At 34.6% G+C, this 54,563-nt stretch overlaps 1 protein-coding gene across 1 annotated transcript; it reads right to left on the bottom strand.

The window, feature by feature from the left end:
* Positions 1–2,406: 2,406 nt before the first annotated feature.
* On the bottom strand, positions 2,407–36,086 carry LOC149411024 (serine protease inhibitor 88Ea-like). The gene is made up of 9 exons (XM_089647422.1): positions 35,935–36,086; positions 10,650–10,799; positions 8,554–8,725; positions 7,556–7,720; positions 6,911–7,172; positions 5,764–5,862; positions 5,276–5,409; positions 4,594–4,720; positions 2,407–3,690 (listed from the first exon to the last, which is right to left on the bottom strand). The coding sequence occupies exons 2-9, from the start codon at positions 10,790–10,792 to the stop codon at positions 3,524–3,526; spliced, it is 1,269 nt and encodes a 422-aa protein (XP_089503548.1). The 5' UTR covers positions 10,793–10,799; positions 35,935–36,086; the 3' UTR covers positions 2,407–3,523.
* Between the last annotated feature and the right edge of the window lie 18,477 nt (positions 36,087–54,563).

Genomic DNA, 54,563 nt, shown 5'->3' with positions numbered 1-54,563 from the left:
GTGTTTGAGAGAATACAAAAACAGTGTGCAATATAGTTGTGAATGAGGAATACTTGGAGCAGGTGGATGATTTTGTGTATTTAGGAAGTATGTTTACGAGAGATGGGAAGGCAGACAGAGATATTGAAAGATGGGTAAATGCAGGGAACTCCATTAACACGTAATACCCGGAGGTTAAAAATAAAACACATGGGGCGATGGTGGGTCCAGGTTGACCCGGCTGAAATGATGAAATTAAAAGACTTTTTATGCATTTTTCGTTCATATCCTTACTTTTATATGATATTATGTAATTCCTCATTAATACTCATAACATTACTCATAACATATCCCTTGTGTTTCTTGTATGAAGATGGAAGTTTTAGAAATTAGTATTCCGTAAATTTTGCGGTTCGTCGATATACAGCAGCGCGGACATCCTGCGCAACAGCTAATCAACGACTGAATCGAAGACGGCCGCGAGCCCCGACGCACGGCCGATGCTGATGCCGGGTGATGGTCAGGGGAATGAGGAGGGCAGTGCGGGAGGGGGGGGGGGGGACAGGAAGCGTTCGTCAGCGGAAACAAACATTTTTATTTCTATAATTATTAAAATTTTCGATGGTGTGCATTTACAAGAAAATCGTGTATTATTTAAAATACCAGAAATAAAATCACTTATTTGATAACTTCCTTGTGGCTGTACCTCTAATAGAAAGATGTGTAAAGAGAAAATAAATTCAATTTATAGCCATATTAAACGATGATTGCTTATGCAAATATTAGAAAATATTATATAATGGCATTCTAATTCAAGTTGAGTATTTACTTTCCTCACACATTTATTTGTCACAATTAAAACCATTGAATGACACACATTAAAAATACTAAAACTTTTATTTTTCAACAAAACATATTTAAATTAACAATTTTCATTTAAAAAAACGGAATAAAAGCAATATTCTAAATACGAAAATACAAAAATGATTCGACGATTAATAAAATTTATATACATACACAAAACACCAAATGGATTTATTATTACAAATTCTGGATCTAATGTTTCGAATTCCAAGTCGCTGATCTCACTGTTCGAACTGTTAAGTTTCTTTTCGATCTCATTATCAGATAAATAATTCATTGCCGTCGTACGGTACGAAAAAAAATATCAAAACAAAGTCACAAACAAAAATCACAATACTAGAAATGTGCCCGAATGGTTGACAACATCTGCGCGGGACTGTGAGAGACAAAGACGGAAGGACAGAGCAAGAGATATGCTGTTTCGTCGGCTGCTCGAATTCAACTGAGAAGAAATGGAGTTTTTGCGTGTTTTTATTCACAATTATTCTAATAACTTTTTTAAAACGTGTCCGATTTTAATCATTTTTGAGTCGAAATGTGGGTAAATATTTGATGAAAGAATAGACAAAAGGAAATTAGCCTAAACGAGATATTTGCGGCAAAATCTTTTATTTATAAAACACTGGGTCAAACCAGACCCATCACCGGAGTCGAGGTGTTAATGGAGGACTGAACACAGTTGACGTTAACAAAAAATTATCCAAAGAAGCGAAGCTCACAGTCCACAATGGAGTGCTGGTACCTACCCTGATTTATGGCAGTGAGGCATTGAACTGGCAGAGGAAGGATGAAAGTAAACTGGTTGCTGTAGAAAGGAGATACCTGAGGCGTGTATGTGATAAAACCATGTATGTTCATGTGAGAAACGTGGAGATCCGCAATGAATGCAAGGCTGATGTAAGCGTAATGAGTAAGATTAAGAAAGGGACACTTAGATGGTTTGAGCATGTAGAGCGAATGAGCGAAGAAAGGAATGTAAGGAGAGTAAATTATGCAAATGTGAATGTTAGGTAGAAGTCGGGAACGCCCGAGGAATGCATGGCGCGATCAAGTGAATCAAATACTTGAGTCGGGCCATGTCAAGAGTCAGAATAATAGAAGATGTATGGATGTGAATGAGACAAGGAGTATGTGCCAAGACATAGTTGTTTGACGGTCCGTACTCTCTGCCTACCCCTGCAGCGATAACGGCGTGATGGTTAGTTAGTTAAAAAAAATTGTTCTGGTTCTAACGTGATGGCCACCCACGGACAGTGAGATGAGATACAAGGAGATGAGAAAGTGAATGGTTAGGATGTACAAAAATATGTTAAAAATAAAAACCATAAATGGTAACACTTATTTATTTTATTATTTACATTTAGAAAACATATGATTACATTAGCAGTCACTTAGGAATAATTTTTTACTGTTCTAAAACACTTACCTACGTGAAAGTTTTAAAAATAATTACATTGCAAATTAAATAACTGAAAAACTTTTTTATAAATTGGTTTTCAAAACTTTTAAACAAATTAGTGGTTGAAAATCGGTGCAGGTAGATATGTGAGTTAATTAATATATTCTATGAATGACGTATTCCATTTTCTAGGCCGCTTTGCGTGTTGTCTTTTTATTATAATTCCAGTATAAATAGCACTAATTTAACTTAAAAACTAAATGGAATGTGATTGTATGCGTGAAAAAAATAACATAACTTTAACGAGATGATTAAATAAAGAAATATTAATAAATTAGGATTATAATATATGTTAAGTTTGCATGCTCGAGCATTGTTACATTTAAGAAAACAATTGTGGTAAAATTATTGTAAAAAGTCACATAATAACAACATCAATAAGAATTTTGAAATATTGTCATGTAAACAAAATGGTCTCCACTCAGTAAAGTTGTTAACTATAAAAATAAATTCTATTAATTTCTCACTGGTTTTTGACAAATATTTAAATTCCTTTAAGAAAAGAAAATTTGAGATTCTGCTGAGATTCCTACAGAAATGTTATCACATGATGTGATAGTTTGAAGTGATTTACATTCAATGCCTATCCAACTACAGCTGATTTTCTAACATTACAATGCTTTACAACAGGCGTAATATTTATCATAGACAAAAATTTTTTAGAAGAGATAGTTTGTATTATATCATAGACACAGATCTAGAAAAGAGAGAGTTTGTATTATATCATAGACGCAGATCTAGAAAAGAGAGAGTTTGTCTTAAATCCAAGACATGATAATCTTCATAAATATTTTGCACAAGTTAAATCTAGTCATTACATAATGGCAAATACATTATTATATACACATATGTAGATCGATAACATACTGCCGATATATCCGTTTTAACATACCCTTCTTTCTCATAAACCAAGCTTGCAACAGAAAGTGAGATTAGTACAGAACTCTCAGTAGCAGACCCGTAGAGATGTGTTTATATCTAAGACAAAACTATGGTAATGTATAGATATACCGTCGATAGATCTTTGTCTTCTTTCTAATAATCCAAGCACACAACAGAAGGTGAGGTTAGAATGAGTCTCTCAGACTGATGTATGTATAGGTATACCGCCAATAGATCTGTATAACTACTCCCTCTTTCTCATAAACTAAGCATTCAACAGAAAGTGGGGTTAGAACGGAGCCTCCAGTGAAAGACCCAAAGCGATATTGTGTTTGGTATCTAAGACATCATCTTTGGCTCTCTGAACACGCCCATGAAAGTGACAGCGTTTGAGATCTTGTCGTAAATGAAGTAGACGAAGGGATGGTTGCAGATGAAGCGAGTTGGCTCAGTCGGACGAGAAGAGCGGAAACTGAAGACCGCGGTTGCGGCTGATGCTACGGTACCTGAAGAATTGAAATGAATATTATTCAATGCTCCACTCCATTTTTCTTCATATTTTTCTAACAGGATGAGAACCAATAAATAAGATATTATATAGACCGGTCGGTGGCCGAGTTGACATCGCGCTTGGGTCCCACCCAGGCGTAGTGTGTTCCTCGGCTGGCTAAGTCCTCCATCACAACACAAGCAACATTTTCCGCTTTCTGTGGTGGTAGTAGGTAAGTGTTCAAATATTGTCAGGTTATTCGTAACCCGGGAATGTTTGTCTTTCTTTAAAAAAAAAAAAAAATATGTTTTCAAATATCCTTGTCAAGCTGCACTCTATGGCGTGTAGGATTACAATCAAACTGATTCCTCAGTTTTGTGACACTTCAATATTATGTAATAGGAGATTTTGAAAAATTTCTTGAGTTTTGCGTCATATACATATATGGAGAGAGTCGAGATATCGTGAGATGAATTTGAAAGAGTGTATTATTTTTTGTGGCAGCGACGGCTCGAATTCTAAATCATGACAGCCTAGAGAAATGTAAAACTTTAGGTACCTACCTAAATAAATACAAAAATAGTTTAAACGAAATTAGGGTAGGTACTTGAACTGGTAATCCATTTTTAAGGTTGTGTTTTAATTCAAAGCAAAGAATGAAATAATTTTTTTGACAGATAAATTTTGTGGCGGGAATAGAAACAGTTGTAGTAATGAAAACAGAGAATAATACTATAATTTATAGAGAAATTATGCATAAATCTATGAAAATAACCATGCACAGTAAATATGCAACAATATAATAGAAGGAACTTGAAGTGAAATAGCACCAAACTGTATTATTATTATTGGGGCACAATATTAAAAAAAAAAAATTGTGCAGGTTTGAAAGTATGTATGTATGTATAATGATATTTACCATCTTCATCCACATTGATCTTGGCCTTGTGAACTGCATCATTAAAGTGCGGTCCAACTGTTCCGGTCAGGTAGCTAAAGTCAGAGGTGGGCTCAAACAGATCACCAACACCCATTGTGGTGAGAACCTGAAAGAAAATGGCAGTAATAAGTTCATGATTCATACTTTGTCTGACAGACTGCTGTCTAAACCTCTGGCGACGATTTATCGGAAAATCTAGACTGTTCTAAAGGTCTCATTCCTCACGCCTACTCTAAACAGTAGATTAGGTTATGAATTCTTGTACGGTGGAGGAGATTTGGTGATGATCAAAGTGGGATGCTGAGATTATTAATCGAGAGTAACTTGTTTCAGCACAGATGAGCTTCCGGGAAACTTGTGGAGGGGACATTCTTCTACAAAATGTTCTCTACTTTATATTTGTCCACATTCACACAAATCAGAGTTCTTTAGGTCGCCTTTGTGCATCATATACATACACAGGGACTATAACTGCATTAGATTCGGTTTAGTGAGATCCAAGTCAAAAAGGGGAGAGAATCTTAGTGGTTTAATAATTAGGTCCACCAAAAGGTGCTTGTTTTCACGTCCGAGGACTGCCACTGAGTTTCTCCTCTGGAAAGTGTGAATATGAATGAAATTCAAATCAATTTATGAATAACTATTGGGTGTCTGTACTTACTTCTTTGAGCTGAACAGTCTTCTCCATGGAGAACTTGGGGAACTGGACTTCCACCTGACGAGGCATGTAGTGTCCTTCCTCAACGATTTCAGCCAGGGTCTCTGGGGTCAGGTTCGCCAGGATATCGTCCACTCCTTTAATTCACAAAAAATCATTGGTAACTATTTTCAGTACCTACTGAAATTGCAACTGATTATGTTATTTTACAACCCTTAAATTCTACAGCTTTATGCGCACATATATGTGGGCGATTACAGTGCTACACACACATGTGTTTATGTTCATGGAAAATGATGAATATCACATAAAAAGCCACATAGAGTCGTTATCCTATAAAGATCACGAGATCGGTTAAAAGGTTTTATAGATACATAGAAGCTTTTAATAAAATTATTAAAATGTATTATTTTACTCATTTTAGAGATTTGTTCAAAGTTAACCATTGTTTGAATTATTGTCAGATGGGTAAATTGAAATAGACGATTTACCATTTTCCTTAGCGAAGGGAGGCAGTAGTACGAACATGCTGACTTCATCACCCTTGTAGGGCATCTCGAGAACATGGGCTCCCAACTGCTCATTCACTCCTGGAAAGTAAAACAAATACGTTTAATACATTGCATAAGTACCTACGACAGCTGACGTGCATTTCCTGAACTATTTGTTAAATACAATGTCACATGGCATCCCGGATGAGGGTATGTCTCCACCACAGATCAAAGAAGATACAGAGATGTCCTAACCCAAAATCTGGATATCATTTCGACGAGCTGGGGGCAAACCACGTGACAATCTTTTGACACCAATAAGGTTAAACTATGACATCATTCGCACTTTGACGTCTGACGAATGCAAATCAAAAAATCAAACTTTGTAAGTTAACCATTTGCAATTGCTTGTGGGACTTTTCTGCTCAAGATGTTCTCTTATATTTTACCTGTTCATTTTTACTGCAGTGAGTAAATTATAAAACATTTGTGTCTAACTAAATACATAAATATTGTAACAAAATATTCAATTTTGAAACAAGCTGAACCTTTGTTGCCCGATACTAGATTCTAAATTACATGTATTACGCAGCGAACAATTCGATCGTCATTGTAAAAAAGGACTAGTTTATAGACTCAAACTTGTTTCCGAAGACTAAATAATAGCAATTCTACAATTTGAGTTGCATGAAGGCTGTCAGATTTATTTATTGACAAATTAATGGAAGGGACACGCCCATGTCCTTTGAAACGGCCAGCGTAGTAAAGGTTTAATGAACTAAAATCCACCAAGTTCAGAAAAAAAACATCTTTGTACAATAAATACAGTTTAAACACTCTATGTAGAAATAAAAAGGTGATTTTAATGCGTTGAACCATGTGAATGTCTTTGGATTGGTGTAGGTTAGAGATGCCATATTAAGGTTGTTTACAAATTTAAGTTCGCATTACTAGGGAGTCTAGTTTATAACTCATTTTCTCTAGAAATGTAGAAATACAATGTGTTGGCTTTAAGTGATCATTATGAGGTTGATCACTCTTCGCAGGACCGTGAAGAGTGGTGAAGCCTTGTCCACCAGGGAAATTGGAGTTTGTGTCACGATCCTCATTAATGGGGAGACTAATAGAAGAATTAGGGTAATCTTACCCTGGTTGAATTTCCCCTTCTGCCTCATCATCTGCACAAAGGTCTGGCGTTCGGGCGTGATGTAGAACACCTCCTTGCTAGTGCCCTCGGGCTGGAAGCGGGAGGCCCAGAGGCCCTTAAAGTGTGCCGCATTGACCAGCACCAGCTGGGTGTCGGAGTCAATGCCATCGGTAGGAATTAGATCCTTGATGTTGTTGCGGGTCACGTTAGCTACCCAGTCGTTGATGTGGACTCGTGCCTCTTGTGGAGCGGCTCTGAAGTTCTGAAATTGATATTTTTATGTTAATACTACAATAATCTGATTTGAGAGATTCCTGTATCTTGCTAACTAACGGATTGCAATCGCTAGAACATAAATGTGGAGTAGGAAAGCTGTTTATTCTACTGGCAAGAAGGAATTCATTGATTATTTATAGATCGACCAAAAACAAAATTCCATTTGAGGCAAGCCACCAACGAAAGCTAGAGAACTACTAACAAATCACGCACTTTCTGCATATGGGAAGAGATGTGATTCTGCGCACCTTCTTTCGCTTGCGGTCGATAGTTGGTTGGTAATCTGATAAAACAGTTTGGTTTCTGGTTTTTGTTCTTTTTCTTCAATGTTCTGTTTTGTCAATAAAGCCAATAGTTGCAATGATTTACCAGTTTCTCCATCTCCTTTTGGAAGAAGTCCAGCATGCACTGTCTGACGGGGAGGGTCTCCTCAACGTAGACATGGTTGGCCGAATCGAAGATGTAGCTCTCTGAAGGTTCCACGCTGCGGAGGTATGCGTCCAGCTGGTAGGCCTTCATCAGGTCCACCTTCGACTGGAAGACAGAACAATAACTTATATATTTGTTGTAGACCAAGTGAAAATGAGTAGAGTTTAGACGTTTTCAGGGCCGGTCCCTTGGCGCCTAACAAGTACCCTAGAGGTTTTTACTAGCGCCAGACCCCGTTTGGATCAGGTAAGACATAATTTATAGAAGATTTATAAAAATATCATATCAATCTATGAAATGACTAGCCAAGATGTAGAATCCCTACTACTACTGGACTTTAAAGACGATTTGAAAAATTTTGCGATTTTTGGAGATAACCAATGAAAATAACACCGACATCAAAGCGAACACTAGCAGAAATAATAAATAATGATCCTAGTAATATTAGGAAGCTCCAACTGTTACTGGACATTATTTTACTTGTCACTGATAGAATCGCTTGACACTAGGCGCTACATAACCATTGTATCAGCAGGGCCGGGCCTGTGCAGGTACAATTGGAGCAGCCCTCTTTGTCAAGGCGCGAAGGAACCATGAAGCTAAAGTGCTGATAATACCTAACACTTACTACAGAGCCATTGAGGTTTTTATTAGAGCCAGGCGCCGTTTGACTCAGGGACCTTTTTTGATCTTGCGTTTCGGATGGCAAAATCCTCAAAGACGTCTAATAGGAATGGACATAACCAAAAGATCATTACAAATTATACATAATAGCTTTCACAATGTATAAGCAATTAATATAAGGCGCTAGAACAATACATCATAGTCAGTCGACTGTTATGTTAAATAATATTCATCAGTATTCACAAAATTTCATCAATAGCATTGGGTGTTGTGACAGCATCTAGCTGTTTTTTCCAATGGTTAGTTAATCTTACCTCACTTCCAAGCTGTAGCGCTTTCCTCAGATTGGTCTCCGTTTGATTTGCCGACGTGAAGAACGCAAGAAGAAGTGCGTGATACACGGAGTATGGAGAGAAGAACACATTGTCCTTCTCCTTAATCTTGTTGATCACTTCAAACAGACGGAGGGTGAAGGTTTGCTGGCCTCTGGAATTACAAAAATTACATTGACGATCAAACAGTATTTGCAAATAAGTGAATTACATTACAATCCTTTTGAATATATCGTAATTTACGCAGTGCATTACACTACAAATAAGTTAAAAAGAAACAAAAATTCGTATTGCCTGGAAGCTGGCATCTTGAATTCACCTAATACCTTATCAATACAAATGTCATCAGACATTAAAGTGTAAGGTCCACTGTTCATGGAGGCGACATTCTTCATAGACACTGAAAATTTATCATGCAGCTTGTGCAGCCAGGTGTACAAAGCTTATCCACGAAGCGTATTAGAAGCGTACATTTATCTCAATTGTGATAATGTCATTCAACGATGATGATGTTATTTAAGCCCACTATTAAATCCAACGGCGAAGATCATATTGGATATATTCATACGTAGAAAGAAATATCAATAACTATTGTAGATTGCTCATAGCTGCAAGAGAATTGGCAGAAGATAAAAAGTCATCCTGTTTATTTGATTTTCCACCTCACTCAAAGCTTTCTCAGCAAGGGCTTATACAAGCACTATAAGTTATGAGTGTAAGTAGAGGTTCAAAAAATCTTTCTTATAAATTTACCAATAATGTAGCATAGTTTTTTTAATCCGTCGTTGCCGTTTGGTCTGACTTTTGCATCACGAAACACGTCCATATCACATTTCTTCTGTTCTTCTTCATTCTATGCATAATATGGCCATTCGGATTATGGTAGGTTTTTGAGGTCAATAATTGATATCATGTACAAGTGAGATGGACAGATGATTGACATTTAATTAGTATCATTACAATGATGGCAATATTGTTTGATAGGAAACTGTGTCAATGTCAGTTTTAATTGGTTAATATCTTAATAATTATAATAATGATAATGATTGATAAAATTAATATTTACAATAATAAATTATATTATTTGAAGGCTAAAACATCAAAACACATTTGAAGGTAATCAATCATTCCTGATACAGGTAGAATAAATTTATGATATATTTTGAGAAAATTTATTCCGACAAAAAATGTTTATTTATCGATCAATTATTAGAAAGGGGTGTAAAAGATATTTTAAAAATTCCCTCAGGGCCTATGTCATCTTTGGGGATGCTGTGAGGAGCGTCTTTAAGGAAAGGAAGGAGAGGAATTTATGGGAAGTAAACTATGAAAGGTAAGTATGAATCTGGGTATGCCCAGGATTGACAGACATAAGAATCCATCTCTCTCAGACACATCTGCTGCCAAGACCTGGACAAACCTGAGCCACATGAACCCGGGCACCCCTCTAAGTCACCAAACGTAGCGAACCAATCAATGGTTCCTGGGGAGGCGATAAAAAACGAAGTTAAAAAATACATCTATTTAAAATGTCTTTCTAACTTGTATTATAGCTGAGGATTGTATCTTTCTTCCCACGGATTGGTTTCAACCGCGCTATCGACCTTGCCAGATGCAGATGTCGGGTAGGACCGGCATTTATTTCGTATATTAACTGCTGTAATGTCATGCGATTTCAAAGAAATGAGTATATGTCCGTGTGTATTGACACCAAAAGTTGATAGAACGCATTGTCATAGACAACGAGTCTATCGCCCGAGTTTCAGCACGATCGGATGTCGGGAAGTGGATTAATTTCCCCTTCCAAAATTTGTATTCATTCATTGCCGAAAACCAAAGTGAAATTCAAATAAATGTTTTTAAAAATAATTAAAAAAATTTCATGCGTAAGCATTTTACTGTAAAGAATCGTGTTTTGCATTTTTATCGTCTCATAAAATTTGTTTTTAATTTGTATTTCTCATTTTTATTTTCTCTTGGTGTCCGATACTCATTATTTTTTATCATATTCATTTCAACGGCACATAGGAGGATCATATTTGGGGATGCTGTGTGGAGGGTTTTTCTTTCAAGTTTACCTGTAAAGGGCTTCCCTGGAGCTATTCTGGGCCTGGGCATTTGTATTTGTGTTGTCCTCATTTTTGAATGGACAATCATCATTTGTTCGAATTGAGGGCAGAATTATTGCAAGTGTTGCAAATACCAATATCGCGACCTTCATCTTGTATCTGAAACAACAAAGTAAACATTGTAATAAATAAAAATAAATCATTAAAAAAGTCATACAAAAAGTCTCCGTAGGCGAGATATATATGAAAAAAATTACGTCATGTTTTACGCCTCAAAATTTTAGAAGGTAATTGATTATTCACGGAAATCAAAGAAAAAACGGTTTCAATAATCGATTAATCTTTATCAGGAGGAAATTAATTGCGTAAGAAAACTTTTATTCATTCAAAATAGAAATGTTTCGATGATTATTTCAAGAATCGGAATTAATCTCCAAAATGCCCATCACAATAGCATAATACTAGCAATTTGTTTTTTTCTTCTTTGTGAATGCTCATTATCTACCGTTACTGTCTACTATAAAATTCTCTTAGATATTCTTAGGTACTTATTTATTTACATATTCTCGATGACAATAATCGGCTTGACCTTTCTGCATAATGTAAAGAATCATGCTGTCACGAATTATTGGACCTCGCGATGTTGCGTGTTGGGTTTGGGTCAGTGCTTCTTGATAAAAAAATTCAACCACGGATCAATAATCACATTTTGATAACGAGAATTTAGATAAATAAATCAAACCAGTTTCATTTAATTTAGCATTATATTATTTCTCCCCTTTTTTCAATCCACATTTTCAATAGATTTTTTGTTCCTCTTGAAAACGGGCCTAATGTCAAGAACCCGCATTCCAAATTTCTACCAATTTATAGCATATTTCTCTTGAACAGTTCCTAAAAAAGTGTATTGTTTTTGAAGATAATGTCTATACATTTGTAGAGCCGAAACGGTAATTATATGAAAATCACTCGATAGAAAAAAATCGCAAAGTAGGCTTTGAAAAATGTATTCATGTTATAGGTATGAAAAAAAATCAGTGTATCTTCAAATGCAACTTAGGCGTTTGTCGAGAAATGTTTTTCTCTATTTTAAACGAGTGTTTAATTAAATATTTTCACAATTTTAGCTTAATTATTTTCGTTTTTTAGCTTACTTCCTCTAACATTCCTATTTACATACCTCCCTTTCAAACCATCTTCTTCTTCTTTCTGAACGCTTACTACGGAGCCTTAATTCTAATACTTCCATACGATTTTAAACCAGATAACGTCAGAATGTCTGTCAATATATCCACAATGCTTCGCAATGGCACAGAGATCGGGGTCGAATGACTTCAGAATGATTTATAATCTCTTGGCTTTTAAAATTACTTTTTGAAAACCTATTTATCAATTTATTGTAAGAATAACCAAACACAATAAAATTTAAACCTACGTATTATATTTTATTAAAGGAAAGACACATTTAAAAAAAATCCATTACAAGGTGTCCCGGGGTAAACTTAGCTAGGTGATTCTAGATTTAAAATTTCGACGTTTTATGGTGGGTACCTACTTTCCGGAACTGTTTCAATTTCAAAACCAAAAGTAGGCTTGCCACTCTTTACTCTTTGTGTATTTATCGGATAGGTTCGATCTTAGACTACAGATTTTAGTAGGTATGACTTTTGTATCGAAAAAATGGAATAACAAAAATAGTTAGGTAGACATTTATCTATTGTGTTATGTGGAATCACTTCCCGTATTTCTCTGTACTATCCCCAGAGACCTTGTATAATAAACTATAGTTACTTTGAATATTATTTGCGATCGATTATTTAGAAACATAATTCGATCGATCATGACGGAAACTGATGTTTCGAAGTTGCACAACACTACGCATAATGCAACAGTAATAATTCTGATACTCCTACCTACAAACAGTAAAAGTTAAAAGTATCTATCCCAAGCGGATATGCATATGAGGTATTATGTCAAACAGCGGTTTTACCAGCCGGGGAAATTTAGGCCGTGTGCAATCTTAGATCTCTCACTGCCATGGTTCATGCAGCGGAACATAATGTACCTACACCATAATAATATATTAATTAATAATATATTATAATATACTTAATATATTATAATATTCCGGTGCGTACAATAGTGTGAAATTTTCAAAAATGGAACTGATCTGATCGTAGAAGAGTTCTCCTTTTACGGAACTGATAATTTGAACGGAAGAAATTAATCGAATTTTAAATAGAACCTTTTCAAATCCAGACAAGCGATTAAGTAGGTACCTAACTATTTGTACGATATTTTGCCAACTCGTTATTTTGTATTCTATATTTAAAACGTGTGATATTATTTATTTCTTCAGAAACAAAATTTCTCAGTTTTCACGTTGGCATTTTAACCCTCCGATGGGCAATGTGGCCTGGCCAGGCCATTTTGATTTTCAAAAGTGATTGTCTTTTTTTTGTATATACAAATCGGTGAGCTGCGTCGAATGGTGATATTGCCGATGAGGTTGTGTTTTGTTGGTAGAATAAAAAAAACACATGCAACATGTATACATCAGATATACAACATATTGACAAGTTCATACTCATTGATTGCACATCTGCATTTATCTAAAACTAGTACCACCTCTTATCTCCACACCTCTTATATGCCCTGGTCAGGCCACATTGCCATCCAAAGGGGTAAAAGTACATTACCCATAGAAGGATTAAGTTGTTACCTATCGTGAATTTCAAGAGTAACAACTAGTTACGTGTATATATTCACATTCAAATGATATTATCACACAATAATCTAACTGCCAGAGGCTTTGAAAAATCCCAACTTAATGGGATACACATATTATCTACAATCTTTCTAATATTATGATTTATAAGTAAGTATAAAAGATACCGTAAAACATAAAAAACGCAATATTTCTGGTATTGTTTAACAAGTCATGTGGGACGCAAATTTTTCGCAGTGCATCAGTTGAATATATTTTCGTAATAAGTAACATATTTTTGAAAAAATATGATTTAACCGTAGGTACTGTCTTACCAGATAATGTGTTGATATATTTTTTAAATAAAAATATTATATTATCTACCATAAGCATTTTCCCTAAAATAGCTACTTATATCAGAGAAATGATTTTTGATCGTGCCTATCGGATACTGCGGTGCGCAGTTATTGTGTAGGTAGGTACTAGGTACTAGGTACTGTCGATTCCTAATCAATATTATTTTTAGTCACATTATTTAAGATGAGGGTTTTCCCAACATTATTTTCCATAATAATCACATGATTGAAAATTTAACCTTCCGTAGTAATTTAAATCCGTGGCGGAACGAACGATAACCAATTTACTGGCAACACAATTATACTTGTGACGTGACGAATTATTGATAGTAACGCCAGTACTTACTGAAAAAAAATGTTACAAAAAACACACCGACAAGTAGGTAGAGATTTACTAACTTCTCTCTGCAAGCGGTCAAAGGAGGAACTAGCTAACACTATTTTTTTCTGTATTTTATATAATAACGACGCCCCCGATTGCACGAGTAAGTTTATGGACTTTTACCAGTTAGGCTGAGTTTACAAATGCGACTGATTCAAATTTCTCTATCGAAGAGTATTTTGAGAAAAATGGATTCAAATTATCCATCAACTCATAGGTATGCCTGAATTGCTCCATGTTATTTTAAGTGGTATATTTATGATGTTAACACAGCTAAATAAATATTTAGAAAATATTGAATTAGTGTCGGAAGACACTACAGGTTGGCAATTAGGTTGACAGTTTCGGTAAATTCTATTATTTATTTATTTATTCACGCCTTGAAGGTTTTTAAATGTTTAAATTGTTATAGGTAAGTTGTTCAGGAGTACAATAAGAAGTGTATAATACATAACATAATAAACTGAGTATGAGCGATATAAGCTAGCACAATACTAGTAAACATAGACAGAAAGATTCCCTAATACGCCGCAGCAGCGCTGGTCTGACGGTGAGTAGGGCCGTATACTGCTCAATTTAAATAATTTACTCATAATAATATTAATGCAAGTTTTTTTTAGACTGGCAACATTTTAATCCCATACTCAAAAATTTACTTTATAAAAATATGACACTAGACAATTTATTAACCCCTAGCGACATTTTTTTCAAATTTAATTAAAAAATTCCAACTTTAAAGTCTATTTACTTGAAAACGAAAGCTCAAATCAAACAAGTTACACCACGAAATCTGTGATGTAGATCACTAGTTTCCCGCTTGTACTTGACACCGTGTATATATATTTATATATATGTGGACTCAGATCTGTGTACATGGTACATTATAATGTGCCCTAGAGATTTGTACTAAAATAAAGTGAACTCGGGGAGCCTTGTCACTCCCAAAAGTGCACTTTACATTACAGGTCACCCTACATCCTACAGGGCACATTATACAACATTTGGGCGTAGCGAGTAGGTACCTACCTAAACAGGGTATTTATATGGGGCACATAATATACATAATTATATATACCTATGTGCTGTATAATTCGAATTGAATTTCTCGATTATTGCTCTCTGCTTTTGAACAACATTGTACTTGTAACCCAATTCTGACTTTGTAGTTTGTTTTTAAACAATTATGCTTTTTTTCTATAGCCCAATGAGTAATTATTATTCATTCACCGAGGTATTAATTAAATAGTTTATTTCACTTCATTCAATTTAATTTCAACAGTTGTTGTACCGGCGATGACTGTATCAATAATGCCGTACTATTATTATAGTCTACGTCAGTGGTTTTCAAAGTGGGGTCGCGACCCGTGGGGTCAAATTTAATAAAAAATTAGAATTTTTATACATATACACAGAAAACTTACTGATTTGAAATAATGCTAATTTGGTCGAATTATTTGAATTCCTGTTAAAACGGGACTGCAGGCCTTTAACAAATGATTAGACATATTTCCTAAAAACTATCAGTGAAACACGAATGTTTTATGAGGATGTCGGAACACGTGTTGATAAAAAATATAATATTATCGTGTTTCGTCGTTTTATTTATTAGGATAAGCGCAACTACAAGAACACGTGTTCATATATATTCAGAATTTACTGATATTTTTTTGAACAAGGATTTTCATAAATCAGCAGTGCTGGATTTTAGCGATATCCGATCGAGCTGAAACTCAGTAGATACAATCCTTGTCGATGACAATGCATTCTATCAACTTTTGGTGGCAATCATGCATACACACGCGGATATATATATATATATATATATACGCATTTCTCTTAAATTTGATGACGTTACGACAGTAAATATACGAAATAAATGTCGGTCCTACCCAATCGTGATTTGGCGCAGTTGTTAGCGCGGTTGACTCCAGTGCCTGGGAGGAATGTTCACTCCTCAGTCAAACCAAAATTATTAGTTTTAAAAAACATTTAAAAAATGCACAGCAGTTTAAGAGCCAGTGTCAGAGAAAATATTAAAAAAAACTAATTTATCGAACTTTGTATCTGTTCGAAACACAAGGTCATCATTTACGTTTAGATTGTTCCTATATTTCGTTTTTATCGCAACCATGGAAAAAAAGCTGATGTTTTGCGTGGAGAAATTTTTTTTCTCTATAGGGGGTCGCGCCATTAAAAAGTTTTAAAACCACTGATGTTATTTTACGGGCGTGTATTGTGTATAAACTGAGAGAAAGTGAACGCCATATGCCTATAATTAAATATGCGTCACATTAGTATATCAATAAAATTATCATCGTACCGTGTGTTTTTGACACTATCATCGCGTCATGTATTATTAATTATATACAACAAAAAAAATTATGTACTCCACTTTATTTTAGCTAGTCAAATCTCCAGGTTCTAAAATTAATATCCTCTGTAAGATAATTTTTAGTCCCGTAAGATGGCCACTACTGTTGATAGACCCGTGTTCTTTTTTTCTAATACGTTTATTAAAAACAAATAATGTATGTATGGGGAATGTGTTATTTTATTCGTTATTTATTTATTTATGCACTAGATCGATTTTTGGTATATTACGCCAAGTTTCAAAAACGTTTTGAGCGATCGCTTGTCATAATGTGCCATATTTATAAAACCTTAAGAGGAAGCTACACGCCAAAAATGTGTTTATTCTTTGTATACCTTTTTATTGTAGGTAATAGGCATTAAAATTGATGACAAACGGAGTCTAGAAACGTCCGATTTCAAGCACAAAACTGTTTTTTATTTATTTTGTAAATAATTTTATAAGAAAACAAATAGTTAATGAAGTGAAACTGTTACAGATAATCTTAGCTATAATACAGTATTTTTAAAAGTTGTTTCCTTTACGCCTTCATACATTTCTTTTGAAAAAAAAAATTTTTTAGTAGTTTACATTTATATTTTTTATTGAGTAATTTATTTTTTTATTTGTATTCTACTCAAGCGAAACGATAGGAAAACCTCTACTTTCGACAAATATTAATCTATTTCTTAATCTTCATCAACGACCTTACATGTAAACTCCACTGTAATTTTTCTCTATACGCTGACGACCTCAAGATATATAAAGCAATCAAATCTATGGAAGATTGTGAACTCTTACAACAAGACCTTAACACATTATCTGCCTGGTGTATTGACAATGAAATGGAATTGAATATAGCTAAGTGCAAAGTTATAAATTTCACCAAGAACACCAACAAAACTCTATACTTATATAGCATATGTGGTCACAATCTGGAAACAGTTGAATCGATCAAAGATTTAGGAATTATATTCGACAACAAACTAACGTTCAACCAACACATAGAATACATTGTAAATAAATCAAATAAAGTACTAGGTTTTATTGTAAGATCAACTAAACTGTTCAAGAACTCTAATAGCCTAATAATTCTATTCAATTCGTTAATCCGTAGTGTTCTTGAGTACGGGTCAACAGTCTGGAATCCACATTACACGACACAGATATCCCGACTTGAATCTGTCCAAAGAAAATTTACACGGATTTTGTCTTATCGATCAGGTGTCTACCATCTTCTAAATGGGTATAAACAAAGACTTACATATTTCAAATTAGAGAGTTTAGTTAAAAGACGAAATATAAATGACCTCTTAATGCTTTACAAAATTGTGAATAATCGTGTTAATAGTAACTTAGTCAATCAAATCACTTTTTACGCCAGGCCCAAATATACTAGAAATATGAACATATTTTGGACCGAAATTTTTGCCAATAACACTGGATATTTTAATCCTATGTCTAGAATGTCTCGATCATACAATGATCTTGCTAAAATACACACTGTCATAGATATTTTTGCAAATAATATAACGTGTTTCAAGAAATATCTCCACGATTTCATACTTTAAAAAAAAATAAAAATAAATAAATAAAAAACTTGTTTAGTGGTTTAGATTTTTGAAGTGAAACTTCTTTAGGCGCGTAATGGATTTTCGGGGACGGAGTAAAACCGAGTCAGAATCGACACGAAAATGCGGGTACCCCCACCACCGCTCACCGTTCACTGTCCCTCTCTCACCATATGCGCTTGTTGAGGTGGGGGAGCCGCTCACGAACGTTCTCTCTCTTCTCTTCTTTCCTCTCTCTCAGACACCAGCGAACTGCGCCACGCCAAGCATCAGCTGCTTGGTTAGTATACTGCGTCGTGAGTGTAATACGAGTGAAATACGTAATTGATTGTGGTTCATACGGTTAATTTGAAAATAGAGAGAGAGGAATAAATTAAATTTGAAAATAGAGAGAGAGGAATACTAGAAGTTTCACTTCTGTCTTGCGTAGGCTTGACACACCCACTTTTTTTTAATATGTACTCTTTAAATTTTTCTACTTATTATGTGCTTCAATCTTTGTAATTAAGTTTTATGTTTTGTATAATAAATACTGTTATTGTTTTACATGTTTGCTTATGTGAATGTGCAAATGTGATGCTGCAGACACATTAGTCTAGGGATATTTATAATTGTACTTTTTTTATTTTGTAAACCATAGATTCACGCGAAATGACGGGTTAATAGTTCCGAAATTTAATAATAAATACGGACAGAGAACGTTTGAATACAACATACCGAAGATATTTAATTTATTACCTGACACTATAAAGCAATGTAAATCTATGAATAAGGTTAAATATATGGTGAAAAATTGGCTATCGGAAAAAAAATATTTATTTTAATATGTATGAAAAATTGTATGAAAAAATTGTTAATTCTGTAGATATAAGATGTAAATTATAACTTTAAAAAATGTATTGGAAACACAGACATAGGAATTAATAGACGAGAAGATAATGGCGAGGGGTAAAATCAACTGTTGAAGAACGAAGGGAGTAAGGCTGACTGTGATTCGTCAATAAATCAATCTGACAGTAAATAGGCATCTCGCATTATAATATCACCATTTAGTTCTTAAAAGTAAAATCTGCTTTTGAATGAATAGACATTTCTACATGGGAGCGCAAATTACTCGCCACGTTATGAACTAATTTGCGAAGTCCAAATTCGGCAAAGTAAGGCAGCTTCTATTTTCAGAGTCGTAGTTAGTTTCAGAGTATTTAGTTAAGACACTTTTACAAATGTCTCATAATTTACTTACCCCAGTAAACAACGATGAGCACACTTGAGAATCGCTACATTGTGATGTGATAGTATATGTTTCTAAAACTGATCCATATAATACGGTGTGAATAAGCTTAAAATAAAGTAAAATAATGCTTACTTATGGAATGTAATACGACAATTGGGTTTATTCTCTTTTTCACATCTATTTTTACAAGTTTTCATATCACAAATCAACATTTTGCCGTGTTATTTCGTAAAATGAACCGATGATGCCTCGACCATAGTTCGCACAAGAATGATGACGTCACGTTTTCAAATTTCACCTGAGGCCATATGCGAGCCCAGCCGGCTCAATGGAACCGGTATGGGGAGTGGGGATAATACGCTTTTAATCACTTAGGGCAGGTCTACTAATATTCATATGTCTATGATTGGAAACTAACTTTAAGCACCTGTTGACAAGCCAATTCAATCGGCTTAGCAGGACTTGTTTGTTGATATTATGTATTAACTATTTATTCAATAAAAAAAAAATAAAAAAAAAAAATAAATGTTTTTATAAATATCCTGTTTGTGTCTCGAATAAATAAATAAATAAATAAATGATATCCATATATATAAACCTTTCGGAAGAAATTCTCTAAATGATAGTGAAAACCCTATCAAACTCCGTTGCATAGTTTAGAAGAACTAATTGCATCAACAGACAGACGCGGAAAGTGATTTACTTTTACCGATGTATTGTCACGATTGCAAATTTACTAAAAGTTTATCAGGAAACGGCCTGTAATCCCTTTTTTAATTCATTATGATCTGGGATGTTCCGGGATGTTCCCGAACATTCCACGACATTCCAGAATGTTCCGGGATGTTCCCGAACATTCCACGACATTCCAGAATGTTCCGGGATGTTCTGGAGAATGTCGTGGAATGCTCTCGAATATCTCGAATGTTCTAGAAATTTCTAGAGGGCGAAACATCCAGCCCTTATAGCTTCAAAAGCATGCCCTTCAGGTAAAACTTCTTCATGGATGGGTGATAGAGGGCTACCATACCATATAACTCCCTTGATCGTACCGGGACTCGTTTCTGAGTTTTAGCGGCACGCACATTGTACACTTACTTTTGTAATATATATTGAAAATGATTATGCTTGCGTTTGAAACACTCTGTTAATTTAAGAGGCTAAGGAAATTCCGAGAATCTTCAAACAGGAAACACGGATCTGCTTTCACCCTGAGTGCACACAATTCAAGAACCGGATATTCAGAAGAACCCGAACGAAGGACAAGGCTCCTTGCACGGTCAGTTTAACACGTTTCACTTTAAGATACTGGGAAAACCCTCAAGGCGCTTCAATACTTCATCCAAGGTAGATGTAATAAGAATGATAAAAATACGATCCTGTCGCGGAGAGCTCCGCTGTAATCATATTTCTGTTACGACGGCAATCATGATGCGCCCATGAGCCGAGTTTGATAATCAATCTAGAACCCAAAAATAAATTACAAATTATACAAACAAGGCAATTAATAAATCGATGGCCTAGCGCACACAATAGTGCTAATTTGTCCGAATGACCAATTGGCAAATTTTACGGGAGAACGGGTTTCTTTCTTTATTTCAATGAAACATTACAATAAGTGTTTATACGCAGCCTTACAATACACTTGTGTCTATAAACTCTCTTTGGTGTTCTCAAAAAACATATAGTTTCACAGTTTACAAGTAAACAATTCTTTAGAACCTAACCTAACAGTAAATAATATAAAAATTAGGTTACAGAATTTCATATGATGAGTAATGAGTTTTTTAGCAGATGGTTAAATCATAATCAATGAGCAAACATTTAAACGTATCGAAATATGCTGCAAATTTATTATAAAAACGTCTTTCAACTTACGTCCTATTCGAATATTGCGACAACGAATACAAATATAAGATTATAATAAAGTACGGTTTTGCGGTGAGAATTACAATGACCTTCTCCGTCGGGAATCTGGACCACCGCCGTCATATTAGAATCATCGTAAGATCGAACATATGTCATTATTTGCTGAAAAGTATATTGTAGGTTTGTCATTTTGCGAAAGTAAACACTCATCTTTTGCTTGACAATCATAACAGCATGACATACGTGAAAGCTAATCAAGATTGTCGTGTTCAATTCTGTATTCAATATGAAGCGATGCAGACGTTTCAATTTTAGTTGATCAACTTTTATTGAACGACAAGATTTCTAACTAAAAACTTTATCAACTTGTGTCAACAAGTGTTTAGTTGATCAACTAAAATCGAAACGTCTGAACCCGTTAAAGGAGAGATACAGACTGGGTAATGAACTAATAGATGTCCATTTCGTTATAAATTTTGACACCTTCAAAGCCAAATTAGTTCGGTATTTTTTAGTTAATATAAATAACCAGTAATCATAATTTACGCACATGCTTACTTAAGTATGAAAATTAAGAGATATTATAAATATTTATCCATTTGATTTTTTTCTTATTCTTTCAATTTTTTATTAATCAAATTTCAATAGTTCTTTGACGAAATAATTTAATGAGCATAATATGCTCATTATCTTAAAATACCATATTATGGTATTTAAGGCTTCTAAATCTTTTTCGATTGTGTTATACTGATATTTCAAATTAATTTATAATCGTTATTAAATCCCAACACGGCGCTAATCAATAAATAACAAGAGCTGAAAAGATGTTTGCAAAAAATCTAAGACGGAACTGAACGTCTATTTGATGGTCATCAAATAATAACTAACATTAGTAACAGGATTACTGGTTGGGGTCTGCCTTGAGCACTCACAGAGAGCGGCTAAACATAGCCCAAAAAGCAGTACTAAAGACAATTCTAAAAGTTCCGGTTAGAACTCCGACAGAAGGAATATAAGACCAACATAAATACTAAACCAGAGCAATAAGCCAAAATATAATGGTTACTCCCAGTTTGAATACATCTCTTTTACAGAGAAATATTAAATTCTATGCTACGAAATTATACAATGCTCTACCAAATCAAACAAAATATAACGGAAATGAATATATTTAAAACAAAAGCAAAAACGTGGCTGAGAGAACAAAGTGATATTCAACTTACAAACGTTATGAAGACGATGTAAAAACAACTTGAACAACAAACTAAATACAAAAGTTTAAAAACTACAGGCCGCCTCAGAACAGGAAACCCTAGTGAGGAGGACTGTGAAAATTTTGAATTTACACTTGTATTATACATTATACCTACACCACATTCAATTCATGGATATTATGTTTATTGGGAGTAGATAAAGGTCGTGCAACGCCAGGTACACGTAAGCTTGTATTATTATAAAGCATGGAAGGAGTTTACTTTCAAAGTATTCCATCTTGACACGCCATGATCGTACTATGTCTTTCTCGGGCATCCTAAACTTATTGTACCATTCGCTTCCAAGTCATACATTCTCCTTACTCGTTCATCACGTACGCTTTATTTTACCACAATTAATTATTTGATTCATGTCTTCCTCTGGCATCCCAACTTGTTATATCATTTACTTCATGTAATATCATTCTGTTAAAGCAGTGCTCCGCAACCTTTTCTCACCCACGACACACCAAATTTCTTCCTAGAATTCCGCGGCACACCAAAAGCTAAAATATAGAGGTACAAATTTTACAATAATTTCTTGTTTTTTATTTGAAAAGTATACATACATACTTATAACCATAACATATTTATTTTTACGCAATCTTAATAATTATTATAAAATAATAATAAATTAATGAACGATTAATTGTTAAATTAACCTGCGCTTGTTTCAATGAACACAAAAGTTTTATATTCGGCTCGATTTTTGACAGCGCAACCCTAAGTTCTTGGTCAAGACCTTTTAAGCATGACCGCTTATAAGCGTTGAAAAACTTTGCTCACATAAATATGTCGTTGAAATTGGAAGTAGTGTTAAGAATGCTATGGCGAGGATATTCTTTTTTAACGTAAATCCAGAAAACATCTAATGGATCTTCGGAGAAGTGAAGTTTTAATGTCATGTAATTATTTGAATCTGTAAATTCCTCTCGAATTTGCAGAGGCAGTGCTTCCATAGAATTTATTGCATTGGTTGCAAAAGGATTTCGAATCCAATTGTATTGTTCCGTATTAATGGAGTAAAAATATTGACCAAATTTCTGCTGAAGCATACTCAATTAATCGCATCGCAATCTCATACGCATAAGCAATGGTTTGTTTTCAATTGTACTATGTTTGGTCCTTTGATACATTTCCAAACATCCTTTTTGCATCTCTTTCTGCCAAAGTTCGTTATTAAGTTCATTCAAATGCTCGAATATATCAGCCATGTATGCAAGTTTGGCTATCCAGTAATTATCATCGAGGTGCTGATATAGTTCGGGCATATTTTGATTTCAAAGAAACTCACACACCTCGTGACGAAGCTCAAACAATCTAGCCAAAACTTTGCCTCGGGATAGCCAACGAATTTCAGTATAAAACAATAAGGATTCATATTCGGCTCCCATTTCTGCAAAGAGTATTCCAAAGATTCGTGAGTTTAGGGCTCTTGATTTAATTTTGTTTACGATTTTAATGCATTCATTCATCTTGTTCGAAAGTTCCTCCAGTAAATTTTTGACCATCAATGCTTCTCGATGTATGCAGCAGTGTGTAAATTGTAACGTTGGATTTTTTTGTTTTACACAATAGACAAAACCCTATTTACTACCCTTCATTGCCGCAGAGCCATCCGTGCAAACAGCAATGCAATTGCTCCATTTAATATTATATATTTTGAAGAAATCATCGGTTACTTGAAAAAATTCTTCACCGGTAGTTCGCTCTGGAACCTCCTTACAAAATATATAATGTTCTTTAATAAAGTCCTCATCAACGAAACGTACAATAGCTATCAATTGTGCTTTATTTTTAATATCGGTTGTTTCGATGATCTGAAGCGCAAATTTTTCAGCCAATAATAGTTTTCTAATCAGTGTTTCTAATATATTGTGAATACCTCTTTTAACAGTATCGGCAGACAATGAAAAATATTTTGTCATTGTCTATTAAATACATAATGAAATATTGTAAAATGTCAAATACATTGAATTTGACCGCGGCACACCTGTGTCTGGCTCACGGCGCACCAGTGTGCCACGGCACACCGGTTGCGGTGCACTGTGTTAAAGTACTACATTTTGTCTATTTTAATTCGACTCCGTATCTCATTCCAGTGCAGAGATAAGTCCTTCTGGAGAGTCCACGACATCTTCTACCATTCAAACAACTATCTAAACACTTCTGGTACTAATAAGAACAAACTTTGAATTCTTCAGTGAAATCAGTCCAGTAGTTTTTGAGTCAGTCCAGTAGTACCTACACTAAGGGAATACAAGAAGGTGCTGCAAAAATGCGCAATACCTTTGCACGAAGATGTCGTCTCCCACCCGGCATGCCGCTTGAAGTCCCGAAAGCCCTTCTGGGCGGAAGAAGAGAGGCTCCTCCGATTACCTCTCACCCCAGAAGATAGGTGGAAACTTGAGTGGCAAACGACCAACGTGGGAAAAGCCCACCTCATACAGGACCCCACCGAGAGACAGCCTGGGTTCTCATTGCCTCGCAAAACCTGGTCCGCCATCAATAGGTTAAGGTGCTCCCATAGCCGCTGTGCCCACATGATACACAGATGGGGCGTTAAAGAGTCGCCGATGCGTGAATATGGAGCGGTACAGACCACCGAATATGTGGTCAACGAATGCCTGCTCCATTCATTCCCCGGCGGGACTGATGAGGTTCACACGGTGACGCCTGAGACCCTAGACTGGCTCGTAGACCTAGATGTCCCCCTCTGACCCCCCTACCATACGAAAGAAGAAGAAGAAGTCCAGTAGTTTAGGAAAAAAAACAAAGAAACATTTGTTTAAGTATATAAAGAAGATTAGCGAATATTTTATCGATTTTTAATTGTGCTTTGTTACATTTCAATCTTCGCAACAAAACTATCATTATCACATCAATGATCCTTGCCTGTTCGGGAAACCACAGCATGATTCACAATAACAAAGTACCCAAGCTAATAAGTACTCTATTTTCAAGTCGCGTACGTACTGTAACATAATACAATATTGCATTCGTTTCAGCTCGCATTGTCGGACACGAAAACGAACAATGCCAACATATCGACGACATTACACCAATTTGCACTTAATGTATACGAAATTCGATAGGTGTGACTTTGAAACTGATTGCGAAAATACGTAAAGAAGCAGACAGTACAAGAAGCGATGTTTTGGCCATTGCGGATACGTTTCACAATTGATGCCACGGTTACGATTTGTAGCCAGACAAAAACAACAAAGAAGTTATTATAAGCAATTGTATTTTTGGTGAAACGTGGCTAAAATGCGAATTAGAAAACACACGGAGTTTTTTTTGGGAAGTTTTATTTGGCGGATAATAGTTACATAGTTGGCTATATCAGTATGAGCTACGTTGCAGTGGCTATCATATTTAAAAGATACTAGCAGATAAATGTTTGAAAATTTCAACGGTTCTTTTTTAAAATAACAGAGGGCGCCACTTCCGTTTAGAACAATCCTTAACTGTACAGTATTAAGATAATAATAATCAGATTTTGACAGCGTACCTTACAAGCTACTGTCGCTAATGCATAATGTCTGAATTTTTAGTAAACTTTCTAAAATATCTACTTATTTTGGCTATGCTATCGATATATTTAAGATTTTTTTCGAAAAGAAAAATGGAAGGAATTCATAGACATATGAATATTGATCGTTGAGGTATTACAGTCGAGAAAGTTGGAATTTCAGTTATACCATTAAGACTATATCAACAATATTTGGTTCTTTACTAAAATCGAACATTTTAATCAAATATAATCAGCCTTTCTAAAATACTTACTCATAAACGCTGTGTAAATATTACGCGGCGCGTAAGGTCAGAACAGTGAAAGACTTGACTTATTACCATGGAATTTGTTTGGTTAAAACGATCTTACGCGCGCGTAAGGTCGAATGTAAGTAGAATGAAAAACTTGATTTATTACCATGGCATTTGTTTGGTTAAAACGGTCTTAAACCAGGCTCGAGACCGGCTTTACTACACTAAAGTTGAACGGGCGTGTAATAATCTAATTAGTAAGAAGGTAAATCTTTAATTTTTGCGTGTCTTGTTGATGATGCAGTTTCGCTTCCAACAAGAACAGTCAGGAAACGAACCTGGGGTGAACGTTCTTGGGTTAATTCGATAAACCCAAAAGATGCATAGATTATTCAGAAGAGATAAGTTAGAAAATGACAAATTCTGACTATATTGACTCATGTAGGCAACTTTCACTGATACGCCAATGGGTAATAAGGTTGTTATGTTAATATAAGAAAGAGAAGACTAATATACAAACAAATCATAAATTACACAGAATCTACATACCTAATTTAAGAAACAAAACAAGGAGTAATTTTAATATATGACATATTGGTCTTCTAATGAAGGTTAGGTTAGGTTGACGGCCTCCGTGGTCGAGGGGTAAGGCTCTCGACTAGCAATCCGAAGGTCGCGGGTTCAAATCCCGGCGTGCGAAATTAAATTTTATCTGACGAATTTGTGTTATTTCACAATTTATTATTATTTTTTTATTTTAATAAATAAGTATACTTGTGGCATGTTCCAGAGCGGAAGATACTGTCACTTTCGCCCTGGTGTAAGACCAACATTCAGAATTGAAACGTGTCTTGAAATGACTTTAGCCGTGTTTGATGGCCAGATCTAAATAGCCACCTTCCTTTACCCCATCTCTTTCCCATCCCCACTACCTTCAGCCTCACAGCATATTCCAATTAGGGATGCCATAGGCTCCACACGGTTCAGAGCAGTTGGGATACGAGAAAAAAAAGGTCAGTAGCCGAATGAACAAATGCAAATGTTTCCCACCCAGTTGTCACGGGTTAAATCCTCTGGTAGCTAATTCCCCCGCCATTTAACATCAATTAAATCACATACATATTAATAAACATGTATGTGATTTACATATTTTTATTTTTATTTTTTTAATATAGATCATAGTTACATTAATACATACATATTTTGCAAAATATAATATTTAGGTACATAATTGGTCATGTATACCTTATCAGAAAAGAGGAGCTCTTGTGCTTGATAAGGGAAATAATATGAAAACTATGTCCGTTCTTCTAAACTATGCAACGGATTTTGAAAAGGTTTTCACTATCATTAAGAGAATTTCTTTAGGAAGGTTTAAATTCATGTAATACATGAACATTATTTATGTAGAAAGTAGAAAAAAGTCGATGTTTTGTATAATATATTTAAAAAAATCAGCCTACGTATGGTTATGCTCGCAAAACTCGAAAGGTAGTCGACCGATATCGCAGAAAATTTCAAGGTTAGTCCTTATTAGTGATAAGAGTGTTTAGAGAGTGGTTAGATTTGTACAAGAAGTCGGGGTCGCCCATAGACATATGAATATTAGTAGACCTGCCCTAAGTGATTAAAAGCGTATTATCCCCACTCCCCATACCGGTTCCATTGGAGCCGGCTGTGCTCGCGTATGGCCTCAAGTGAAATTTGAAAACGTGACGTCATCATTCTTGTGCGAACTATGGTCGAGGCATCATCGGTTCATTTTACGAAATAACACGGCAAAATGTTGACTTGTACTATGAAAACTTGTAAAAATAGATGTGAAAAAGGGAATAAACCCAATTGTCGTATTACGTTCCATATATAAGCATTATTTTACTTTATTTTAAGCATATTCACATCGTATAATATGAATCAGTTGTTACCATCACATCGAGAAACGTCGGGACGCGAAACACAAAGCTGGTTGGTTGCTGGGAAGTAAATTATGAACATTTATAAAAGTGTCTTAACTAAATACTTAAACGAAATATTCGACTCTGAAAATAGAACCGAATTTTTTTGCCGAATTTGGACTTCGCAAATTTGTTCATAACGTGGCGAGTAATTTGCGCTCCCATGTCAAAATGTCTATTCATTCAAAAGCAGATTTTACTTTTAAGAAGTAAATGGTGATATTATAATGCGAGATGCCTATTTACTGTCAGATTGGTTTATTGACGAATCACAGTCAGCTTCACTCCTTTCGTTCTTCAACAGTTGATTTTACCCCTCGCCATTATCTTCTTGTCTATTAATTCCTATGTCTGTGGGGTCGCCCCAGGAATACTTAACGCAATATCTCTTTACCGCAATGAGATATGGAGTCGAATGAAAGTCGATGTAATGTAGTTTTTTTAAAAGTAACCTTGGGTTAAACAGTAGAGAATGGTGGAAAAAGTCGGAGACGCTCGAGAAAGACATTAGCAATATCGAAGCATTGTGGGGATCACTAGTTATAGGATAAAATATAATTAATTATTATTTAACATTACCGTGATCAACAAGTTATATCTTCACATGAACGTGCGTTTTTTTTGTGTTCTTTCTTCCTTTCATATCTTGCACAGATAAGTTTATAGGCCGCACACACAGTGAAAAAATTAAAGGGAACGTTGACTTCCAGAAATATTCACAAAACTGGTTTCTCTTGATCCAAGACTGGGGTTTCCTGGACGCGGCAATCGGGACCGCCAAACCGTAACAGGTTTTTTATCGGCCCGAAATAGAGTAAAGTTAATACAATTATTTATTTGGCTTTTTACTGCTATCACTAAAGCGTTTCAGACTAATTTGGCTAGTAAATGTTATAATTATTTATAATAGGTAGATACTCGCTACACCGCCTAGAATTATTTACCTGCACATTCAATTACTTTAGTGTTTTGTCTTTTACAAGGTTTATTGTAGCGATGGGCCTAATACTGACTGGGTATTAATTAAATATTTCATAATTTTAACTCCCTCCAAACACGACGTCTAATTTTTGATCAAATCTTATTATTAAAATCCTAAATAATTGTCTGGACTCACCAGAACTTACCAATTTAATAATTTTTTATATTCCGTCTAGATCAACCCGACAATCTGATTTATTTTATCTACCCTTGTGTAGAACAAACATTCGAAAAAATTCTCCAATTCCTCGTATATGTGCACAATATAATACAAAATTTTACAGCATTGACATTTTTGGTAATAACCTAAGGAAATATCGATATGAAGTAATGCGTACGATCGATTATTAATATGACAGTATGGAATGTATCGGCAGCATCTCCTATCCTCTTCCTATTTTCCTCTTCCTCTCCCCTTCCTTTAACACTAAATTAATTTTAAGATACTAAAACTTTATTTCTTATGCACTTTAACATAAGAAACTTCTGTGGCTTGACTTCAGTTAACTTGTATATTTATATCTATCATTGTATATTATATAAAAGCTGTTTGTTTCTTACAAAATAAATAAATAAATAGAAATAAAATAACCGTTTACGAAATACAAAAAAAAAACAATAAATCCACACAGGAGGCCTTGAGGGAAATTATTTTCCTCGTGTCATCTTTGGGGATGCTGCGTGGAGGTTTTTTTTAGCGGAGGAAGGAGTAAACATGGGTCTTGAAGAGACCTTTGGTGTAGAAGGGATGAAACCCAGAGGTCAGCAAATCGTTTCACAGCCGAGCTGTTGAACTCAAGAACGAGTCATAGAAGCGACCAGTTCTCTTGTAAGAAATTGAAACCGTGTACAAATAATTGGGGACGCATTTGGTGTGTTTTCCGACTACACACCGGTGCCGAATGGATCAATGAAGCTTGTTTCTCAGAGCATCTTCCATTGTAATACCTGTAGATCGAGGACAGCATATCTACTTGACGCCTGTGCACTATTCGTTTGATAAGAGAGAAATAATCGTTCGGATGAATACGGCACAAGTGTCTCAACTGCTCTCAACCGCAAGTCTATGGCATTCCCAATTGGGGTACGTTGTGAGGCTGAAGATAGTGGGGAGGTGAAGGAGACAGAGTGGAAGTACTTGGCTATTCAGATCTGGACACCAAACACGGCTAAAGTCGTTTCAAGCAACGTTCCAATTCTGAATGGTATAGTCTTAGAAATGCAATGCCAATCAAATTAACAATGCCTACAAACTTGTGAAGAATTTTTGATTTATGGTGATGATTAGAATATTGCATCTCAAAATCTAGTATTTTTCTCGTCCTTGCTTTTTACCAATAGATATCTCAAAAACTAGTATTTTTCTAGTACTTGCTTTTTACCATTAGGAATCTCAAAACTATTATTTTTCTCGTCTTTGCTTTTTACTAGGTTAAATTAGGTATCTCAACAACTAGTATTTTTCTCGTACTTGCTTTTTACCATTAGATATCTCAAAAACTAGTATTTTTCTAGTACTTGCTTTTTACCATTAGGAATCTCAAAACTATTATTTTTCTCGTCTTTGCTTTTTACTAGGTTAAATTAGGTATCTCAACAACTAGTATTTTTCTCGTACTTGCTTTTTACCATTAGATATCTCAAAAACTAGTATTTTTCTAGTACTTGCTTTTTACCATTAGGAATCTCAAAACTATTATTTTTCTAGTCTTTGCTTTTTACTGGGTTAAATTAGGTATCTCAACAACTAGTATTTTCTCGTACTTGCTTTTTACCATTAGGTATCTCACAAACTAGTATTTTTCTCGTCCTTGCTTTTGCAAGTTTGCTACAGTAAAAGCTAGGTAAAGATCTCATACGAATAATGACTTTGTATTTCCCTGCTTTTGTTGCTACACTGACATTGAAATTATGTATGCATATTGCTGCGGTAGCGAAATTTTTTTTGTATTGATATAGTGTTGACCTCAGTGCTAAAATTAGACTATATCGAACTTATCGTCATCTGTTGCTTGATGATTTATAATCAGTAATCACCAATTACCAACATTTTACTGATTTCAATGTTGATTTCGATCATTTATATACAGACTCTTGAAAATCACGGAATATTATGATTGTAGGATTTGTGAAGCTGAATGTAGGCACTTATAATTAATTATATGAACATTAGCCTAAACACTCCTGGCACTAATAAGAAGAAACGTTGAAATTTTCAGCAATATCGGCAAACATACGGAGGCTGAATTTTTATATACTAAGATATGCCTTCAGGATCGCTGCCTTTCAAAAACAAAAATTATTAATATTTTAAAGACGATCAGAAATTTACCTTTCCAATGAACAACGTTAGTAAACTTAAAAAATCAGGAAAACTCTCTAAAATTTGATCAAAAGATTTACACATTTTAGATATTATTATTATTATCAAACATAGAATAACTACATTAAATATTTTTCTTATTACAGTAGTAGGTACTGCCTACAAACTTTATGGCTTGTCTGAATTAATCTTTCAATTTTAATATCTAAATTCAAAGCAAATCTGAGTTTAATGTTTACTAATTCCAAAACTTTGAGAAAAATGCTTCGTGGATCACTTTTCGTAGCTATTCCCCGTTTACATCATAAAAACGAAAACCAAATATGAAGAAACCCGAATGACAATATTTCAACAGCCGAAACAATAACAAGGCGTAGGCATCAAATCACTATTTTCGATTATTCAAAATTCAAAATTCAAAAAAATATTTATTGCACAAAAAGAGTACAAAGGGTATAACTTATAGGTTACATCCTATTTCTTCCAGCTAACCCAACAAATACACATTATATCACATAACCCAACAATTACATGTTAACAAATAAATAAAAATATATAACAGTAAATAATTTTTTTTAAAAAAACAGAGGTTTTTAATTCATGTAAGGTATTCATTCAAGGTGTAGTGACATTTGTTTAAAATAAATGTTTTTAGTGTTGATTTAAATTTAAGTGTAGGTATCGGTTATTTGTTTGATGCTACGTGGAAGGTTGTTATATATTTTAATGGCCATGTAGTGTGGTCCTTTTTGAAAAATAGTTTTGGTTGCTTTTTTCTTTACTACAAATCGGTTTACATTACGAATACCAAAAAATAAGCTTTGGATAAATTGAAGCCATTCCTATCGTTTCGCTTGAATAGAATAAAATAAAATAAATTAATTACGTTGCAAAAAATAAAATTGTAAACTAATGAAAAATATTTTTTCATTAGAAAAGTATGAGCGCATATAAGAAATGGCCAAGATTATCGGTGACAGTTTCCCTTGATTACATTTTTATTACTTATAAAATTATTCAAAAAATAAAATAAAAACCACTTTTACGCCAAAATCGTATGCCAAGCGATGTTTATGTCTATTACCTATATTCGTGGTGATATAAGGCATACTAACAATGTACACATTTTTGGCTTGTGTATTGTATACCTCTTAAGAGGAAGCCACAAGCCAAAAATGTGTATATTCTTGGTATACCTTATATTGTAGGTAATAGGCATTAAAATCGCTTGACAAACGGAGTCTAGGAACGTTCGATTTCAAGCACAAAACTGGTTTTTATTTATTTTGTAAATAATTTTATATTAAAGCAAGAAAGTTAATCAAGTGAAACCGTCACAGTTAATCTTAAATATAATACTGTATTTTTTAAAAGTTGTTCATACATTTCTAATGAAAAAATATTTTTTTTAGTAGTTTATATTTATATTTTTTATTGAGTAATTTATTTTTTATTTGTATTTTACACAAGCAAAACGATAGGAAAACGTTCAATTTATCTAAAGCATATGTTTCGGTATGCATAATGTACACCAATTCGTTATAAAGATTAATCAAAATATTGATTTAGAATTTAGCTTCTCCTTAATTATTATGTCAAGCGGTATTGAAGAGTGAGACGTCTTGTTTTACACAGAACATCTGTTGACATAGCTGACTTTTCCACCCACTACAAGTGTGTGGAATTGGGTTAAGGTGCCAAAGTGAATGAACCAAGGATTTTATGATCCTTTTAAAATATGCTTAAGGTGAGCGAGTTTCAAATTAACAGTGAACTTATTAAAATACAAGATAACAAAAAAAAACAAACAGTGTTTGACCTCAATTTGAACTCGTTTGGATAATGAATTACTTACCTATTAGTATTTACCTTTTTTATCTTAATTAATTTATTGATATTTTTAGTTGATTTACACTATAACCTCTTGTCACTGTCAATATGTTCAGTGTGTCTGATAAACCAACATATTTATCTTCCATATATACAGGGTGTCCGGGGGTAAAGTGCACTAATTTCGGGGGGTGAATCTACATAATTATAGAAGTAGAAAATTTATAAAAAAATTCCATTGAAAAATATTTTATCTTTTTACTTCTAACATCATGCAGAATCGCCTCCTGAAGTTAGTGCACTTTACCCCCGGACACCCTGTATATAAATTAATGTTTCTTTGTGCCCTATTGACTCAAAAACTACTAGAATGATTTCGTTAAAAATTTGTTCTTATTACTGTCAGGAGTGTTTGGTGAGTGTTTTCAATGGTAGAATAAGTCGGGGGCGCCCAAGGAAGACTTAACGCATTATCTGTGCACTGTCGTCGAATGTGAGTCGAATAAGTCTATATTTTGTAGTTTTTTTTAGTAACAGTGTTGTATGCGAAGTGAATGGTCGAAGTCGGGGACGCCTGAAGAAAACATGGCACGATCGAGATAGATAGATCGTCATTGATGAAATGATTACGTTTTCTGTGGAACACCCAACTACCTACTTAGAAAAATGCTTAGATAAATTAGTTTGGTAGAATAACATTAATTATAAAAGTCTGCATAAGTACCTAATATTATACTATAATTAGTGGTCATAGCTTGGAACTATTGTGCGGGATCACGTCGCAAGTTTTTGAACAAAAAAATGTATTGTTATTAATCGTTTGTGTTATTTGTTATTTTATGTTACCTACCATAGATAATTGAGTTGAAAGTCGTAAAACTAAGAACAGTGTATTTTTCAATAATAACAATCGATCGCAAAGTACTTACCTACATACTATGATCGCAGAATACCCACCCACAACTATTTTCAGTGCAATGTATAGATTGTTACTACATTGCCGGATTTTTCTATCGAATGATCAGTTTGGTACTGTTAAGTTAATAATTATAGTAAATATATCAAACCAAGATATAATATACTTTTCTACCCGGATTCGCCCGAGTTTCACAGTAATAAAAAAATTAATATATGAAACGAAGAAGTCTTGTCTTTTCGATAAATGAAGGTTACATGATAACTAAACAAAATGACAATTCCAAACACCTTTAAAAAATTATATAAAGTCATACTAACCTATAAACCTAACCTACGTAACCTATTTAACCTAGTATTGGTTTCATCACTTGTATGACCGAGTTATCCGGTTATCAAAATAAGAACCCAGACAGATAATATCGTGGGTAGGTACCTGCATTCATTGTGTTTCGTGATCTAAAAATCTGACCATTCTACGCTTAAATTTAAAATTCGTTCTCTCAGCACAAATTCAAAATCGAATGGAATGGCGAAATACGATATCAGGTAGTGTAAGAGAGACAGTTGTGCGATGTTGATTGGCTGTCTTGATCTAATAGTCAAAAGGTACTATATCAGTGGCGATATTGATTTCTATCTAAATCTTCATGTAAGGCGTTTCTATTTGAAGGTGTGTGATTGTTATAAATTCAGTGTGAACGTACAATGGATGTTTACCGTTGCAAATATAATAACAACAGATGTAGGTAGGCATTTATATATTACGCAATGAGTCAATTATTATGTAGTAGCAAAGACCCGTGAAAAATCACGGGATAGTCATAAAGACGCTATTGCGTGCTAATAATATCTTGCCGAAACGTATTCCACTATTATCACGCGAGTAGCAGTACGAGGGCACCGAATTTGATAATTTCCGGTCGTTCGGCGTTAGAGTATTTTGGGTCAAATTGAACTAATTGGAGCTAAAAAAAGGAATCATTTTTTTCGCTTCGTGTCTTATTTAAATATTATACAACGATGGGGATAGTCTGAATTCCCGACAATTAGTTGCAATTTTGAAAACGGAAATTATAATAATTGACTGTTAAAAACATTATATTACAAACACTTAAATTAAAAATCAAAAGTTCCAGAGCTCATTGAACCGGAGTTACAGAGTCACAACGGAAATTAGCTTTTTTAAATATGGATTTGGTAGGTATACATAACTTGACTTGCCATAGTTGAAAACTGATAAATTTTGTTTCTGCAGAATCAAAAAACATAATATAAAAAACAAAATTTCAAATATAGAATAAAAACAAACGTCTTGTAAAATTTGTTAGCTTCGATCCCAACTTTTATGATAAATTTCATACATTTTAAGAAATAGATCAGTGAGAACAGACTTTCTGTCCAAGAGAAATCTAAAGATTAATCGACTTTAACTTTTGTTCTATGAAACAACAGCATTTTTACTTAGTAGGTACTATATCACTGTTGTCAAGATTTTTTTCTTAACACATAGGTACCTTCATCAGTCCCAAATTTGAAAATGTACATAGGGACGCACGTAGACACAAAAAATGATATTGCATCGTGTACTTACTCAGTACCTCCGGTATTGTGCAAAAACTTTCCAAGACAACAGTTTCAAGAGAATCAGGTTTTGCAATGTAACCTGTGTACCTACCTGCGTACAAACCATTATTAATTTGACGGTAAAAGTTTTTTTCTATGGCAACACACAACGTAACATTCCTTCACAGGTGACAGAAGCAGGAGAAAGCGTTTTAAAATCAAATTATTACTCACATTAAAATTTCTCCTCGATTCTTCAAACAGTAAAGTGCCTAACTACACAATCTTTTTTTCTTCTCGAATATGTTGTTAAAAAATGCTGCGTTTTTTAAAATACAGTCAATGTTGTTTTGGTTCCAAGTTTAAACGTGCTCACTTTTCAAATATCGAACTGCGACTGGCACAGGAGGAGACTGGTATGGTTATAAACACATCGCGGTAGACGATTATTCGCGTGTGATCCGAAAGTTGTTATCGCTTTTGAAATTGGGGAAACTGGATTTAAAGTTGATAAAAACATTCGTTTTGTTTTTCGGGCTGTCAGTTGCTGTCTGGCGCTCCATTTAAATAATCTTGAAGAGTTAATTGTATAAGAAACTTCCTGTTGTGAGTTTTTAACTAGTTATTTAAATAAGGGTTAGGCCGTACTAGGACGAAACCAAAATGAAAAGGTTGGGAGTCTAAATAATTCGCATTTAAAAATAAATATACCTTCTTCCATGGGATGTAATGCCATCTCTATGGATTATAAATTTTTAGGGAAGTACTTGGCTATTTAATTCTGAATTGTGGTCTTACACCAAGGCGTATCTTTGACTCTGGAACGTGCCGTAAGAATACTTTATATTATTTTTTAATTAATAAATTGTTACAAATTAAGTTAATATTACAAATTCATCAAATAAAATTTACTTGCGCACGCCGAGATTTGAACCCGCCACTTTCGGATTGCTAATTGAGAGCCTTACCACTCGACCACGGAGGTTTGTCAAATTTTTATTTAAACCACCATTTTCACCATCAAAAGAGCTAGACGTATTAATTTATTAAAGACAACAGAACTGCCTATGTTTTTTATATCCACAATCGGTTTAATATAAAGCTGAAACCATTTTAAATTGCTCTTTTATGTGCTGTGATAAAACAGAAACTGCAAGGTAGGAACCATACGAAAACCTAAAAAAACCATATTCCTCGATGATGGCACAGAATTCACTTAGTTATTACTACACCAAAAATAACTTAACACAAAAAATATTGTTATGTTCACATTTTTTGTTTTGTGATTAATGCGCGTTAGTTATTTTCGTAACACCCTTTTAATCCAGGTACACAATAACTGTCAAATTTCACAACCAATGAAAGCGTCGTAACAGCCAGTAAGAGCATCCGCGTTGATTGGTCGACCAGAGGAACATGACGTCACCGGGATTTCTACAATATGGTATAAACACACTCATCGTTTTTACATACTGCCTATAATTCATTTAACATTGAGATCAAATACACACAAGTGGTTCATGCGTAATAATAAGCACAAGTATTTTCGTATTTTACCATTTGGGTAATCTACTTATGAAGCACAAAGCCATTAAAACTGCCGATAAAACCATTAAATTACAAAACACCAAAGTTAATAAACTCTCAAATGACCTCAATTTATTGTTGTTTTATCAAAAGGATTAACAGTATCAAATTGGGGTTATCAGAAATATCAAATAAGGGCATTTGGTTTTTTGGGAATCTGGTTTTAATGGGCTCATTTATAATGAATCTTTTGTAACTCGTTTCTAAATTTTTGTATTTTGGTATTATGGTTTAGCTTACGAGAAGACCAAATTCCTCTACAAATATTGAGTGCAATAAGAGGTAAGACTGCCCCTAGCAAGATTGGTGGAAGTAGGGTTGCCAGATGATAATTTGATAAAAGAGGGCAGATGGGTCCAAAAAGGAGGATTTTTTGTAAAAAAAATGAGTACATTCAGAAATTAAACGAATTTTTTTATATTATTTTAATAATATTTAGCTGAGCTGCCAATTTTGGAAAGAAGTTCTTGGTTTTTTAACAAATATTTATAAAAATCTTCACATTTCATGTTTTTGAAGTTTTATGGAGTAAGAATTAAAGATTTAACTGACTGCACACTCAGTATATTCCTCTCTTTGCTCCACTGAGTATTAATCAGTGAAAAAACTCTTTCCACATTTGCGTTATGTGCGCTTATACAAAAATAAAACTCGCAGATCTTGAGCAGTTCTAAGAAAATTTCAATGTTTTTAACACTTTTGAAGTAGATTTACCACTGCTCGTGCAACTTCAAATCATAATAATAATGGGACAATTTTTATAGCGCCGCTTTTGTGAGTTATCACCTCAGGGGCGTTTAATATGCTTTATCTTCATCTGATTTTGATTTAAGAAATGAAATCAAGTTACGTAGTTCGTAGCTACGTGTCTTTCTAAAGCAATAGTGCCCTTGTTGGCCACATCCAGACACAGAACATTTTTGGCGTCAAAGTCGTCTCGCCCGCTGGTAAAACACGGGTATTTGGCTTTTTTATTAATATTTCGGATATTAGCAAAAAGGAGAACTTACAGTACGTAAGGGAGGACGGGAGGACAAAACATGGAAAAGGAGGACATGTCCTCCTTTTGGATACCATCTGGAAACCCTAGGTGGAAGCAACTTCAGATGCTGTACACCAGAGGTCCCCAAACTTTTTTGTCCTGTATGCCATATGCCAAAGATATTAGACGAATATCTTTGCCATATGCCAATTTTTTCTGTTTTGGGTAGACCTCAGGGATTTATGGTATGCCTAAATTTTTTTCCCTAGATTTCGGGCTAAAATTTCCCTAGATTTAAGATAGGCTTGTAAAAGGTATTCTCGATTGCTCATTACTCCACAGAGAAAACTTACTGATATGGTCAAATCATTACTTTCCTGTCAAAAACGGGACTAGATGCCTATAACGATTGAATTGACCAATTTCATAACACAATACGAGGAAGTCGGAATACGTGTTTTATTTTTGCTTATAAAAATAATTGTTACCCTTTGTGCTATGCATAAAAAATCTTGTCTCAAAACATTAGTTTACCTAAAAAATAATAATGAATATTTATTCATACAAGGCCACCTGACTTGTACACGTGTTCAAATATATTGTGAACCACTAATATTTTATCAGGAAACGATCATGCAACCACATTTTTAACAGTAATAGTGATAAAAAAGCCGTACTGATTTTTCTCCGTGTAAATTCCCCACAATATTTTCAAATCCATGGGGTGGCTCTTCATTTAAAAAAAAATAAAATAATACATATCGTCTAAAAGATTTGGTTTAACTTTGCTATTGAGCGTATGATAATAACTCCGATTTTGTTTTTCATTGACACCCCTGCAAGTCGTAATCGATCCCTGGGGTTCGATATAGACGACTCTGAGAATGATTGCTGTTTACTTACGAGGAGAAGCTGGGACTACTGAGGAGGGGAGTATTGATGTCACTGGAGTAGCGAGAACATGGACCTCGAGGTGATGTGTACCAGACCCAAACAGGACAAGGGAAAGAAAACGAATTGAGGGAAGTGTGTTCACGAGGAGAGGCTGATAAGCATATTAGAAAAGGATGATTGCATGAATTGATTTGAAATCCAATTATTTTGTAATCATTGATTTTTTTCATGTTCCACAATTACGTATTGAAGAATATTAGAAAGTTATATATTTTTACCACGCAAATTTATTAATTTAAGTAATTCATTTAGTCACTTTAATACAACTGTCGAACTTGTATATCATATTTTTTTAATTAAATTTAATTTAAGGTTTATTCAATTAAACGCATGTCGTAATTCATTTTAGAAGGGTTTGATCCTGGGGGAGAAGCCAGAACAGAAAAAGGACAGGGAGGGGGTTGGAAAATTTATGAGAATGTTTGTTGGAACCCCTACTTACTACTTACCACAACTTGTTATTAAATTAATAAATCTCATTTATAAAGGAGATGGTACAAGTAATCTTATTTTATTTTCAAGGAATGTAATCTACGAGTACCATTTTATTTTTTTCTTAAGTAATACTGTGGCCGATAGGGGAGGGTTAATCTCCTAATTCACTTTCACTGACAGTGAGTACGAACAGGGTTTTCCAATAAGAGGTGTTATTTTGATATTCAATCGTAAAAGATCAATGGTTTCGTTGCTTGTGTAGCATGTAGCGCCGTCTAATTAAAGGTAAACGTTGTCATAAAAAATCATTAATCATCTCTCGATAGCGCATTCCATTCACCGCAACTGTTGCTCCAGCCTCATTTTCGAAAAAGTAAGGTCCAATGACTCCGCCGGACCATAAACCGCACCAAACAGTAACACGTTGAGGATAGAAAGGCTTTTCGACAGTAACTCTTGGGTTTTCCGAGCCCCAGATGCGACAATTTTGCTTGTTGACGAAACCACCGAGGTGGAAATGGGCCTCATCACTCAAAATAATGCATTTTATTCACTCAAGTGAATTTTAATAATTTCAATGCGTTGTTGAAGCGTGTATCGTTCCATTTTTATTAATGGCGTAGTTTCTACTTGTCAAATGTCAAAAAATGACAGCTTCAATAGTAACATCTACCGAAATAGCGGGCTTTTCATAATAACACCTCTTATTGGAAAACCCTGTATTATATACCTACCCATAAATAATTACAAAATTTTAAAGTCTTATTTGTCAAATTTTAATCTACTTATTTATACGGAAACACCTTTTTTGGGTCAAGAAAACACGCCCACAAGGCACTTCTTGTGTTATTTATTCTATGGTCGAAATATTTTTTTGATTAGTTTCAGTATAATTTTTATGTAATAAAATAATAGAGTTACTAACAATTTTATATTGCTTATAATAATTTAATTCGTTCTCTCAAGCGGAGTAATTATGGTTGTTGTCCCTGAATTTGTGCATTAAAAAAACCCCGTCTTTTAACATGTAACTTAGGATTGGTGGACACGAATGAGTAAAACCACTGCCATCTTTTAACATGTAACTTAGGATTGGTGGACACGAATGAGTAAAACCACTGCCATATTTTAACATGTTACTTAAGATTGGTGGACACGAATGAGTAAAACCACTGTCATCTTTTAACATGTAACTTAGGATTGGTGGACACGAATGAGTAAAACCACTGTCATCTTTTAACATGTAACTTAGGATTGGTGGACACGAATGAGTAAAACCACTGCCATCTTTTAACAGGTAACTTAGGATTGGTGGACACGAATGAGTAAAACCACTGTCATCTTTTAACATGTAACTTAGGATTGGTGGACACGAATGAGTAAAACCACTGTCATCTTTTAACATGTAACTTAGGATTGGTGGACACGAATGAGTAAAACCACTGTCATCTTTTAACATGTAACTTAGGATTGGTGGACACGAATGAGTAAAACCACTGTCATCTTTTAACATGTAACTTAGGATTGGTGGACACGAATGAGTAAAACCACTGTCATCTTTTAACAGGTAACTTAGGATTGGTGGACACGAATGAGTAAAACCACTGCCATCTTTTAACAGGTAACTTAGGATTGGTGGACACGAATGAGTAAAACCACTGTCATCTTTTAACATGTAACTTAGGATTGGTGGACACGAATGAGTAAAACCACTGTCATCTTTTAACATGTAACTTAGGATTGGTGGACACGAATGAGTAAAACCACTGTCATCTTTTAACATGTAACTTAGGATTGGTGGACACGAATGAGTAAAACCACTGTCATCTTTTAACAGGTAACTTAGGATTGGTGGACACGAATGAGTAAAACCACTGCCATCTTTTAACAGGTAACTTAGGATTGGTGGACACGAATGAGTAAAACCACTGTCATCTTTTAACATGTAACTTAGGATTGGTGGACACGAATGAGTAAAACCACTGTCATCTTTTAACATGTAACTTAGGATTGGTGGACACGAATGAGTAAAACCACTGTCATCTTTTAACATGTAACTTAGGATTGGTGGACACGAATGAGTAAAACCACTGTCATCTTTTAACATGTAACTTAGGATTGGTGGACACGAATGAGTAAAACCACTGCCATCTTTTAACATGTAACTTAGGATTGGTGGACACGAATGAGTAAAAAACCACAGCCATTTTTTTTTAAAAACGCGTGTAAAAGAAAAAAAAAATGGAATACATAAAAAAATACCAAAGTCAAGTACCTACATACCCACAAGACAGGGCCGGCCTTGAGATAAACGGCTCATGGGGCTAGTAAATAGTAAAAACCTCGAGGGCGCTGTGTTAGGTTACTATCGGCGCCTTGGCTCGTTGGCGCTGTGGTGGACTGCTCCAAATGCACCTGCGTAGAGCCGCCCTTGCCACCGGAGAACGGAATGCTGTACGTCAAAGAAGCGAGATGTGCATTTATATTCATATTACATTAGACGACCTTCATGGTGCTGCCACACGCAAAGCTCCCATCAACAGATAATATAAAGCACAATAGCGCTCGCCATACAATCCCATACAGACCCGACACACGTAAAAAGATAACGCGCTATAAGTGTGGTTCTGAACTTCGCTAACCGAACTTATTTTACGTAACCGCTCCCGACGCGATATTTGAAAAGTTATGCGTCCCCCTCTCCGCCGTAAAAAGGAGAGGGGGTCATTTTAATTGCGGAGCTACCGACTAAGTTCCGTGTTCCCTTTGACAGCCATGACATAAGCAGCCTAATAATGCATTTCTTATTTATTATGTTAGCTCATATCGTCATGTGTGCTAGTAAATTTAGAAACATAAAAAAAAACTTTATTTGGCAAACATACAGTCCTTTTGAACGCGTTAATTTGCTCCGTTTTATCTATACCCGTACGCGGTACATATTTTCAAATACCTATGCATGCAATTAAATGTCAAATTATAGCATTCTGGCATGATTTATTGGACTATATAGACAGAACAGATTATTCTCCACAATATGAAAACAAATCCTCGTGTGTCAACACTCTTAGATGTTTATAAAAACAAAAACATAAAATTTCATACAAAGACGTACCGTATCTTTTGAATGTGGTCCCGCCATTCACTCGGCGTCATAAATAAACCACTCTCGGTGTGTGTGTAACTAGTACTAACGCCATCCGTTGACAAAAATGTAAACTAAAGGACTAAAAGGCGCACTTGGTTATCGATCTTTTTTTATGAAATACAATTTTATTTTTTAGAAATTCTTGTAGATGTCAGCATCGTGATAGTTCTACAAATGTCCAAGTGAGCAAGAAATACATTTATGACGAAAGAGAGCGGGAATATCGGCCGTCAAAGTTGCCGTATCAACTGTTGATACAGCCGCGTGTGAGTATAGACTTTTTGCCGTAACAACAGTTGATACGGCCGCGTGCAAAGAGTTAACATATATTTAAAATATAAATATAATCAATATTTGAATTTGAAGTAAACAAATTTTCGCCCTTTGACTTTGACTTGAGCTTATTTTACAATAATTTATTATATGTCGCTTTCGTCGATCGGCGTGCGAACTGCGAATTTCCTGATTCGACGGAGAGGTTATGTGAAAATGCGCTATTTACGCGCAGATTGTTTAAAATCTAAAAAGTTTATAAATAGCATTTATAATTATATAGTTGGCGGCATCATCATCTGAGGGTGAGCTGTCCAACAGATCCAGCAATAGGCGACAAGTATCATCTATTTCGAAAACGTGCTCAAGCTGTCAGTAAGTAAAGTTGTCACTTTGACAGATGAAATTATGTTCCTCGGCCGCTCTCGAATTCAACTGACCCCCTCTCCTACCATAGGAAGAAATATTTGATAGCGTCGTGTGTCGGTAGAAAAGATGATGCGCTGTACAGCTTTGCGTCTGGCAGCACCATCATGGTCGGCATGCCCTAGTAAATTTTATTTGATTAATTTCTGTTATTTCCCAAATTAATCATTTAAAATGGAACGTTGCTTGAAATGGCTTTAGCCGTGTTTGGTGATCAGATTTGAATAGCCAGGTACCTTCCACACCTTTCTCTTCTTATTCCCCTCCCCACTACCCTAAGCCTCACAACATACCCATTTGAGGATATTCATAGTCTCACTGGCTCCAGACGGTTCGGAGCAGTTGGGACTCTTGCGCGGTATTCACATTAAAAAAATTCAACTGGTCTGTTTTGCCGATGTTATAACCTACTAGTACTTCGTAGGTACGAAAATACCATGTACTTATGAGATATTAATCCTTTAAGGGGGTGACAGATTACGTGCGATTTTGTGCGATTTTGACCCTTATGTATAAGGAATTTGTATGAAGAACAAGGTCACAATCGCTTGGGCTATTCTCGTTCTTTACGCAGCAAATACCGGAATGACTTCTAGCTTTTCAGATTTTTTACAAAGAATTTTTCTGTGGAATGCCAACGAAATATTTGCCGCGTTTTTAGTGTCAAAGCGTCTTCTTTCATTATTTTTGATATAAATTGATTGTGGAAATAATAGATTTGAGGTATCATCAGAAAGATAGTTTTATCTACATTATTTTGATGTAATTTTTATAATATTTCACCCAAGAAAAGTGATGAAAATTAACTTCGTAAGAAATGTCAAAATTTTTACGTCATAATGAATAATTATATTTGTAGCATTATTTATTTACAGGTTTCTTGTACAAAATAATATAATTAGTAACAACAGTTGTATAAACTACCGAAATCTGGAAGAATTGTTATCATATACTTATTTAATGCGACACAAAAAAAATTTAAGTGGACACTTGACGTTTGATTTTGGAATTAAATTGAGCTTGGAATTTCCTGGCACACCACAGGTTAAAATTAAAAGAATTTTATATAACTCCATATCGCTCGCCATAAAATCCCATACAGACCTGTCACACATAAAAATATGACGTGTTATAAGTTTGGGCGTGGGGACGATATGTGCTATGATCTGCTAGTCAGGCTATATTTGAAAATTATGCGACCCCCTCTCCTACTTACGGCAGAAGAAGGGGTCAGAACAATTTACGAAGCGCCGTAATTACGCGGCTGTCATCTGTCAAAGTGCTGATCCCATGCAAAGAAATGATGTTCCGCGGCAGTCCCCCAATTGATCTGATCTAGCGTAGTGTGTCAGCCCAACATATACCTAATAAGTACATGCCACGCCCAATTTATGCGCGCATAAAATAGCGTAATGTGTCTAGCGGAATGCATACAACATCGCTTTGTCATTCCAAATTACTTTTCTTCTTTTCTCCTACTGTATTTAAAAAAGTATATAAGTATCTACCATCTTTATATTTTATGTCTTTTTACACGTTACGCTTTTTATTCAGTAGGTAGCTTTATTCACATTCGCTATTTTTTTTGTAGGTAGATACCTACTTTCATTCTTCGTACAACAAATCTTTATCAAAAGTCGCTATCCGCGTCTGTCTGGGCCTTCAGTTCTTCTAAACTGCGTAACGGATTTTGAAAGGGTTTTCATTATCATTTAGAGAATTTCTTCCGGAAGGTTTATATACAATATATGCATATTATATTTATAGAAAGTAGAGGAAAGGCGATGTTATGTAATCAAGTCGTAAAAAAAATATTTTCTGGAACTTACAATGCTAACGCTGGCCAAACCTTATGAGATAGACAGAAATAATTTACTACGGAATTATATATCTTAAAAAAGCCGCGATGGTATAAGTCTATTTCTTAGGGATGACCCCCAGCAACGCTAGGTACACGTCAGCTAGTTAAATAGTATAAAAAAGAAGTCGCTATCCGCGTCTGTCTATGCGCTTAGTTTTTCTAAACTACGCAACGGATTGTGATGGGGTTTTAACTATCATTTAGAGAATTTCTTCGAGAAGGCTTATATGTATAAAAAATTCATATTTTATTTATGAAAAGTAGAGAAAAGTCGATGTTTGGATTATATCAAGTCGTAAAAAATATTTTTCTGCTCTTACATTGCTAACACTGGCTAAACCTTATGAGATACATCAAAACAATGTACATTAGGAGATTAGAGGAAATATTTGGTTTGAATTCCGACATAAAAAATGGCTGGTATCCTATTTATCCAATCGCTTACAAGCCGTGACGGTTGGAAATAAATTGTCCAATTTCCCAACACTTTCTTCAGGGGTACCCCAGGGATCCGTTTTGGGTCCACTTCTTTTCATCCTTTTTACAAATGATGTCGCCAAAATAATCGAGTCATTTGATCTCTTGTCTCACTGTTACGCTGACGATCAGCAAGTTTATTTTTACTGCGCTCCAAATGAAATCAATAGTCTCAAGATCCGTATAACTGAATGTTTAGAAGCAATAACTCGTTGGATGTTTTCAAACAAGCTGAAGCTCAATCCATCTAAGACTGAGTTTCTCTGGGCAGCCACAAACAAACGTCAACATTTCATAGACAATTCACCTATTACTATTTCTGGCAGCGATATCATCCCAAAAACAACAGTCAAACTTCTCGGTGTCAATTTAGATTCAGACTTTTCGTTTAAAAGTCAAATAAATAGGACTGTAAGCACCGTTTTTTTTCACCTAAGACAACTCAAGTCTGTCCGAAGAAACCTTCCTACAGCCTACAGAAGCAACAAAACTACTTATCAACTCATACGTAGTCTCACGTCTCGATTACTGCAACGGCATTTATGCCAGCCTTCCAAAATATCAAATTGACAAACTTCAATCAGTGTTTAAAGCAGCAGTAAGGCTCATAAACAGGGTTTCAAAATATTCGCACATTTCAGAACACCTTCGTAACCTTCACTGGCTCAAGTGCCCTGAAAAAATCCAGTACAAACTGTGCTGGATGGTGTTTAAATCCATCAATTAAATGGCCCCACCCTACATCTCTGAACGATGCGTCCCGGAAAACACTGGTCTGAGGCAGTCAACTCTTAGATCAGCAACATCATCAGCTGTAGGCAGACTGATAGAACCTATGAGGAAACCAAATACTAAGTTTGGTGATCGCGCTTTCGGAGTATCTGGGCCGAAGGCTTGGAATAAACTTCCTCCGGAACTAAGATCCATAACAAGTCCAACAGAATTCAGGTCTAAACTAAAAACTTACCTTTTTATGCTTTCGTACCTACCCTTAAATTAAATATACCATTCCTAAGAAAAAGTCCAGTTATATTCAATTTTCCAATTATGTAATAAATCCTGTATCTAAATTTCGCTAACAAACAATTATATAATGTTAATTAAGTGTTAATCTCAAGTGACCTACCAGGTAAGTATTGTACTGTATATTATCTCCATAAATAGTTAAGTAATAACATATATCACTGTACAGATGTATTATGAGTTTGTACAGCGCCCTTGAGGTGATTTTGCACAAAAACGGCGCTATACAAGTCATCCAATTATTATTATTATTAAGGAATTGTATATCTTGAAAAGGCCTCACAACCTCAAAACCTTTCCACAAACCATTTCTCCCGGAAGGATTAAATATATAATACATGGATATTATATTTATTGAAAGTAAAGAAAAGTCGATTAACGCCGGGTACCTACCAGTGGCGGTTCGTGGTCTTTTTAACAGGGGGTTCAGAAATTCAAGAGAAGATAAACATATCTAATTAAAATTTACTTACTGTTTTCCTTCGTCAAATAGTCGAATACGGCAGCAGTCACACAACTTAAATAAAGTTAGTGGGAGGGGTACCTACATATTATTGTTTTTAAATCACTTTACACTAGACAATTATTAGATAATGAGAAAAGTTTTATAGGAATTAAATTATATTTATAATTATTAATAAAGGAAAGATCGTTTACTCCAATTTTACACCACGATGGGTCGCCTCCAAAAACTAAACAGGGGAAGCAAAATAACCGATTGGTTTCCTCGCAACCACATAACCAAGTACACCTCGCGTACCACTCACGTTTAAAAACTCGAGTGAATTTCTCGGTTTTCGCGGCACAAACCTGGTTTAATGAGAGGTCAGGACGCGGAGGCCCTTTATTTTTAATTTCCAACCTTTTTTCATAAGTATTGGCATTATTTTTTTATATAGACAACACTGTATTCCGCCATTGTATAAAAAAATTATGACAAAATATTCGCGACAATCAATAAACGCAAACGCATAAATAAACATATACGCAAACGCTTTCAATTTGAAATCCGAAAGAATACTGGAGAAGACAAAACACAAAATTGCATAACTAGCGATGACAATGGGGCGTTTGCCGAAACTTTCGCAAATATAATTAAGGAATATAACGACTTATCTAAAAAAAAATACGAAAACAGAAATCAAAATCGGTCTACTTCAATAGGTAGTAGATTTACAAATGCCATAAGCAAACGGTTGGAGAAATGCAGAAACAAGAAAACAAAAATATGTACAAAAATGACTACAAAGTTAAATACCATAAATATAACATAATAATATAACATAAAAAATAACACTTGCTTCCCTATGGTTCAGAGGGCAAACGTCAGCCAGTCATTCCGCGAAGTTCTCGGGTTTCTTCGGTTACATTCGTCAATGTTCGGAGGTCACGTGATATCATACCGCGTGATCGACGCACACAATTTGTCTTATTTTTGCAAAGAAAGACCAAATTTTGTATAAGTCACCGTCATAGGGTCTGTACCGGCTAAAATTCTTTTGTATGAAGAGTTTGGCGCGGATTTTAACTCGCACAAACTTGGAATATGTATCGTATTTTTCGGTGGCGCTGGTTTTGAAGGCGAAATTTTAATTGCGTGCTATCTATAATGTGCTTATATTATTATAAAACAAGTTTGTTTTATTTTCTCATCTTTTTAATGGGGGTTCGCCGCACAAACGCACTTTAGAGAAAACCGCCACTGGTACCTACATGTCAGCAAGTAATATATAAGAAATTGGTCTGCGTATGTTTATGCTCGCAAAACTCGAAAAGTAGTCGAACGATATCGCTGAAAATTTCAGAGTATGTTCCCATTCGTGCCAGGAGTGTTTGGTTCGAATGGTAGAAGAATTCGGGACGCCCGAGTAATACTTAACGTAATATCTTTGCACTGGAAAAGATACGGAGTCGAATAAGTAAATTCGATGTAATGTTGTAGCAGTAACACAAAGATATTAGAGTTCTTCTAATATCTTTGAATATCTTTGCAGTAACACTATGGTATACAGTAGTGAATGGTGAAAGAAGTCGGAGACGCCCGAGAAAGACATTAGCAATAGGGAAGAATTGCGGGCTTCACTAGAATAAAATAAATAAATAAAAAATAAAAATAATAAAGTCCAGAATGTCGAATAGGTCGGTGTACCTGCTCAAGTACTTTTTCTGCTGAGTAAACTTATCATGATTGATGACGTTTTCAAACGCGAATGGAAACAATTATTTTACTTGGAAAATATGAAAATCAAACAAAAGATTAATTATGCATGAAATATGGTTTTTCCTTCATTTCACGCTTTGAAATAATTAAAAACGGCTGATATTCCCAGAAGTACTTGCCTACATTTTGTCATTCGTTAGGTATTTGTTTTATTGCCGTTGAATGGTTTGTAATATGTTATGAGTTATGAGTGAAGAATTGTTGTTGAGATTAAAAAATAATTGTTACAAAATATGAACTCAACAGTGTTTAGTATTGAAACATTATAATGTTTATTTGAAACATCTTTTGGCTCTTCTCATCTCGTGACTCTTCGGCTCTTTGTGCTGTATATTTGCTTGTAGATTCTTATCTAGCTTCTAGATTAGTTATTATACCCCAAATAATTATTATACCCCATTTTACACTTTACCGTGTTATCACAAGAGTCTCAACTGCTTCAACAGTGAGATTGTGGCAATTGGGTTATGCTGTTGGTAAGGCTGAAATTTGAAATTAGTGAGGAGGGGGGGAGACACGTCTAAAGCCGTTTCAAGCAAAGTTTCTGGTGATGGTCTGAATTGTAAGCCACACAGACCATCAGGGAATAATTAATTCCCTATGAAAAAATGGGTTGATTCCAAATTCACTCTGCAGGAAACGTAACCAATTATCATCCAGCCACCAAATACAAAAAAAAAGAGAACTCACCGAATATATCACTCGCATTGAGATTGGCAGAGATTCCTTATTATCAACGTTAATCTCCAAATTCGGCAGCGGACGGCAATCAGCACAATAAAACTTGCATTTGCACCATGAAACAATGATCTGTCACGACAAGCTCTCAAGAGAGTAGAATTTAGAATAAAATTGAATTAACACATTATAAAAATGTGTAAAGAAAAAAATAACACAGAATATCAAGAATTTTACAAACTCATGAGAAATGGAAATCAATTTATTACGCCAATCTTTAAAACAACTCAAATGCAAAACCATTATATTTACCAAGCCATAAAAAACTACAATAATCTCCCTTCCGAATTGCGCTGTATTACGAACCAACAAGAACAAATAAATATTTTAAATAAGAAAACTATCAAAATTGTCTATTATGCATTAATTCAGTCCTTATTGCAGTACGGGATTATTGGGTGGGGAGGGGCTTTTAAGGCTTCTTTACAGCCCATAATTACAATTCAAAGAATAATTATAAAAATCATCCTTAGAAAACCATATGACTCCCCTACTTTAGAGATATTTCAGGAATTTAATGTACCATCTATAACAGAATTGTATAAGAGAATCGCCTTATATCAAATTTATAAAGAATATTTTATTTATAAAATTCACCCCTCAGATAGCATAAGCAATAGATTCAAAACTAATGGCTTAATAGCCATTCCCATGCTGAGGACGACCACGGCTCAGCACCACTATTCGTATTTAGGTGTAAGATGGTACAATATATTATTGTCCAAAAATAAAATTAGTGTAACCGAAACTGTGAATTATGAACAATTCAAAAAGTTAATTAAGTCCCTCAAATTGGATAATGATATATTGTACCCCTAATTTTCTTACACTTACTCAATCTGTAAAAAATATATATTAATTTGATTGTCTTTAAAAAAAAAACTATTTTTCTAATTTTTTCTTGATAAATTGTACCCTTAATTTCCTCACGCTTACTTAATCTGTAAAAAGATGTATTATTTTAATTATCTTTAAAAAAACAATTTTCTAATTTGTGTACCTATGTTAATATTATGTTTGTATTTATTTCAAAAAATTTTGATTATTGTTTAAAAAATCATTAGAACTAAATGTAAAGACTCCTCCCATAAACACGAGCTCCTGGAGCTCAACTTATGGAGAAATAGAATAGTAACGAAAAAATTATTTATAAGTCTGCATATTGTAATCATTTATAATGTTAAATAATAAAAAAAATAAAAAAATAAAAATAAAAAAAAAATAAAAAAAAAATAAAATAAAATCAAACTTTTTTTCCAAAAAAACTTATATTAAAAAAAATATATATTATTATTATATATTTTACACATAACATAATATTATCATTGAATCTAAGTAAGAATCGTGGCTCCCTTATCAGGCACAAGAGCTCCTCTTTTCTGATAAGGTATACATGACCAATTATGAACCTTAATATTATATTTTGCAAAATATGTATGTATTAATGTAACCCATATGATGTATATTAAAATAATAAAAAAAAAAAATAAAAAAAAATCTAAAAGTACTGTCACTTTGTTGTGACAAAAATATTTAAATCTTTTAGTCTTAAATCGACCAAACAGGAATAGTGGTGCCCTCTTTTGTCAAACAATATAATTGAGATAAATCCAGCTGCTTAATGCATAGATGACTGTATTTCATTATCACTTACCTGCCGAGCAAAATCTATACAATAACTGACCAGAGATGTCTATCCTGTCCACTATTTTTAATTTTAATTTTTCAAATTTGAAGTTGAATAATTTTAAGTCTACTGCTTCTCCAGTTTCGTTTCTGAATGGTGGTCTTACACCAGGGCGGTACTGAGAATATATGAGATATCTTCCACTCTGGAACGTGCCGCAATTATAATATATATTATTTTTAATTAATAAATTGTAAAATAACACAAATTCGTCAAATAAAATTTACTTGCGCACGCCAGGAATTGAACCGGTGACCTTACCCCTCGACAACGGAGGCCGTTAAATATACCTAGCTGCTTTATTAAAAAAAATGTAATGTTAAAAATAAATAGGCCTCCAACTTGATACATTGTCCTGGCTTGGGTCGAGGTGGTGATGGTTGATGTGGCAACATTCATGTATTCGTGCGTCTGCGTCTGTTCTAACCATAATCATGGAAAAACATAAACAAGGTATTATTTACATTAGTTATTCAGCAATTACAGAAAAACAAACAGTTATGCTGGTATATTATTAGATTATTACGTAATTTTGGTAATATTAATGAAAATGAAATAAGTTAGACTTTCTAAATTTTGTCAAGAGATTATTTTTTTTTACTATGTGGGAAAATTAAGTTAAGCTGATTTCAGATGTCGCGTCAAAGTACTTACATACAAAAAACTCTGCCTCGTTCCTTCCTAATGATATTAAAAACACCATGGTGATAAAAAAAGTTTAAAACGACATCAAAATATGGCTAGCTGAATATGAAGGTGAGGAATTCATAGAAATTATGAAATAATATCAACACAACTCACTGTCAACAAACATGAAGATTTTTTTGTTGTTTGTTGAAATTAACATAATATATGAAGTTGAGGAAAACATGATGTATCACCCATACAACGACCTACAGTCCGCCTCGGAACAGGAATACCTGGTGAGGATGACTGTGAATAAACTACTTTACTTTGTATTTTATATGAAGTTGAGGAAAAAATGATGAAACACCCATACAACAACTCACAGTCCGCATCGGAACAGGAATACCTGGTGATGAGAACTGTGAATGAACTACTTTACTTTGTATTTTATATGAAGGTTGAGGAAAACATGATGAAACACCCATACAACAACCCACAGTCCGCCTCGGAACAGAAATACCTGGTGAGGAGGACTGTGAATAAACTACTTTACTTTGTATTTTATATGAAGTTGAGGAAAACATGATGAAACACCCATACAACAACCCACAGTCCGCCTCGGAACAGAAATACCTGGTGAGGAGGACTGTGAATAAACTACTTTACTTTGTATTTTATATGAAGTTGAGGAAAACATGATGAAACACCCATACAACAACCCACAGTCCGCCTCGGAACAGAAATACCTGGTGAGGAGGACTGTGAATAAACTACTTTACTTTGTATTTTATATGAAGTTGAGGAAAACATGATGAAACACCCATACAACAACCCACAGTCCGCCTCGGAACAGAAATACCTGGTGAGGAGGACTGTGAATAAACTACTTTACTTTGTATTTTATATGAAGTTGAGGAAAACATGATGAAACACCCATACAACAACCCACAGTCCGCCTCGGAACAGAAATACCTGGTGAGGAGGACTGTGAATAAACTACTTTACTTTGTATTTTATATGAAGTTGAGGAAAACATGATGAAACACCCATACAACAACCCACAGTCCGCCTCGGAACAGAAATACCTGGTGAGGAGGACTGTGAATAAACTACTTTACTTTGTATTTTATATGAAGTTGAGGAAAACATGATGAAACACCCATACAACAACCCACAGTCCGCCTCGGAACAGAAATACCTGGTGAGGAGGACTGTGAATAAACTACTTTACTTTGTATTTTATATGAAGTTGAGGAAAACATGATGAAACACCCATACAACAACCCACAGTCCGCCTCGGAACAGAAATACCTGGTGAGGAGGACTGTGAATAAACTACTTTACTTTGTATTTTATATGAAGTTGAGGAAAACATGATGAAACACCCATACAACAACCCACAGTCCGCCTCGGAACAGAAATACCTGGTGAGGAGGACTGTGAATAAACTACTTTACTTTGTATTTTATATGAAGTTGAGGAAAACATGATGAAACACCCATACAACAACCCACAGTCCGCCTCGGAACAGAAATACCTGGTGAGGAGGACTGTGAATAAACTACTTTACTTTGTATTTTATATGAAGTTGAGGAAAACATGATGAAACACCCATACAACAACCCACAGTCCGCCTCGGAACAGAAATACCTGGTGAGGAGGACTGTGAATAAACTACTTTACTTTGTATTTTATATGAAGTTGAGGAAAACATGATGAAACACCCATACAACAACCCACAGTCCGCCTCGGAACAGAAATACCTGGTGAGGAGGACTGTGAATAAACTACTTTACTTTGTATTTTATATGAAGTTGAGGAAAACATGATGAAACACCCATACAACAACCCACAGTCCGCCTCGGAACAGAAATACCTGGTGAGGAGGACTGTGAATAAACTACTTTACTTTGTATTTTATATGAAGTTGAGGAAAACATGATGAAACACCCATACAACAACCCACAGTCCGCCTCGGAACAGAAATACCTGGTGAGGAGGACTGTGAATAAACTACTTTACTTTGTATTTTATATGAAGTTGAGGAAAACATGATGAAACACCCATACAACAACCCACAGTCCGCCTCGGAACAGAAATACCTGGTGAGGAGGACTGTGAATAAACTACTTTACGTTGTATTTTTCCATCATAAATATAGTATAGTATTTATAGTTATTAATAAAAAATAAATTAAGAAAACCCACCATTAATAAGGCGGCATGTCTTATTTTTTATAGATAAACGAAAAATAAAAACGATGCCCACGATGGGATTAACATACGAAGCTGAAAGCAGTTGCGTTATCATATAAAATTCACTCAGAAAATTTGTACAAATTTCATGACTCCAGTGCTCTTGTGTTTTCGCTGCTTCACACAAGTAAAAATATTATTATTGACGAAGAAGATAATACTAAAACTA

This window comes from Hesperophylax consimilis, chromosome 26, assembly GCF_061612785.1.
Source record: "Hesperophylax consimilis isolate HC1 chromosome 26, BYU_Hcon_1.0, whole genome shotgun sequence".
Taxonomy (NCBI): Eukaryota; Metazoa; Arthropoda; class Insecta; order Trichoptera; family Limnephilidae; genus Hesperophylax; species Hesperophylax consimilis.
The sequence above is the reverse complement of the archived record's forward strand: the minus strand, read 5'-3'. Positions and strand labels throughout refer to the sequence as shown.

Coding starts and splice junctions, on each gene's coding strand:
- LOC149411024 (XM_089647422.1), bottom strand. CDS start 10,792: ATGAAGGTCGCGATATTGGTATTTGCAACACTTGCAATAATTCTGCCC. Junction 5,863..6,910: donor GAAGGGGAAATTCAACCAGG/GTAAGATTACCC, acceptor TTTACTTTCCAG/GAGTGAATGAGCAGTTGGGA. Junction 3,691..4,593: donor GATCAATGTGGATGAAGATG/GTAAATATCATT, acceptor TCAATTCTTCAG/GTACCGTAGCATCAGCCGCA.